Source organism: Lactuca serriola, chromosome 4 (assembly GCF_051521515.1).
Source record: "Lactuca serriola cultivar US96UC23 chromosome 4, Lser_US96UC23_V15, whole genome shotgun sequence".
Taxonomy (NCBI): domain Eukaryota; kingdom Viridiplantae; phylum Streptophyta; class Magnoliopsida; order Asterales; family Asteraceae; genus Lactuca; species Lactuca serriola.
This window is the reverse complement of record NC_136411.1, coordinates 204,763,148-204,835,236: the sequence shown is the minus strand read 5'-3', so window position 1 is coordinate 204,835,236 and position 72,089 is coordinate 204,763,148. Positions and strand designations below refer to the sequence as shown.

The following is a 72,089-nucleotide window of genomic DNA, read 5'->3' as shown; positions in this document are numbered from 1 at the left end:
TCCAACTCGTCGAGTTCCTATACAATAATGAATAATCTGATTTAAAATATATACCAGGAACTGGGTGTTACAAATCTCCCCCACTTAGTTTAGGCTTCGTCCTCGAAGTCTGGTGCGTCTGGAAATAGCTCTGGGTACTTCTCCCTTATCTCATCCTCCGGATCGCAAGTCCATTACGAACCCTTGCGATGCTGCCATTGCACCTTCACCAACTCTACCCTCTTGTTCCTCAGATCATTCGTCTTCCTGTCGAGGATGGCTACCAGTCGCTCGATGTAGTTCAGGTTGTCATCTACCTGAATCTCCTCTAAAGGTGCCACTACAGAGTCATCTACCAAGCACTTATGCAGCTGGGATACATGAAATGTGCTTTGGTTCTGACTAAGCTCGGCTGGCAGATCCAATCGATACGCCACTTGGCCCATCCGGGCCAATACCCTAAACATACAATGTATCTGGGTCCCAACTTGCCCTGCTTCCTGAACCGGATGACACCTGTCCAAGGTGACACCTTTAGGAGGACCATATCTCCTACCTGGAACTCTAGGTCTGATCATCGTCTCTCGGCATAGCTCTTCTGCCGACTCTGGGTCGTCTGGAGTCTACTCTGGACCTGTTGGATCCTCTATGTTGTCTGGAGTACCACTTCGGTACTCCCCATGACCCTCTGTCCAACCACACCCCAACATATCGGGGTTCTGCACTTTCTCCCATAGAGCATATCGAAAGGAGGTCGGTCAATACTGGAATGGTAGCTATTGTTATAGGAAAAATTTTCCAAGGGGAGGTAAGTATCGCAGCTACCACCGAATTCTAAGACGCACACCCGCAACATATACTCTAAGGTTTGGATGGTCCGTGCACTCTGACTAGCCGTCTGCGGGTGAAAATCTGTACTAAAGTGTAGACGAGTACCCAACCCGTCATGAAATCTCTTCCAGACTCTGGAAGTGAACCATACATCTAGGTTAGAGATCATGGAAACTGTCACTCCGTATCGAGCTACTACCTCCCTAATGTAGATTTCAGCCAACTTCCCGGCCGAAATGCTCTCCTAGATCGGAATGAAATGGGCATTCTTGGTCAACCGATCCACGATGACCTAAATCGTATCCAATCTCTGTGCGGTCCTGGGAAGTTTCATGATGAAATCGATAATAATATCCTCCCATTTCCATATTGGGATATCCAATGACTATGTCTTGATGTGTGGTCTTTGGTGCTCTGCCTTGACCTTCCTGCAGGTCAGGCGCCTCTCAACATACCAGGTTATATCCCGCTTCATACAGGGCCACCAGTAATCAAGGCGAAGATCTCTATACATCTTCGTCGCCCGGGATGGATATAAAATCTGGACTTGTGCACCTCCTTCATCAGGATCTGGCACACACTACTTGCGTACAAAACCCACACCCTGCGGTGGAGGGCCAACAGGCTGTGGCTATCATATTCGAAGGAGGAAATCTAGCCCACGATGCGCTCACTCTTTTGATGTTCCTCGTTCATAGCCTTCTGTCAGGCCTCCCATATCTTCTCCAAAAGCGGAGTCACTATTATCATCCTCAGACAGATGTCTCTGATTGGGGCTGCGAATGCCTTGCAGCTAAGTGTATCAGCCACAACATTGTCCTTCCCTGGGTGGTAAAGGATCTCACAGTCGTAATCCTTCACCATATCCAACCACCGACGCTGCCTCGTGTTCGGATTCGGCTGATCCATGAGGTACCTCAAGCTCTTTTGGTCCATGTAGATGGTACACCGGACCCCATAGAGGTAATGTCGCCAAATATTGAAGGCGAAAACAACCGCCCACAACTCCAGGTCGTGTGTCGGGTAGTTCGCCACGTGAGGCTTCAGCTGCCTCGAGGCGTAGGTGATGACATGCCCTCTCTGCATCAACACTGCGCCCAAACCCGAGATGGACGCATCGCAATATACTACAAAATCCTCAATGCCCTCTGGTAGGGCTAAGCTCGACGCCTTGCACAACCTCTGCCTCAAAGTCTCGAACGTCGCCTGCTGCTCATGCTCCCAGCGAAATACAACAGCTTAGGAAACTCTGAATTTCAGATGGAGACTTCGGAATCTCCTATCTCATCACGACCTCCACCTTGGCCGGATCGACCAAAATACCGTTCTAGTTGACAAGGTGCCCCAGAAACTGCACCTTGCACAACTACAACTCACACTTGGAGAACTTGGCGTACAAGCTCTCCCTCCTCACGGTATCCAACACCTCTCGCAAGTGCTCCGCATGCTACTCATGCGTCTTGGAGTAAACCAAGATGTCATCAATAAAGACGATCATATACCGATCTAGCATCGGTTTGCATACATGGTCCATGAGGTCCATGAACGCGGCAGGGGCATTGGTGAGCCCAAGGGGCATCACCATGAACTCATAGTGGCCATAGCGAGTCCGGAAATCAGTATTCTGTACATCCTCATCTCTGACTCGCACCTGGTGATGGCCTGAACGCAAATCTATCTTGGAAAACAAAGATTCCCCCCTGTAGCTGGTCGAAGAGATCATCAATCCTTGGGAGTGAGTAATGGTTCTTCTTCGTTACCTTGTTCAGCTCCCTGTAGTCTATACACATCTGATGCGACCTGTCCTTCTTCTTCTCAAACAGGATCAAGGCTCCCAAGGCAAATTGCTCGGCCTAATAAATCTCTTGTCTAACAGCTCCTTCAGCTATGTAGATAGCTCCTGCATCTCGGGAGGAGACAACCGGTAGGGTGCCTTGGCTATCGGAACCGCACCAGGGACTAGGCTGATCCTGAACTCCACCTGTCTCTCCAGAGGTATCCCATGAAACTCCTCCGGGAACACATTTGGATACTCCCTCAAAACTGGCACATCACTCGGGTTTCCAAGACATAGGCTACGTAACATGCACAACCCTGCTGAAGGTAGCGCCTAGCCCTTGTTGTTGAACACAAAGTTGGTCCACGCTGCTACCTCTCGCCCTGAATCACCTGTTCTCCCCCCAATTGGAGTCCTGACACGTACCAACTGTTGCACACAGTCGATCACCGCCCCATTAGGGCTCAACCAATCCGTGCCTATGATGACCTTGTTCCCCCGCAAAGGAATGGGAACAAAATCCACGAGGTAACACTCATCATACATCCTCAAAACACAATCTCTGTAGACCTCAGATGCCCGGACAGATCGGTCGTCAGCAATATCGACCTGTAAAGGACAATCAAACATGCCAGAAGAGTCAGCAAATCTCTTGCTAAGTGCAAGAGATACGAATGATCGGGTAGCCCCCGAGTCAAATAACACATGTACTGGGATACCATTCACATGGAACGATCCAAACAAAACACATAAAACATAAACATAAATATCATAACCTACATGTAATAAGAGTTAGGGAGAAGAAAACAAACTCGTCACCACATCCGGTGTGGCACGCGCCTCCTTGGCGGTCAACTGGAAGGCTTGGCTACTCACCACTGAAGCATCTGTCTTGCTCTGTCAACCATCTGTGATCCGCAGGGTCGCTGGAGTTGACGCCGCCACTGGTGCTCTTGATTTCAATCTAGGACAGTTGGCCTTTTTATGGACCTTCTGATTGGAATGAAAGCAAATCAGGTCTGATGTTTGAAGGGTGGGGGTAGGGGCAGTACAATCCTTGCCAAAGTGCCCAAATTTGCCGCACTTATAGCATCCTGATTCCCCCTAATCTGCAAACTCCCTCATGTGTCTTGTCGTATTTCCCACAGTGGCTCTAGCCTTGCTGGCCCTTTGACCTAGAGTCGAATCCCATGGGTTTCTTCCCTAAAACCCCAGTCACCTGCCCAGTCTTCACCTTCCTATTCCTAAGGTGCTCTATAACAATCTCCATCTCCCTGGCTATCATATCCTCCAAGGTCGAGCATGTTGAATAGCTGACATGTTTCTGAATGTCAGCTCTCAACATGTCATGGTACCGAGTCTTCCTCATCTCCTCATCACCCGCATGCTGAGGAACTAGTAAGGCCATCTCCCTAAACTTGGCGGTAATCTCCGCCACTGACTCAGTCTTTTGTCTCATATGAAGAAACTCCCTAGCTAGCTGTTGAATCTCCATAGCTGGTGCGAACTCAGCTCGAAATCTGGTCACAAAGTCTGACCAGGTCATAGCCTCAATGGTTGGGGTTCCCAACGTGTCACTGACTGCCTCCCACCAGTCTTTGGCCCTCTCTCTCAAACAACCTACATCATACCTGACCTTCAACCCCTCATGGTAGAAGCTTGTTAACTATGCATACTCGATGTACGCAATCTACCACCTAGCCACAATGGGGTCCTTCACCCTGCTGAAATCCGGAGCTCTGCATCCCCTGAAATCCTTGAAGGAGAGCGTGTGTGTCCCTAACTGGCCAGGTACCATGTCAATCCTGAATGCCCTAAGGCTCTCCTCCATCAGATAGATGATCCCTTCATTGATCGAACTGAAAATCACTCGGGTCGCCTCAAGGATGCCTCTCGTAATCTCAGATGCGATGAACTCGCGCAATCTGTCATCAACCGGCTCAGAACCTTTACCCGAACCTGACCCAGACACTAAACCTCCCGCTCGATGACGAGTCACCACCATTCTGAAACAAAACACACAATCGTTAGGGTCATACATAACCTCGAGAGCTTTCTCACTTACAAGTTCCTTGTCTTAATCCCATCTCTCTTTGATTTGAGTACGAATCGTCTACTTTCAGTAGTATAGGCCCATACTACCTTCCACATCTATCCATACTTTCCTCAAGAATTGCCTTGACCCCACCAAGTCCATTTCACTACTACTGATCATTATACTAATCTCATCCTAGGCTTACCCTAGGGTAATCTCCTACCCACTCTCCGCCATCAGCTGCATAAGAAGTCTCTGCTATCTCTCCCTAGCTAGCTAGAGAATACCAATACATATTACTAAGACCAGATAATTCTTCGAATGAGAGGTCCTGCTCTACAACACTTGAACTCAGACAAAAGCTGCGAAAAAGGGCTAGACCTAACCTTCTGAAATTATTTAGTCCTCGTAATATGTAACTTAACGTATTCGTTTACTAGCTAATTAAAGATAATTAGGACTACTAAAAGTACAAATAAAGCAACATTCGGACATTGAGTAACCAAAACCAAGCATCTCCTAATCAGGCTATCATATCACTGACTAGTTAGTGCCATCATGCAATTCGGTAAGCACTCATAGTAGGTACATAAGGCATCTTCCTAGATCCTTAGCCCTAATCTAGCATGTAGTTCTCATAATCATATCATATAACATAAGCAAAAGAATATTAACATAAAAAAGAATATTACAAATCTAATCTTAATATTAGACATCCACTACAAATATGTAACAACTTAAATTTTCAAAACAATTTTTTATTTTTAAATCATACTTTCAATTACAAAACAATATCAAACAAACTGTATCAAATGTCATCATAACAAACAAATCCCAGAATCTCAAAACATAATCTCTATGAGTGTGTACGAATCATGTCGGCGCCTTCCCGCGATCCTCGCTAGTACCTGAAACACATAACCCAACAACTGTAAGCATAAATGCTTAGTGAGTTCCCCAAAATACCACATACAACACAAACGCCTTTCCAGGCCATAACTCTGTGGGACCTTCTGGTCCAAGTGTCTCAGGGGACTTCTGTCCCGAATCCCGGTAGATCCTCCGGTCCAACCCGCATCGACCTTCCGGTCCGTAACCTCCTGACTTTCCGGTCCATGTCATCTTGACCTTCTGGTCCATACCATCTTGACCTTCTGGTCCTTATCATACATAACATCCATAACACATAGATATCACATAACAGCATATAGCACATACATCTCATAGCATACAAGACCTTCCAGTCACACATAGGTACCCTTCCAGGTACAGTATACTGAGAAAGACTCACCTCGAGTGATTTTTAGCCGACACAACCTAAATGAGAATTGAAGATCTCATCAATAGTAGTACAAATGTAAAAAGTCTGACGAAAACGGATGTCGGGCAAAGAAGTTATGAATTTTTAACGAATTTACCTATCCCAATCTGTTAAAAATAATAATATAAGAATTAAATTCAAAATTAGCCGACGAAGTCTAAACGAAAGTTGTAGAGCATAACTTTAGCTACGCGTTCATATAAAGAACATCGAAAACGGAGCTCGTATGCGAACGTTATGGATTTTACAAGATTTGGCGCAAAAATCGAGAAATTTCGCATGAATAGTGCTGCCACGTCACCTCGCATAAACAGTAGCCGCTCTACCCGGATCCGACGCGTGTTGCCTTCCGATTTGCCCATATCTTCGGTACAATGCGCGTCCGACGTGCCTCGCATCGCTGAAGCCAGTCCGAGCCTCGCCGAAGCCGCCACCTGTTCCGAGCCTCGCTGCTGACTCGCCTTCCCCCTTCGCGTGTCCCTCTCCCTCGCTGCCACCGAGCTGCTTCGCTGAGTCACCCTTCTCGGCCGAACCTCGAATGCAAGCCATGTGCTCTCTTCTCATTGCCTCAGATCTGAGCCTTCGGATCTCCTCCTCTGTAAAAGGGAGGCCTGCGAGCCTTCTCGGGTAACTTTAGATATTTGGCATTTTCACCCCCCTTTTTGATATTTTTACTATTCCAACTTCCCCTGAAGCCCCGATATTGATTCCAAAGCCCGAAACATGCCCCAAGACTCCCGAGAAGCCCGAAAATTTTATCTTTTCGGTTTTGAAGCCCTACCTTCGCAGAGCCCGATTTTCAATTAAGCTCACGGTTTTCAACATAGAAAGTCATAATTAAAGCCGAAGTGCTGCCCAAGTTACTATTTTGACCCCAGGTTAATTCAAGGTGAGTTCCATATATAGGAACAATTGTATGTTATGTGTTATATGTGTTATGTGCTTTTCAGTGTTATTATTCCGGGTTATTTTCCCGTGTTATTTCATTTGCTATTTTTATAGCAAAAGTAATACCTTTGACCATGTGATCAGTGAAAGGACTTAGATTCACATTTGTACTGGTACGTAGCCTCTGGCCATGTAGAGCATGTCTCCGTAACAGAATGACTTCTATTCTATGGCATTGGCAATTGGTTAGACAGGGCTATAAGCCTGAAATCTACCAAGATATTAATCAGAAATCTTATGTCTTCTGTGCCTTTTGGGACAAAGTTTTATTGATGTATATCAAGTATGGAAATTGTTATGTCTCATTCATTGTATACCTTTGAACCAAGTCATTGTTTGATATGGAAAGCTTAACACATGATTTACATATGCCTTTGTTGCTCCTTGATTCTCTTTGCTTCTGCCATATTGAAGTATATATATGACATAACATTATATTGTATCTATTAATGAACTCACTAAGCGTCACCGCTTGCCCTATAAATGTTTAAAAATTGTAGGTGATAAGTAACCAACATAATCATATATTGTTGATAGAATTAGAATAGTTTGTAATAATACTTTTGTACTTCAGTTTATGTTTGTATAAGTTACAATATCCTGGGTAGTTATGTAATATATAACACTTTGTAATAGTCGGTTTGTATCCAGTAGTTTGTAACCTCTTTATCAATGTCAAATATTGCTTTTATGTATATGCAAGTAGCATGTTTTGGAGTAATAGTATTGTGAAGTATGAAAGTTTGGGTCTTTCAGAAATACGAAAGTTGGGGTCTTTCAATCATGGTATCAGAGCAATAGTTTAAGCGAACTAAATGCCACGGATTGGTAATTAGACTTAAACTATTGGAAGTTCAATATATGAACTGAATCATTATAAGTATATGGATACAAACCATAGGTAAGACTTAAGTGAAGTATTAGGCTTTAATAAATCCTAATATTCTACAATTCTATATTACTCCTAAAATTTCAGAACGATGCCTGAACAAGTAAGTAGCCATACCCCTGAGGTTGGTGGAGGTCCTCAACCCGAGGAAGTGAATACTCCAGTATCTCCTCATGAGGAGCGACTCTTGGGTAAACTTACTGGTGTTATTCAACAGACTCTCGAAGAACACAAAAAGAATGGTGATAAAGGAAAAGAGAAAGCCACTGGAGAATCTTCAAGTGGAAAGGTGAAGCGTCCCTCGTTCAAAGATTTCAAGAGTAGTGGTGCTACGGAGTTTTCTGGTATCCTTAATCCCATAGTGATGAAGATTTCTCCGTATATAGCGATGCTTCAAGATTGGGACTCGGTTGTGTGTTGATGCAACGTGGTAAAGTGATAGCCTATGCCTCAAGATAACTGAAAGATTATGAAAAGAATTATCCTACCCATGATCTCGAACTCGATGCAGTGGTATTTGCCCTAAAACTTTGGAGACATTATCTTTTTGGTACGAAATGCCAATTGTTTACCGACCACAAGAGTCTCAAGTATATATTCAATCAGCAAACTCTGAATATGAGACAACAACGAGACATGGAGCTGGTCAAAGACTATGATTGTGAAATCTTGTACCATCCTAGAAAGGCTAATGTGGTCGCAGATGCACTTAGCAGGAAGGTTTATCGTAATAGTATGTGCTATACTATTACTCACACTACAGTGAACTACACTATTCTTGATGAACTAGAGAAGTGGCAAGTTGAGGCCTTAAAGCCAGAAAATGTGAAGAAGGAAGGGATGGTACATTATGCTGATGTTTTAATTGATGATCCATGAGGATTAAAAGTATTTAAGAATCGGCTATGGATTCCAAATATTGGTGGATTAAGACAGAAGATTTTAGATGAAGCTCATAAGTCTAAGCTGTCAATACATCCTGGTACAAGTAAAATGTACTATGATGTAAGAGCTAATTATTGGTGGCCTGGATTAAAGAGAGACATTGGACGATATGTGCAGGAATGCTTAGTATGCTTACAAGTTAAAACAGAGCACCAAAAACCATACGGAACCCCAGAAAGTCTTAGTGTTCCTGTATGGAAATGGGAAGAGTTGTCCATGGATTTTATTACCAAATTGCCAAAGACTGCTAGACAGCATGATAGCATTTGGGTAATCGTCAACCGCCTGACTAAGAGTGCACATTTTCTCGCAATGCGTGAAACAACTCCAATGGAGAAATACGCACAAGTATACTTAGATGAAATTGTTGCAAGACATGGTGTGTGTCACACCCCAAAACCAAGAACGGCGGAAACGTTCTGGGGCGGAGGATGTCATGTACAGTATCACAACACATTAAATGTAAATAAGCAAACAACATCATCCATTGCATTAAATATATAATTTTAATACAAGCGTGTTCTGTACAGTTTTAGACACCAAAAATATAATGTAAATCAAAATAATATGATGAGTCTTGAAGGCGCTCCATCTTCTCAAAAGCTGGCATTGGTACCTGTCTACTGATGACCTGAGAATACAAGTTATTTTGAAAGAGTTTATCAGCATTAAGCTGGTGAGTTCATAAGTATTTTAGTGTCGATGTTTGTTATCAAAACGTTTGAACGTGTCTCAAGATTAAGTTTGTAAAATGTATGTAAGTGTTTGTAAAAGTTTGGATCTCTCAGAAAAGCCTATATTTTCTATTAAAGTAGCCTTCTACCAAGGCTTAACTGTTTTATATACTCTTTTGTTGTAAAAGTGTGTAATTTCCCAAGTGTAACTATCATTTATCAAATATAGTTTGTACATTAATGTTTAAGTGAGGTTATCACTAAAAATATGTAATGGGTAAATCATTGTAGTACTGTAGTTTTGTATTATAGGAACTACTGCTGTACTAACTACCTTAAACCGGATTTATATTAAGGTATAATGTGATAATTGCACCATACTATCGACTGGTAACAACGACATACGAATGGTCGTAATAACGGAATGACGTTTGGCACCCGCAGACCTGCAGGTCCGGCTGTAGCTAGCAGCAAGGTGTAGGATAGTCAATCCAGTATAGATCTATACGCAAACTCACGCTCTCCCTCCAAGAGAATTCTGGCTACAACTCGGGCCATGACATTTAAGGCATGCTCCGATCCAGTGGATCACAATTGTTATCGTATTCTTGTATATGTAATGTTTCTCGTTCTAGTGTAGTTGTATATGTTCTCCTCCTAGTATAGTTGTATATGTTCTCTTTCTCGTATAGTTGTATATGTTCTCATCCTAGTATAGTTGTATATGTTCTCTTTCTAGTATAGTTGTATATGTTCTCATAGTAATGTAATGTATAGACTCATGAATGAACTGACTCATTGATCTAACAGTTGTAGTAGTATGATCCTGTGTTACCCCGATGGTAACTTACTAGTAATGTGTATAGTACGCATGAATATGGAAGTACTTTTATGTCTATATATGTATAATTGATATATAACTAATATTGGAACGACCTTCGGATGGTCACCCGAAATCCCACCAGACCATATCCAAATCGAGAAAAAGGAAATAGGGCGGATGGCCTTCCTAAGCCCTTTAAACATTGCTTATATATCTATACATATATGGGCATGCAATTTATAAGAAGTATAACAAAGTTTAAATAAAAGTATTTGATAAGTAAAAGAGTTTGTAAAACATTTTGAAGTAAAGCAGTTTGATAAACAGTTTGAACAGTGATAAAATCATTGGTTTTCTAGTTATTAATCACATGTGATTGATTTCAATAACTATAAGAATTGAACTTGTATTCTCCTCCATAAAGTATTTAAAACATTTAAAATCATTTCAAAGGTTAATTAAAGGGGTATGAACTCACTTGTGGTGAGTGGTTTGGATTGTAGTGTCGGATACCGTGCTAGGTGGCAAACGAAGACTTGTTCACATGCACGAGCCTAGTTATCATATAATAAGCATATATATAACTAATTAGCCAAATAAAAACTTAATGAAATAAGTTGGGACACTTAGGAACACGTAAACACTTTGTATAAGTGTTATAGGTCCTAATGGTTGCATCTAAGTTGCTATGGGACAAGGCTAAAGGGGTTTAATGTACCAAATGACCTTGTTAATGAGTTTACCACCCAACAAACCCCACCCTTGGAGTTTACAGTCGTAAACCCTTGAGTTTACGGCCGTGAACTCTTGACTTGGTGTTTTTGGGTGTTTTAAAGTGTTAAATGAATTCTAGAATAAGCCTAGCATTGGTGGTTTAATCCTTTAGGTAGTTTAGGACCTTAGAATGCTCCTTTGAGGAGTTTAAGGCCTAAAGACCATATCCCCTAGAGTTTACGGCCGTAAACTCCTATGGGGTGAGTGTTTTAATTCATTTAAGCCTCTTGCACACAAAGGATAAATTCTAGACTTTTGTTTAAGGCTAAAGGGGACTTTAGGCACACTTTGGTGCCTTTACTTGGAGTTTACGACCCAAGAGTATTTCTTGGCCATAAACTCCCCTTTAGGGATGATTTTGATGTGATTTACTCCCCATTCAAGCTACAAGTAATAGAGGGTTATTGTCTTAAAGTCTTAGGAGTGTTTAGGGCACTTTAAGCCCTTGAAAAAGGTGTTTACGGTCCAAGAAACTCTTGGGCCGTAAACTCCTAAAACTAGGTGTTCTTGATTGTGTTCTAGCCTTAAAAGATCATACATAATGTCCTTAACTAGCTACCTAACAAGGAAATGAGACTAGATAGCTCTTAGGCTTCGTTTTGGAGTTTACTCCCCAAGAACGTTCTTGGGCGGTAAACTCCCGGATCTTACATATTTGTCATGTAATCTATGTTAATAAGCATAAAACAAACATTATAATACAACTAGAGAAGTGTACTCACGATTTGGGATGAAAACCCGAAGATCCGTGAGAGAGAATATGGCTTTTCTCTAGTTGGAAATGTGAATAATGAATAATTTAGTTCAGAATTCTATTTATAGTCCTGAAATATTTTGGCAGAAAACATTTTATTCTGGAATTGGACTCTAACATGATGAATTGTTGAAATGCTCAAGTTTAACAAACCCACGAGCATCCACTCTCCTAATATCTCCTTAAATGTAAACCCTAATGTACACAAACTTATTCGGAAAAGTCTGAAGTTCATTGAAACTGGACTAGCTTCTATTGAATAGTTAGTGTTCGTACAAAATGGAAATTTCGGGTTGTCACAGTGTGCCACTAAATATCATTTACGATCGCGATACTCATTTCACTTCTCATTTTTGGGCAAGTATGCAACGTGAATTGGGATATCGAGTTGCCCTCAGCACAACTTATCATCCCCAGACAGACGGACAGAGAGAACAATCCAAACAGTAGAAGATATGCTTCGTGCATGTGTCTTGGAGTTTGGTGGTAACTGGGATAAATACTTGCCTCTTGTCGAATTTTCATATAATAACAGTTACCACGCTTCAATCAAAATGCCACCATATGAAGCATTATATGGTCGCAAATTCCGTACACCATTATGTTGGCGTGATGTAGGACAGAAGATCCTTGGAGGCCCTGAAATGATTCAAGACACCACCGACAAAATTCAAATCGTACGAGCAAGAATGAAAGCGGCCCAGGATCGATAGAAGTCCTATACAGAAAAGAGAAGATGACCCATAGAATTCCAAGTGGGTGATTTCATGATGCTGAAGGTATCCCCATGGAAAGGCCTTATGAGCTTTGGGAAGATAGGAAAGTTGAGTCCCAGATTTGTTGGACCTTTCAAAATCATCCAGAGAATTGGAAAGCAGGCATACCGATTAGAATTACCTGAAGATTTGGCAGGTATTCATGATGTGTTTCATGTGAGTTATCTACGCAAATGCTTGAGCATCTACGATGAGACAGTTCCATTATCTGAAGTGAAATTGGATAATAAGTTAAGATATGTAGAAGATCATGAAGAGATCGTGAATGAAAGAACAACTAAGCTACATAATAAAGAAGTAGAATTGGTGTTTGTCAAGTGGAAACACCATCGAGGCCCAAATTATACCTGGGAAAATAAGAATGAGATAAGAGCAAATATCCCCATTTATTTTAAATCGATGTAATTTCAGGGACGAAATCCTCAAAAGGAAGAGGTATTTGTAACATACATGTTTTGAAATCGTGTTTTGTAATGAATAAAATTGTGAAATATTATGTGAAATTGAGTGTTGAGTTCTAACAGATAGTTTTTACTAGAAATGAAGTAAAATTATGTTTAGAATCATTCTGAAAAATGTTGGAAGTCTTATGAGATTCCAATTAAAAATCAAATAGTGAAATTTAGCGAAAATATAAAATTTGAAATAAGTAAAATTTTATTATTGAAAGTTGTAAATAATCTCGTTAGAAACTTGTAGGCGAAAACCTCGTCGAAATCCGAGTTATAACAAAGAAGTTATGACCAATCGAAGATTCACGACAAAACCGACACAGCGTCGAATGACGTAAAAAGTGAGTTTTTGATAAACTACTTTTTAGCCTTAGTGATCTAAATGAAAGTCGTAGTATTCCTTAAACCAAGAAGTTCAATAAAAAGAACGCCAAAATCTGACTTCGTATGAGGAAGTTATGATTTTTACAAGTTTCAGCTTAGCAGTAGACAGCTAAAAACTCGAATTTTAGATCGAGTAATTTTTAGCCGACACAACCTAAATGAGAATTGAAGTTCTCATCAATAGTAGTACAACGGTAAAAATTCTGACGAAAACGGATGTCGGATGAAGAAGTTATGAATTTTTAACGGATTTACCTGTCTCGGTCTGTTAAAAATAATAATATAAAAGTTAAAGTCAAAATTAGCCGACGAAGTCTAAACGAAAGTTGTAGAGCATAATTTTAGCTACGCGTTCATATAAATAACGTCAAAAACGGAGCTCGTATGCGAAAGTTATGGATTTTACAAGATTTGGCACAAAAATCGAGAAATTTTGCATGAATAGTGCTGCCACGTCACCTCGCATGAACAGTAGCCGCTCTACCTGGATGCGACGCATGTTGCCTTCCGATTTGCCCATATCTTCGGCACAATGCGCGTCCGATGTGCCTCGCATCGCTGAAGCCAGTCTGAGCCTCGCCGAAGCCGCCACCTGTTCCGAGCCTCGCTGCTGACTCGCCTTCCCCCTTCGCGTGTCCCTCTCCCTCACTGCCACCGAGCTGCTTCGCTGAGTCACCCTTCTCGGCCGAACCTCGCATGCAAGCCACGTGCTCTCTTCTCATTGCCTCGAGCCTTCTCGGGTAACTTTAGAAATTTGGCATTTTCACCCCCCTTTTGATATTTTTACTATTCTGACTTCCCCTGAAGCCCCAATAATGATTCCAAAGCCCGAAACACGCCCCGAGACTCCCGAGAAGCCCGAAAAATTTATCTTTTCGGTTTTAAATCCCTACCTTCGCAGAGCCAGGTTTTCAATTAAGCTCCCGTTTTCAACATAGAAAGTCATAATTAAAGCCGAAGTGCTGCCCAAATTACTATTTTGACCCCCGGTTAATTCAATGTGATTTCAATATATAGGAACAATTGTATGTTATGTGTTATATGTGCTATGTGTTTTTCAGTGTTATTATTTCGGGTTATTTTCCCGTGTTATTTTATTCGCTAGTTTTATGGCAAAAGTAATACTTTTGACCATGTGATCAGTGAAAGGACTTAGATTCATATTGGTACTGGTATGTAGCCTCTGGCCATGTAGAGAATGTCTCCATAAGAGAATGACTTCTATTCTATAGCATTGGTAAATGGTTAAACAGGGCTATAAGCCTGAAATCTACCAAGATATTAATCAGAAATCTTATGTCTTCTGTGTCTTTTGGGCTAAAGTTTTATTGATGTATATCAAGTATGGAAATTGTTATGTCTCATTGATTGTATACCTTTGAACCAAGTCATTTTTTGATATGGAAAGCTTAACACATGATTCACATATGCCTTTGTTGCTCCTTGATTCTCTTTGCTTCTGCCATATTGAAGTATATATATGACATAACATTATATTGTATCTATTATTGAACTCACTAAGCATCACCGCTTGCCCTATCAATGTTTAACAATTACAGGTGATAAGTAACCAATATAATCATATATTGTTGACAGAATTAGAATAGTTTGTAATAATACTTTTGTACTTCAGTTTATGTTTGTATAAATTACAATATCCTGGGTAGTTATGTAATATATAACACTTTGTAATAGTCGGTTTGTATCTAGTAGTTTGTAACCTTTTTATCAATGTAAAATATTGTTTTTATGAATATGCAAGTAGCATGTTTTGGAGTAATAGTATTGTGAAGTATGAAAGTTTGGGTCTTTCAGAAATATGAAAGTTGGGGTCTTTCAAAAGGTCCCTAATCACTCTAACACCTTTCCTTCTTCCTCATAAGGTCTAGATCTCATGCATGGCTCAATATACATGTCCAAGATTGGATTTTTATGAACATACAACTCATATAGCTCTGAAATATGGCAGATCTAGGCCAATGGAGACCATTTGCTCATAAAGCCTCCACCTTGGGACCAAAAACCCTTAAAATTGGTCCAAGAAGCACAAATCACAAATGACAAGGAAAGTCTTGAGCTTTTTACCTCAGAAAGAAGCTCCAACCTTTGTAGAACTCGGATCTACTCTTGTCCACCAACTTCTAGCTCCTAAAATGGCCTCCACTTCTCTTTCACCACCTTGAAATGGCACTTTGAAGCTTAGAACACAAACACACAAGCTAGGAATGAAGGAGAACTCTCTATTAGGGTTTCACTCTCTGAAATGGTGGCTGAGGACAAGGCCTTAGCATTCCTTTTATAGTGCACAAGCCATAAATTAGAGTTTGCATCTGGGCCCGCTACGCCCAGCGTAACCTTGGGTACGCCCAGCGTACCTAGGCAAGTCCACGTCCAACTTAAGCGCATGAGTACGCACAACGGACTCTTCAGTACACCCAACGTACTCTTTAGCCACAACAACTCTTTTAAGGGTTAAACTTGACAACTTGGAAAAGAAGAAGGGTCTAAGAGACGCACCTGAATTCGGGATGTTACAAAATAAATACAAAAAAAATCATATTTCACATTTTCTATATAAAAACACAATCTAATCAACATTCTTCTTACATGAGTGATTGGAGAAGTGTGATGTAATGTTGTTAAAACTGTAACGTCCCAAGCTGGTGACATTATAAACTAAAAAGATACACCAAAAACTCTACTCAGAGTTAGATGTTTAGGAAACCAATAACTAAAGAGAGAAACAAAGATTCATAAATCACATGTAACAATTTATACAATATGTTTGATGTATAAGCAATCAATAATCATTATTAAAATGCATTTGAAAAGTCATTGAAGAATATGAAAACACAAGAGTTTCAAATCAATATGGTACTTGGAAATATGCCTCGATTATAAGATACTAGACGAATTCTCGTGCATTGCGTAGCATAGGCTAAAATATATTGTTAAAATATTGAAAAATATATTTTTAAAATGGTTATGTTACTACATCAACTTTAACATAATATTTTGAACAATATTATTCATTGACATCAACCATCCTTCCTCATTAATAAAATTAAATATAATTATCTATTTAATATTATTTTTAACAATTGTTATGATTGATTAATTTAAATTGTACTTATGCGATTATTTTCTAATTTCAACAATGATGTTCATCTAAATTACAATTTATTTGTTGCTAACATTATGTAATTTATAAATTGATGTTATTATCATTTAAAATTATTGTTCTTTAGTTTTAAACAACTTATTGTTATTATTAAGACAAATAAGACTTTTAAGAAATATTCAATATTATTATTAAACTGTGAAACATACACTAAATAATTAACTGATAAGATAGACAATTTGTATTTTAAAATACACTTGAATGGATAATATGATATAACCATAATTTTTATAATTTGATTTTATTATTTATAATTATTGTTCATTAATTTTAAAACCACTTATTATTATTAATAAATGCAAGAAAACTTTTAAAAGACACTTATTATTATAATTAAAATGTTAAGCGTATACTAACATATAAATTGATAAGATAGACAATTTGCATTTTAAAAGAGACTTACATAGATACTATTGATAATATTGCATATCCATGATTTTTAAATAGTTATTGCTTTGAAGCAACACAAACATACAAAAATATATACAATATTTAATTAAATATTATCTATATCAGTTTCCATAACATATGATCGATAACATGAATCTAATCTAATTTACATTAAAATTTCAACCACAATATATAATGATTGTTTTAAAAGAATACTTAAACAAAGAAATATATATATATATATATATATATATATATATATATATATATATATATATATATATATATATATATAAAGAATTAGTATATAACAAACTTGTTGGTGATTTGTTTTACTAATGTGATTTAAGTGTAATGAGATTACTATGTTGACAAAAAGTGACCTTGATAAATATTAAACAAGCAAGGCATGTATGGAGTGCACACTTGTTTAAGTTTATTCAAGATTAAAAGTAGATTATCATTTAGAGGCGAAGCCGCTGAACGAACGGGGGTCCGGGGGCAGCGCCCCTGGGAGCAGGGTCCAAGGGGCGGCAGCCCCTGGTGGGGTCCAAGGGGCAGAGGCCCTGGCTGGGATCAAAATGCATAAAAAATCTAAATTTATAATATTTGATCCATTTTTTGGCTTGGTATTAATCCTTATAGAAAACTCGAATTTATGACAGTTTTTTTACTTTTGCCACACTGTTTTATGACAGTTTTGACAGTTTTAAGAGAAATGAGGTATTTAACCAATTTTGGTCAGTTTTCTGGTACTTACGAAATTCATAGATCTCATTCCTTGTTCTTTCTCTTATGAGTCTTATCTAATCAAAGATTAGAGATTACCACCCAATATTTTGATTTGATAGAGAAATCACAATTCTCAGAATATCCAAATGCATTTATTAACCTGAATTTCTAACGAAACTTTAACAAAATAACATGACTCAAAAATGGTCAAAAGCTCTCAACCCAACACAAAACTTTTAAACTTGTTTTCTTTGTAAATTTTGTATGTATTTGTGTATCAACTCAAAGAAATTGACATTTTTATAGTAGACTATCCATTAATTGATATTAAACATATTATATAAATTATAAAACTTTTGAATGGTTAATCGTTATTAAGAGACTTTGAATGGTATTCATTCAAAAGAATGTTTAAAATGAATATGGTTTGAGTAAAAATATATATATTATAAGATGTATAGATAGATAAATAGGGAACATATTTATAAGTACTAAGGAGGAAAATCAATTGGTCTGTCATGCTCTAAATTCACCATGATGTGTGATTAATTACTTTGAATGTGAAAATGTGTACTTGAAAATTTATGTGATTGTTTCAAATACATGAAATTGTAGGAAAAATGTCTCGTTTATAAATATAATATATTATGATAGATAAGATTATATATATATATATATATATATATATATATATATATATATATATATATATATATATATATATATATATATATATATATATATATATAACCAAGAATTATTAGATAAGATCTAGACTAAACTAAATCCCAAGCTGGTGATATTATATACTAAAATGATACACTAAGAAATTCACTTAGAGTTAAATGTTTTCTTAAACAAAGATTTATAAATCACATGTAACAATTTATATAATATGTTTGATGTATAAACAATTAATAATCATTATTAAAATGTATTTGAAGAATATGAAAAATCAGGAATTTCAAATCAATATGTTTCTCAAACAAAGATTTATAAATCACAATGTAACAATTTATATAATATGTTTGATGTATATATAAAAGCAATTAATAATCATTATTAAAATACATTTGAAAAATCATTTCAAAATATAAAAAAACAAGAATTTCTAATAATATGGTAATTAGAAATATACCTCAATTATATGATAAAAAAAATATAAACCACAAAGACCATTTTAGAAGTTTTGCCTAAAATAATTACTAAGTCCATCTAAGATTTTATAATAAATCCAACGAATAGCAAAAGGTTTTCACAAAACTAATTTATTGTATATATTTACCTTTTTCATATACAGTTTACTTTTATAGAAAATTACTTACCAAACTATTTTGTGTACGGAAGTAAATAAGAGAACTCGAAATGGTCAGACATGTCACACAAATATTTAGGGTAATGCATATTCATACGTCACAAACAAAAAAGTCTGTACAATAACGGAGAACCCCATGTTTTCCCAACTTCTTAAAAATCCCCAAACTACCCCATACTATTAAACATCATAGAAACTACAAACTAGCGCTTGCTTTTCTTGCAAAATTATTAAAAAAAACCCAACTAAACCCTTGCCACAGCCTTACACACCAACGGCTTCTTCATCTCCAAAGACATCTTCAAGCACTCAGACAAATCCACCGAACCATCTGCAACCCATTTGAAGTTTTGTAGGAGCTGGGCTAACCAAAGGTGAACCGTGGCTAACCCCATTGCTTTTCCCGGGCAAACCCTCCTCCCAGCACCGAAGGGAGCCAACCTTAGGTCTGAACCCATTATCGCAACATCCTCAGTCAAGAACCTGTCTGGGTTGAATCTATCAGGTTCAGCCCAGACACGCTCATCGTGGGTTATCGCCCACATGTTCACCATTGCAGTGGTTCCAGCCGGAACCACATGCGGGCCTACAAAAGTATCTTGGGTTGCGAGTCGAGCCCAAGATAACAGTGGGCCTGGTGGATGAACTCGAAGAGTTTCTTTTACAATTGCATGGAGGTAGGGCAAGTTATCAAGGTCCGAATGTGTCACGGATCTTTCACGCCCGATGACACTTTCTATTTCCGATTGTGCCTTTGATTGTATGTCCGGGTGTAACACCATCCGTGCAAGAATCCACTCCAGTAGGATTGCCACTGTGTCAGTACCCCTAAATATCATTTCCTATAAAATAAACAATTTATCTTAATTAAGTAACAAAATAATCAGCTAAAGGTTGATACCAAAAGAAAAACAGAGATATTATTCTTATTCTTCGGGTCCAAAAGAAAAAATACCCACTACAAATCGAAAATTGTAAATAAACAATAAAGAATATGATAAAAATTGTGGAGAAAAGAAACGTACCCATAGAACAGCAATCATGTCAGCATCAGTGAACATGTTTTCAGATTCCAAATCTAGCAAAACGTCGACGAAATCACCGTCGGATACTGCCGTAGCTCCGCCAGCCTCGGACCTTTTTTCTCGGTGTTGCTCAATGATTTCCCCAACGAAAACGTTAACCTTGGACACTAAATTTCTGCACCTTTTCCTAACTCCTTGGAAATCAAACCAACTTACGATTGGAAAATGGTCGCTCCAGTTGAAGATTCCAAGAAGTTCATAGCCTTCGCTGACAAGCTTGTCGAGCTCATGTCCATCGCCACTGCTACCATTTTCACTAAAATCATCGTAGGATTTTCCAAACACAGACATCATGACATTGTTTAAGGAAGCGAAGTGGAAGATCTTTTTAACCTCCACAACACCATTTTCCTCCATTGATGACAAAACTTGACTAACCATTTTTAACCCGATGTTTTGCCTGAAAACCCCAAACCCAGCAACCCTCTTAGGGCTAAACAAATGGGTGGCCGAGATTCTTCGAAGGTTACGCCAGTAGTCACCGTAGGGAGCGAAACCCATGGCTCGGTGAAACAACAGCTCGTACGCCGACTCCTTCACCGGACGATCAGCAAACGCCGAGCTGTTTAGTATTTCCTTGGCTGTTTCTGGGTGGCTAGAGATGACAAAGCGTGTAAACCCAACAGAAAACGCCATGAGAGGTTTAGCATTAAAAGCAGTAGAGAGCTTCGCTAAGGTCCTGTGTGTTAAGGAAGAAGTGAAGGCGAAAAGAAGGCCTAAAAAAGGGACGCCGGAAGGTCCAGGGATGGCGGTTTTGGGTCGAGGTTTGGAGAGTGCCCATGCGAGGCCACCGGGAGCAAGAAGAAAAGCAAAGACGGAGACAAAGACGACGACATAGACAAAGAGGTTGAAGCTAAGGACAGATGATGAATGATCAATGCAAATGGTGGCAACGGAAGACATGCTTGAAGATGGAATGAGCACACGATAGAGTGTGTTAGGAAGGTTTAAATAGAGGATTTTTGGGACGAACGTAACGTCACAATAAAGACGGGGTTCTTTGTATTAATTAAGTTGCTATGCATATATATATATATATATATATATATATATATATATATATATATATATATATATATATATATATATATATATATATATATATATATATATATATATATATATATATATATATATATATATATATTATAATAAATGAAAGTTTTTTTTGGCAACAAGTCTTCTTTTTCATTCGGACACATGATATTTTCTAACATTTTTAAATTTTCTATTTTTCACTTATCATTTTATTGTATTTTTCATTTTATTAAATTAAAATTTCACATTTAATATGTAAGATAATATATATGTAAGTTATTTATTAAAAAGGGTTTATATATGTAATGTATCTAATACATTAAAGTTTTATTAATTTTAATAATTTAAAAGATTTTTCTTTTAAATTCAAACTTTTCAAATTGTTAAAATTTTATATTTAATTTTTTTTAAATAAACTCATGTAATACATGGGTCTCACACCTAGTTTTATAATAATATATACATATATTTCAACACTTTAGGAAGATTTATTTTTAGACCGGAGTAAAAAGCCAATTTGTAAATTTACTTGCAAGGATAAGAGAAACTTTGTAGAAGATTACATAATAATTTTTTAATTTAAAGGAGTATTATTATTTAATAAATTCAAAATGATAGTTTCTCTGTAAACCCTTTGGTTTTTATGTTTAACTTATATATTTTTATAATTCACGAAGATTGTTTGATATATTAATAAATGTATTCTATACAAAAATTTATAATAATGAATTTCGAGCCTTAACAAGGATTATACTATAGATATGATATTGAAAAAGGTTTTGGGCCATTGGCCCTATGGCTATCAAGTCCGGCAGATTTGGATTAGTAATGTCGCATAATTAAGTAATTACTTTATCATTTTTATCTAAAAATTAGCAATGGTTCAAAAATAGCCTACGAAACCCTAGGTAATTAGAGTGGTCTAATGTTTCATCAAATGGTCTATTGTTTCGGTTTAATTATAATTTTTTTTTCATTTTGAACATCTAAAACCGTAATTTATTTTAAACCTACGGTTTTCTCTTGACAAACTTTGGTTTCCAAAACCGTAGCCTATGGTTCTGGGTTAAAGCCTACGATTTTTTTTTTAATAACAACGAGTTATGTCTATTTTTTATCAAAATTTACCGTGTTATTGATTATGAGTAATTTTTGTACATAAGGATAACTTTTTTTTTAAACTGAAAAAAAAATATTAAAATCGTAGGTTTCATATGAAACCTACAGTGTACAAGTCCACAATACACAGGTTGTGCAGTGTGGACTTGTACACTGTAGGTTTCTTATGAAGCCTACGGTTTTATTATTTTTTCGGTTTTTTTTTTAAAGTTATCTCCATATACATAAACTCTTAATCAATAATACTGTAAAATTTTGATAAAAAATAGATGTACCTCGTTGTTTTTCGAGTGCTTCATTAAGAGAAAATAGTAGGCAAACCAAGGAAAAAAACCAAAAAGTAACATAACCTGAAAAATTATACATTATATAATATGAGCTAATGGGTCACTAAAGAGTAGAAGAGTCGGAAAGCAGTAGTCCATTGCCCTAAAACAGTAGTCAACTCTCGTTGACCGTAGTCAAATATGGTCGGACTGCACTTTCGTGGGTTATTTTTGGCTAATGTATTTTTTTTTGGCTATTTTTTATAGGTAATTAGGAAAATGGCTAGATAAGTAATTCCCTCGCAGATTTGTGATCAGAAGATTTGTGACAATCTTTCGTGTTTAGTAAAATGTGTAAGTGTAATAAATATAATAATGCAATTTGATTGCAAGATAGAACTCCAAAGAAGAAAAGAAAAGTAAAATACTTTTTTTTAACTTCAGATTTAAATTAAAAGGAGAACATAAAGTTCCAGAGAAGAAGGCAACAGAGTTATAAAATGTTAAAAGAGCCACAAGCCTAATCGGATCAATTACAATTGTTTAAATTATCCCTATCATTTATCCAGTTGAACACCATACATGGTTATAATGGAATCCACCATTTTTGAGGGAGAGGTGAACTTCTTGTTGAAAATCTTGTCGTTCCTTACTTTCCACACGCACCACAGCTTCCCATAAATAATAATGATGAAGATCTTCCATTTTTTAGGGTAACGTCCCCAATTCATCGCAAAAATGATGACCTCTGATACCGAACTGAAAGATTTAAAGGGTATGGCACACCATTTGCGGATCCAAAATAACATCTACAAAACATATGAAAAACTACCCAATGAGTGATCGCAGGAGTCAACACCTATAGTACAAAAAATACAAGAACTTGAAGCAGCATTAACATCTCTGCGAATGAGAGCCACGACAAATGATATATAATCCATACAAGCTCTCAAGATCAACATAATCACCTTAAGAGGAGTTTACTTCAACCAAATTGTGGGGTTGTCCGCGCTTGGAATCAACAAGGTGTCATAGGTCACCGAAATAAAATTACAATCTGTCTCCAATTTAGAACTCCACGAGTCATCAACATTAGAAATAGAAAAAATTTCAGGAATGGTTTGAAGTTGAACGAGCTCTTGTAACTCAGGGGGTTGTTTGGGTCTTCTTTTCCAACTCCATCAAACACCGTTTTAAGAAAGTCTATCCACAACCAAGCAAGACTTCAGAGAATCTAAAGCCGTGAGATAAGGAAAACGAGATGCTAAAGAACCAGCCCCAATCCAATTATCGAGCCAAAAAAGAGCCTTAAGGTCAGAACCAACATAGCAATTGAGAATGTTCTCAAAGCCTACGCCAAGACATTCAAGCTTGACAACAAATTTCGAGATGATACCAAGACGCCCGGGATAAATTTCTTTGCCAACTTGTACACCAGTTTTATAGTAAAGTTGTAACGCCCCGATTCTCAGGTATTGCTTAAATAAGATTTATTAGGTTAAGCTCTATTCAATGAGTTGGTTGACCTACTCGTCGAGTAGCAGCGGGGTGGGATCGCATGTTAAGTGACCTACTCGACGAGTCCATATTGGGACTCGGCGAGTAGGAGCTGGCAGATGAAACCCTAAATCTCGAGGTTTGCACCTCTATTTAAAGGAGCCTCAGCCTCCTTTGGCCTCTTTGCAGTCTTTAAAAGCCCCTTAAAACCCTAATACGTGTGTGTGTGTACCCATTGTGTGTTTGAAGCTTAAAAAGAGGATCTTTAAATGGAGAAGGCTTGAAGGAGAAGGAGATTGGAGCAAGTAGAGTGTGGGAATTGACTCTTATCTCAGTTATCATCTTCTAGAGGTAACCACATCACCTTTTTCCTTATGAATCTCTTCTATTGGTTGAGTTTTAGGGTTTTTAGTGAGATAATAAGTTGGAAAGATGAGCTATGGGCTAGATCTGAGGTTGTAACTTCATATCTGGACCCTCCTTGGATTCTAGAAGCATAAAGTTACAGTTTTGGTCATGATTGAGGTCCCTCTTGAGCATGAAGCTCCATTAAGAACTTAAAATATGCATTTAGAGCCTTTATAGCCATGCATGCACGTAAAGTTTTCAACTTTACATGATAAGCATGCCCTAGAAGCTTGGATTTATGATTTGGAGTCGCTGCATGGCTCAAAACAAGTCTGTATGGAAAAAGGAATGAATGGACTTGGCGAGTCGCACGGTTGACTCAGCAAGTCACATGAAGATGGTCGTGAACTCGACGAGTTGGATAAACAACTCGGCGAGTCCGATGAAGATTACCATAAGACTCGACGAGTTGACGAAGAACTCGACGAATCGGATGAGTTTTCCCTAGGATATGTATGCGTGTGAATCCATCGAGTTGCAAGGAGGGAACTCGACGGGTGGCCTTAAAGTTCGAACGAGAATCGAAGGAACTCGACGAGTCACCCCGATGACTCGACGAGTTGGAATGTACTTCAAGGAACTCGACGGGTAGCCGAGGGTACTTGGCGAGTTGGGGTCAACATGGACTGTTGACCTTGACTGAGGACTTTGACTTTGACCAGGGGTTGACTGGTGGGTTATGGAGTACCTTATAAGGTTAAGGACTTATGAGTATATTGTACTATGATCATAGGTGGTGGAGCCTGTGTCACGTGATCCGAGAGTCGGAGTTTATCTTCCGAGTCGACATCTTCAAGGTGAGTTATCCTCACTATATCGATAGGGTCTACGGCACCAAGGTCGACCATTTAGTTGTTATTGTTATTATATGCTACAGTTGGTTATGATCTGTTAGATCAGAATCAGGGTAGACAATATGTTATGCTCTTATGATCCGTAAGGATTGGTATGTTAGTGACCTGTTAGGTCGGTACTCTAGTTACGAGAGAATTCTATGATTGATGATCAGTGTGATAGATATGTTTGATGTTTGTATATGCCGGTATATGAGAGTTATGCGCACATGGTTATTTGCTTGTTTGTTGGGTTGAGGCGGTCCTACTTTGTGTTGCAGGCCAACATACCCTATGAGCAGTCCGGGGAGACTGCAGGCCCACGAGGCGGACCAATCATGCCGAAGGCTCGGGATAGATTCAAATAGATTGTAGGCCCAGTAGGGCGGTCCAGTCATGCCGTTGGCCAGTATGCATGTTGATTGATTTATTGTTACTGATATGGCATTGTCAGTGTGGTAGTGGTATTTTGGGGTTAACTCACTAAGACCTCGGGCTTACAGTTTCAGTTTATTGTTTCAGGTACTTCAGGAGATCATGGCAAGGCGAAGGCGTGACCGTACCGCTCCTCATCCTTATGTTATGATTTTGGGACACTCTGATGGATATTGATTTGAAAACATTTTTGTAAACAATGCTAGTTGATTTTTATTTATGATCGAAAAAGTTTAAATTTGGTGTAAAATTTATGGATGTTACAAAGGTTGTGGATCCAACATATAACCTGTTTCCAAAGATTGGAATATTCATTCTTTAGCCGCCATACCATTTGAAGAAAAAAAAGAGCCATATTAATGCTTCTTAAAGAGCCAACTCCTAAACCTCCTTTATTTTTACTAGCCTGACCAAAATCCGATTAACCCAACATATTTTGTTTTTTTTCCTCATTATTGCCCCATAGGAAATGCTTGCGTGTTTTGTCGATATCATTGATAATGGAAGTAATAGCTATAAAAAGAGGAAAGTAGTAGAGGGGTAAAATTTCCAAAACAAATTAGATAAACGTGAGCCATCCCCGAAGGAAAGAGACTTGGATTTCCAAGTCGAGAGCCCATTGTTGACCCGCTTAATTATAAGTTTCTAGTTACTTTTGAGGGCCACGTTTGCCCCCACCGTGACCCTAGGTAAATAAAAGGGGAAGAGCTGGCTTCGCATCCTAAAATGTACGCACAACTAAAAATCTCTGAATCACCCACACCGATACTGAACAACCAAGATTTATGAAAGTTAACCTTTAAACCAGACGCCACGTGGAGACATCTGAGGATCCACGCCACATTTTGGAAGTTAGAGTAGGACCAATCCCTGATAAATATCATGTCATCAACATATAAGAGATAGGAGATGAAGGGGCCATTGTTCGGAATTTGGATACCAAGAAAGAAGGAGACTAACAAGTCGATTTCATGGCAACATTAAGACCCTCCATGGCCAGAATAAACAAGAATGGTGAAAGCGGGTCCCCTTGACGAACTTGGCTCTTTCAAAATTTTAAACTCATTGGTCGGGCAACCGTTGATGAGAACAGAGGCTCTAGAGGTAGTAAGACATCTTTGAATCCAAAAACCCAAACGGTTTCCGAACCCCATTTGCTAGGGAATCAAGTCCAAATAAAGCCAATTCACGGAGTCAAACACTTTGTCGAAGTCAACTTTGAAAATAAAGTCTCGTTTCTTGTCTTTTTATCCCAAGAAAGAATCTCATTAACGATGAGGGGCCATACAAAATGTTTTGATTTTGGAGAAAACTAATTTGTATATCATCGATAACAGAACTGGTAACTCTTTTAACTTGATTAGCTAACACCTTGGTGATGACCTCGTATTGGCACTCGGTTAAAATACTTTGAATGAAAAGAATGTATCTGGAATGAAACTTACAACTCAATTAAAAATAACCTACATATATCCTCTATCTCTATATATATTAAACGAGAAACTTGATTACATCATCCTCAACAATCAGGCACATTGATTGCATTTCATTCTTAGATTTTGCACCATTGGATCATTTTGTTGACATCATCAGTTGTTCAAACTCTTTTACTTTTTTTCCACAAATTTTATAAAACGTAACTTAGGTTTAAAATTAGGAAACCTAATAAAGACAATTAAAACTCACTAAAAATAAAAGGTTTAAAATTAGGAAACTTAATAAAGACAATTAAACCTCACCAAAAATAAAATGAATAAGAAGGAAGTGACCAAATTCAGTCATGTTCTTTCTCATTAGCACGCCTCAATTATTTTCTTCTCGTCGATACGCAAACAAAATCGTCGTAATCCTCCATCCCACATTACTGAAGCTTCCTTCCTCCCTGCCAATCGCATACCACTGTTTTTATGTTTCAAATTTGATGAACAAATCCTAATTCTACTCTTGCTTTCAGGATTCTTCCTTCGCTGTCGAGATTTTCATATAAACAGGTCATCATCATTATCGGTAAGTTTTTTGACCATCCCATATTCGTCTTTGTGTTTCCTCCATATGAAAAATTGTCTTTACCAACCGATGCATCCTATGATCTCAGATGGAATGAGAGATTCAATTACAAGTTCATCTTCTATCTCCAACCCACCCCAATTATAAGGTTTGTTTGAAGATTTAGCCCCTACAATCATTTCTTTTTAAAATTTTGACTTCAATTATATCTTTGTTTAATGTTCTTATACGAAAATTACATTATGGATGTTGTACTTTATCAATAATTTCTATTTCAATGTTTGCCAACCGCCTGCTCGATGAAATTCTTAATATTATCGGTAGAGAATATATTCAAGTAAAGATTTTACTCGATTCTTATGAAATTGTTAGTATTTTTTTTGTCTTCCTATGTTGTTTATGATGGGTTTTATGCATAAGAACAATCCTATGTGCTCATACAAACCCTAATGCTTGGATCTAGGTTTCTCTATTGTACATGCTTTGAATCCAAGACTTACAACCCTAGATCTATGATATAAAATTCGAAATTAACATTATAAGAACAGATCTAAGTGTTTACCTCTTTCAAATAGCTTGAAATCCTTGTAGTCTTATTGATCTTGAGCTTAGAGTCACAATTATAACTCCTCTAATGGTTCACAAACCCCACAAGTAAGAAGGCAATAGGAGAGAGGGTGAGAGATGCTAAAATCGGCCCTAGGGTTCTCTTGGAATCAAGTGTAGCCGATTTTCATAGCCTAGGGGTCTTATTTATACTTCAGGCTGTAGGGTTTCAGTCTAAACCCTAATGGACAACTTAATCACCAAGCAGCCCAAGGAACCTTCTAGATTAGGGCCTTGGACGAAAATATGATGGATCCTCATCATAATTTCGTTCCCCCCTTAGTCCATTAGGTTTCCCAGCCCAAAACTCAACTATCATACATCTGACAGTTTATGCCCCTTTATTCAATTACTCTCTTTTAGTCACCAAATTAATTCTTAATTAATTTATGACTAATACTAATTAAATAAATCTGATTTATCCTTTAATATATTATTCTTATAATATATTAATAAAGCATAATATTCTCTCTCTCTCTCTCTCTCTCTCTCTCCTTAAATTACCTTGTCAAGTTGCTTTGGAGAAGGCAACCCAAAAGGACCATGCACAACCGGGTCAAGTACATACCAAATATAGTTACGAGCTTAGACACTAATCCAACAGTCTCCCACTTGGATAAGTCTAGTAACTATATCTCACATATGACTTCAGAATCCGGTCAGCAATCATTGCTCTTTTACTTCGCTGTCAACTCTGATCAGCAAATTGGCCTTCAGATAGGGGATCGTATAATCGTCTGTTCTAGATATCATGCTGACAATGCTTATCGTCCAACATTTGGTCCTCGATTCCTGATTTGTTTAACATAGAATTTAGTTGAACACATCAACTTTATTCTGACCGGGATCGGCACATAAGTCAAACCAAATCATCGAGTGGCCAAGATATCACTTTTATTCTCATAGAATAAAAGGAACAGATTAACTTCGACTCATATGCATCTACTATTTACTAATTGAATCATGCACAACAATGTGTTTTATAACATCAAGTTACTGATGCGTTTACACATCATCAATGCGTAACCAACCAGCAAACAACAACTATATTTCTAAGTTTTAAGACTATATGATATTATCGCTTTGCGATCACTTAAGGTAACACACCACAAGTGATACCAGCAAACGCAGGTTTATTCCAATGCTCAAATCATATTCATAAACACTCATGAATTTTGCAGCAAACCTTTGCTATGCCCAAAAACTTTTAGACAATCTACAAACAATTCACGACAATCTTTATTCACATCTACTTCCAAAATATGAACGACTGTGGACTGTTCGAATAATCATATCACTCAGGTAGTCAAAACACGCAAAATTGAAACAATAGATAAACAACCAACACAAGATAGTAGCTTTACTTATAAATAACACAACTTTATTTATTCATCAAATGTCAAGTACAAATTATCTATTACACGTTTCCTATCTAATCTAAACTTATATCATCCTTTAGCCCAATGCTCCTGGCGTGCTGGAAGTGTTTGACCCTACTCAGTCCCATCGTAAGGGGATCTGCTAGGTTTTCCTTTGATGATACCCTCTTCACAACGAGGAGTCCTTCTTCTACCCGATGTCTAATAAAATGGTATTTTCTGTCGATATGTCGAGATCTACCATGATCTCTTGGTTCCTTGGTTAAGGCAACCACTCCTTCATTATCATAGAAAATTTCCACCGGCTCCTTTATGGATGGCATAAATCCAAGGTCTCCAATGAAGTTCTTCAACCATATAGCCTCCTTTGACGCTTCGCTCGCCGGAATGTACTCTGATTCGCAAGTTGAATCAGCTACAGTCTCCTGCTTGGAACTTTTCCATGTCACTGCTCCTCCGTTTAGGGTAAAGACCAGCCCGACTGTGATCGGTAATTATCCTGATGCGTCTGAAAACTAGCGTTACTATACCCTCGTACCCTTAAGTCATCACTCCCACCGAGGAATAGAAACCATTCCTTCGTCCTTCGTAGGTACTTAAGAATATTCTTAATTACAATCTAATGGGCTCTACCAGGGTTCCCTTGATATCTGCTGACCATGCTCAAAGCGAAGGCCACATCAGGGCGAGTACAAGTCATAGCGTACATGATAGAGCCTACTGTGGAAACGTAAGCTACTCGGATCATATCATCTATCTCTGCCACTGTACTCGGGCTCTGAGTCTTACTCAGTTTGGTATTGCTTTGGATTGACAACTCCCCTTTCTTGGAATTTTCCATACTAAAACGTTTTAGTACCTTATCCAAGTATGTATCCTGACTGAGTCCTATCAGTCTATTTTCTCTGTTTTCTTACTATCCTTATTCCTAGAATATAAGCAGCCTCTTTAGAGGTCCTTCATAGCGAAACATTTCCCAAGCCAGGACTTGACCTCCTGCAAGGTCGAGACATCGTTTCCTATGAGCAGTATGTCATCGACATATAATACGAGGAAGCTCACTATACTCCCACTGGCTTTGACATATACACAAGATTCATCTTCTCTTCGCAGGAAGCCAAACTCTTTAACTTTCTCGTCAAAACAAAGATTCCATCTGCAAGACGCTTGTTTCAGTCCATAAATGGATTTCTCAAGCTTGCATACTCTATTTGGATGCTTCGCATCGACAAAACCCTCTGGTTGATTCATATAAACATACTCAGCCAACTTTCCATTAAGGAAAGCGGTTTTCATGTCCATCTGCCATATTTCATAATCATGAAACGCAGCTATTGCGAGCATTACCCTAATAGAATTTATCTTCGCAACTGGTGAGAAGGTCTCATCATAGTTAACTCTGGGAGTTTAAGTAAAGCCCTTCGCAACCAATCGCGCTTTATAAGTATGCACTTTACCATCCATGTCTGTCTTCTTCTTGAAGATCCACTTGCACCCGACTGTCTTACGACCCAATACATTGTCAACCAAATTCCAAACTGGGTTGTCGTACATGGACTGATTCTCGCTGTCCATTGCCCCTTTCCATTTAGCAGACTCCGGGCCTGCCATGGCTTCCTTGTAGCTGCTAGGTTTGTCCAAATTCATTAGTGTTTAATCACTAATAAACGTATCCCCTTCGCTAGTAATATGAAAACCATAAAACTGGGGCTGAACATTAACCATACTAGTACGTCTAAGTGGTAAGGACTCGTCAACGGGTTCAACAGGAGTTTCCTCCTCGGGTTGAGTGCCAGTGTTAGAGGTTCCTTCATCGCTTTGCTCTTGAATCTCTTCAAGTTCAATTTTCCTCCCACTGTTTTCTTGGCTTCTCAATACCCTTTCTCGGAAAACTCCTCTTCTAGCAACGAAGACAACATTGTGACTCGGTCTATAGAAAAGATAGCCAAAAGACTTATGTGGGTAGCCGATGAAATAACACTTCTCATTACGAGGCTCGAGCTTGTCGTGAGTCTCTCTTCTTATGAAAGCCTCGCAACCCTAAACCTTAATATGTGCCAACTAGAGAGCTTTCCATGTCCACATCTCGTGAGGAGTTTTGGCAATCTTGTTGGTGGGAACTAAGTTAAGGATATGGGCAACAGTCTCTAAGGCATACCCCCAGAAAGCTATCGGTAACGAAGTCCGACTCATCATATAATGAACCATGTCCAACAAGGTTCGATTACGTCTCTCACCCACACCATTCAATTGTGGCGTTCTCAAAGGCGTCAATTGCGAGACAATTCCGCATTCATTTAGATAGTCATGAAACTCAAGACTTAGGTACTCTCCTCATCGGTCTAACCGAAGCATCTTGATTTTCTTGCCCAGCTAATTCTCCACTTCATTCTTAAATTCTTTGAACTTTTCAAAGGTTTCTGACTTTTGCTTGATTAAGTAGATATATCCATATCTGCTATAATCATCCGTAAAAGTCACGTAGAAGCGGCAAGCATCCCTTGTGGTGGATCTAAAGGGCCCACACACATAGGTGTGTATGAGATCCAATGGACCCTCACCCCTTTCACAAGTGCCAGTAAAGAGTAACTTGGTCATCTTCCCAAGTAAACTGGATTCACACATGTCATCGTCCCTAAGGTCGAATGACTCCAACACTCCATCCTTTTGGAGTTGGGCTATGCATTTCTTGTTGACATGGCCAAGGCAACAATGCCACAAGCATGCTTTGGCTAGACTAGTAGACGAATCAATACTCAAAACATCATTTCCTAATTTATCAACAATCATCACAGATTCATAAATCCCATTACAAGGTAATGCATTGAAATAAAAGACACCATTCAAATAAACATTAATAGAACCATTGCTATTATCAAAAGAATATCTGAAACCTTTTCTAAACAATCCATGAAATGAAATGATGTTTCTTGCCATATCTGGCGAATAATAACAATTATTTAAATCTAACCCTAACCCATTACTCAACACTAAAGAATAAACTCCGACTTTGGTCATAGGCGACGATCTTTTGTTTCCCATAATCAGGTTCATCTTTCCATGTTCCACTTCCCTACTTCTTTTTAGGCCCTGCATATCAGAACAAATGTGGAATCCACACCCTGTATCAAGAACCCATGAAGTAGCAAATGATGAGTTGTTATATTTAATAGAATACATACCAGCAAATGTGGGCTTAATCTTCCCATCCCTTATATCTTGCAGATACTTAGGGCAACTTCGTTTCTAGTGGCCCTTTTCGTGGCAATAGAAGCACTCTGCTTCCTTGGGATTGGATGAGGGTTTAGCGGGGGCTGATTTGGTCCCACTTGTGGATGAACCATCATGGGGCTTCCCCTTTTGGTGGCTCTTACATGGAGCCTTCCTCTTTTTACCCTTTCCTTGACCTATTGCCATCACATGAGCGGGCACAACAGGGGATGATGCAACGGATTTGTCTTTGAGGTTGCTCTCAGCAGTCCTTAAGAGTCCTTGGAGCTTGCTCAAGGAGACCTCCTCCTTGTTCATGTGGTAGGTCATTCTGAACTGGTTGTAGCAGGATGCCAGGGATTGGAGGATTATGATGATAGCCAAATCCTCATCAAACTTAACATTAAGTTTGAGATGATGATCAACATACCTCTGCATTTTCTGCAAATGAGAGGTTAAGGATTCTCCACTTCCCATCTTAGCAGTGATCATTGTGACAACCCGAAATTTCTATTATGTACAACCCTTCACTTCAATAGAAGTCAGAACAGTTTCTGCTAATTTTCAAGCTTTTTGGAATAAGTTTGAGTATTTTAGGATTAGCACTTTAGGAGATATCTGGAGAGAGGATGCCCTAGGGTTTATTGTGCATCAATAAAGTTCCAAAAACTCCAAGTTTTTGGATTTTACAGCCCAAATGGCATTTGGACCGTAAACCCTAATGACTATATATATGACACTTAGTCATTATTTATCACTTTTCACAATTTCAAGATCCAAAACCCATTTCTCTCTCAAGTATCATCGACTTTTCTTCTTGATCTTCAACTTTGTAAGTGTTTATAGCCCTAATAAGTTGATATCTATCTTAATCTAGTGATGTAACATGATTTCATCCATGAGATCATTCCATATATGTAGATCTTCAAGTGTTCTTAGTTTCACCAAGAACACACACTAGTGTTCTTGGACTTTTAACACCTTTTCAAGCTTCTATCTTGTAAGTACTTCTATCCTAGAGTATTATAAAGCTATTTATACTTCTAAACATCAAGAAAACACCCAAGAAACCAAGGATCAAAGGTGTTTACGATCCAAGATGTTCTTGGACTGTAAACCCTAAAAATGGTGCCAAAGTGTGCCCTAGTCCCTTCTAAGCCTTGGAAATTAGCCTATACCCCTTCCTTGATGTGTTTAGGACTTGAAAACATCAAAAGACCATAAACCATATGGGTTTACGGCCGTAAACAAATGGAGAAGTGGTCCATGGGCCGTAAACTCCATATAGGAGTGAATTGATGCCACAAACACTTCCTAAGGCCTATACTTGAAGTAGGATGCTTCCTTATGACTTGAAAAGCTTCAAAACACAAAAGAGTAGAAGTGCCATGAGTTTACGGCCGTAAACGCATGGGTTTACAACCATAAAATCAATGATTTATGGTCATAAAACCGTAAACTCCCATAGAGGGTCCTCTTGAGCCCTAAATTCAATAGCCAAGTCCTACAACCCTTAGATGCAATCCTTAGGACTTATAGCACTTAAATCAAGTGTTTTACATGTCTTAGGATGTCTTAATTTGGTTAATTAGTTTTTTAATGACTAATTGAATACATATATGTGTTATTATATGTTAATTAGGATCCTTGTGTGTGCTCAAGTCTTCACTTGACACTTATCATCCTATACAGCCCGTTCATCCAAACCACTCACTAAAGGTGAGTTCATAGCCCTTAATCAATCTTTTTAATGTTTTTAAAATGCTTTTACGGGGGGGGGGGGGGGGATACAAGTTGAATCATGCTAGTTATTATATCAATTGTATGTGATTAATAACTAGCATACAAATGAATTTACTACACTTTCAGCTGTTTTACCAAACAGATTACTTCAAATGGCTTTCCAAAACGTTTTCACTTGTTTAAAACTCTTTATCAAACTGTCTTACTTACTGAATGCTTCTTTTCTAACTATGTTACCATTGTGTTTCAAACAAAGGTTTTCCTTATACTTAAAACTGTTCTTATCAAATAAACTGCTTTCAAACCGTTTTACAAACTGACATCAAGTCATCATTTCTTAGTTATTAAATATTTCAAATGTTTTACCAAAACTTTTTTTTATACTTTTATATTGTCAAATGCATGCCTATATATGTATAGTTATATGAGTAATGTTTAAAGGACTTAGGACGGCTAGCTCGCTTTATTTCCTTTTCCTCGTTGGGATGTGGCCTTAGGGGATCGGTTATTCGTCCGAATGTCGTCTAAATATTTGTTATATATCATGTATACATATATAGACATAAAAGTTCTTTCAGTCAATTCAATACCCTTGAGTAGCAAGGGTATACATTCACGTTCATACATACAAGTCATATTACTAGTAAACTACGATAGACGTAGTTTAGGAAGTTACTAATACTATTACTAAAACAATGAATCATACAATAAGTCAGTTCATTCATGAGTCAATACTTGCTAGATAGAAAGAGAACACAATACAGCTAGTACACACAGTATGTTTCAATACTTGCTAGATAGAGAGAGAACACAATACAGCTAATATACACAGTACATTTCAATACTTGCTAGATAGAGAGAGAACACACAATACAACTAGTACACGCAGAACATTACAATACATACAGGCTAGATAGAGAAAGAACACACAATACAGCTAGCACATACATTACATATACATTAATACAATTATGTGAGCCACTAAACGGGGCATGGTACTACCTGCCATGACCATTTTTGTATCCAAAATCTCCTTAATTGGGGAACGTATGAGTTTGTGTATAGATCTATATTGGATTGACTATCCTACACCTTGCTGCTCACTATAGTGGGACTTGCAAGTCTACGGGTGCCAAATGTCATTTCTTACGACGTCTTACATCGCTATTTTTCTATTGAGTCGGTAGCAGGATACAGGTCGATCACATGGTACTTTAAATTACAATCGGTTTAAGGTAGTTAGTACAGCAGTAGTTACTTATTACAATACTACAGTACTATATTATTTTCCCATTACATTTACTTCGTGAATATTCACATGATGCACGGTAAAGTAAAAACTACATTTTGGTTAATGATAGTCATATTTGGGAAAATACACGCTCTTACAAGAGTCACACACATATAGTAGATGCCTTGGTAGAAGGCTACTTTTAGTAGGAAACATAGGGTTTTCTAGGAGGTTCAAAACTTTTACATACTTACACTTCACATACTTACAAATACTTTCTTACAAATACAGACACTAAAATACTTGTGATCTCACCAGCTTTAAAGCTCATACTCTCTTTCAAAATAACTTGTATCCTCAGGTCAACAGTAGACAGGTACCGATGCAAGGTTTAGAGAAGATAGAGCTCGTTCAAGACACATTTTTTTCATTTTGTTTTATATTTTGGTGTCTATATAACTTGACAGAACACTCTTGTATTAACATTATATTATTAATGCAATAGATGATGTTGTTGCTTGTTTACTACTACTCATTGTTGTGATACTATACATGACGTCCTCTACCCCAGAACATTTCCGCCGCTCATGGTTTTGGGGTGTCACAATCATGTAAGTAATGATCTCATAGCGCTCTTGCCTCACGCTCTGGTAATACCTATCCAACAAATCTTGATGCATTTCATACAGATACATGTCCTCATAGGACTTTTGGAGTTTGAGGTTCATGATGGCCAGCATGATGCAATGAACTTTCATAGCATCATGCTCGTGGGCCTCAAAGGCAGCCAACTCTTCCGGAGTAGCAACATCTGGGATGGTCTTCTCAAGCGTTTCATCGAGGACATATCCTTTGTCCTCATAGCGTGTGATCATGCAAATGTACCTCGTCCACTCGTTGAAGTTTGACCCATCAAATGTCACCTTTTGACATAGGTTCATCAACGAGAATGACCCAGAAGCGTTGTTGTTGTTTGCAGACATCTGAAAAAGAAAGGAACAAAGTTTGATTAGAAATGAATCACTAATTAAACACCCAAATGAGAAATTAGGGCTAGGATCCAAAAACATTATTTAAAACTAAGAAAGGGATGCCGTACTCTAAAAGTAAATAATTTGAAGGTAAGTGAATGACGATTCACTAATTCTCACCATGAAAAACAAAAAAAGAGATTTAGGTTTTAAATGTATTGAAAACTCCTAGATCTTTGAGATTCATTGAACTTTTTGATGGCATGTTTAAATCTCGATATGCACTTGAAATTTGCGACTGGGATACCGAGGATCACAAACAAGTTGTGAATAACCATGCGAATCAACATGGTGCACTCAATGTCTCTATCTCCTAATCAATGTGCCGGTAAACCACACACACTCCATTGATATATGAAAAACATCGAGTCACCCTTCACTACCAATTCCATCCCCAAATTAGTGTGCCGGTTAACCACACGCGCTCCACCAACGATTGACAAGGGTACAAAGTGTAATTCCATGGATTAGCATCATTTTCATATTTTACCCTAAAGTAACTAAGATTGGAAATTTGTAAAACATGTAGTTACTTTGTATCTTACATTATACTTTTAATGAGGAGAGGATTGCCCTATTCTACCCGTTCGGCTAACAACCATCCACCAATCAAGCAAGCGGTGGGTGTGAGTGTACACCCATTAAGCGCCGTTTTATAGGCAGCAACCTTATACCCACCTTATAGACTGACTTCGTGAATGAGGCCTACTAACGGTAAGACTAGCATTTAAAGTTATACATATATATTAATTAAGCTTGTAATAATATAATAGTATAGGGTTGAATTTTGAACTTATAAAATTCTAAGGGTTTGAAACTTAAATTATTCAAAATTAAACTTTTAATCACAAAATTCAAATTTCAAAACTTGAGGGCAAGTTTTGAACTTTTCAAAACAAAAAGGGATCAAATAACAAATAATTTAAAATTAAACAATTAATTTCATAATTATCTATAATTGATCTAATCCAATTTTAGACATAAGATAATTACCAAATAATTTAAATAATCCGTATTTATCATATAAACAACTAATATTTAAAAAAAATAGAAATTATCTATTGTTTTGGCAGGGATAAACATTCAAATAATATAAAATTCGGATTTTATCTTTCAAATATGATTAGGCATTAATCCCATGACAAAACAGCAACAAAATCCCGAAAATCTTTCTGTCTGACGTCAAAACTCGTCGAGTCCACTTTGGAACTCGTTGAGTTCATCCAACTCGTCGAGTTCCTCATGTAACTCGTCGAGTTCATCAAACAGTTAGCACAAAAAACCGATTTTCAACAAGCAAACAATTAAAGCATCACATACAATTGAAACTAATCAAGGCTCTGATACCTCTGATGAGTTTTATGCCTAAAATTAAACAATCCTATATGCTCATACAAACCCTAATGCTTGGATCTAGGTTTCTCTATTGTACATTCTTTGAATCCAACACTTACAACCCTAGATCTATGATATAAATTTCGAAATTAACATCATAAGAACAGATCTAAGTGTTTACCTCTTTCAAATAGTTTGAAATCCTTGTAGTCTTCTTGATCTTGAGCTTAGAGTCACAATTAAAACTTCTCTAATGGTTTATAAACCCCACAAGCAAGAAGGAAATAGGAAAGAGGGTGAGAGATGCTAAAATCGGCCATAAGGTTCTCTTGGAATCAAGTGTAGCCGATTTTCATAGCCTAGGGGTCTTATTTATACTGCAGGCTGCTAGGGTTTCAGTCTAAACCCTAATGGACAGCATAATTAACAATCAGCCCAAGGAACAGTCTAGATTAGGGCCTTGTACGATAATATGATGAATCCCCATCATAATTTCGTTCCCCCTTAGTTTCCCAGCCCAAAACTCAACTATCATACATTTGACAGTTTATGCCCCTCTGTTCAATTAATCTCTTTTAGTCACCAAATTAATTCCTAATTAATTTATGACTAATACTAATTAAATAAATATAATTTCTCCTTTAATATATTATTCTTATAATATATTAATATACCATAATATTCTCCCTCTCCTTAAATTGCCTTGTTAAGTTGCTTTGGAGATGACAACCCAAAAGGACCATACACAACCGGGTCAAGTACATACCAAATATAGTTACGGGATTAGACACTAATACAACAGTTTATTGGAATTAGTTTAGGTATTGTTTGAATTCCTGTTTTGAAAGCGTTTATTGCATATAACCAAAATCATACAAGATGAAGATACTAAGTTGATTAGTTTTAGGAGTAGATAGATAATGATAGTCATATGTTTTTCTAATCATATTTATTTCAAATTCTTACCTGTCCATCCACATCCTGATTAAATCTTAGTTTCCCAAGATAAATTCATTAATCAACATTCCTTAGTTTCTAGATTGAATATTTAAAAAAAATTTGGTCTTATGCAAGTATATTATGCCATATGTTATCGTATACTGAAAATATTTAGAAAACAAATAGTGTCACATTGGTAGTTATGTCATTTTTTATGATATCACAACTCATAAGAATTCGATCATTTTTCCATAAATTTGATATTATGTTACGCAAATTAGCAAAGTCTTGTTTAAGCGTTCACCAGTTGTTTACTAGCATTGTTTGAATGCAGAGATGTGCGTGGAAACATTTATTCTTTATTTGACGAAATTAAAGATGATGGTATTAGAGCTTCGTCTTCTTACCCCTCTAATGAAATTGATTAATATGAGAATGATAGAGCAATGGATGTGTTGCAACATCGGGCTCTCATGTTGAAAAAGGTAATCATCAAAACGTAATCTTAATAAAGGAAAGAACTTTTACAAATTTTTATAAATCGAAGATTTATTTCAAGCAAAATTAATCTGGATCAATGCTACATTTTTAAAATCATTCTCTCTTCATAAGTTATATAAATTATAATATTTTTATTGATTTTTATTTTATGATTATGCTTTATAAAGTGGCAAACCTATTTTAGTTCGAATTTTATGAGTTTTAAACATGATTTATCATTTTTTATGTTAATGACTTATGTAGTGAAGTTCTCATTAGATAGGAGGACCGATACAAATAGCAAATGGCTTGATCAAATGTATTAAGTTTTTATTTGGTACTTGAAGGAAATCAAATATAAAAGTACAACTTGTTGTCAGTGATTGAAATCGTAATATTCATTGGATAAAAAGATTTTGTCATAGAAGGATGTTGTTAATCCAAACAACTGTCAAAAGGTTAAAAAAAGTAAGAAATCGTAATTGGTTTTTTGTTTCAAGAATAAGAAACTGTTGTTATGTTGTTATCAGTAGAAAAGTAAAGTTTTATGTTTAATTATGATTAGAAGACAAGTTTACTCTTCAAATGCACTTTATGTTTTGTCTAGACAAAAATATGAATAGATAAAAGTTGTATAGAAAAGACATGAATTTTATCCTTTGTAATATATATTTTTTCTGTCGTACGATCACATAATTGAAAATCAATGAAACCACTACGCTACCTTATGCTAATGTTATATTTGTTGTCAAATTTTACTATTTGTTTCTTAGTAAATGATATGTATTTTGAATTCATTTTCCTTTTATGACCTTACGTGATAATTTTTCATATAATATGTTTTTGAAGTATTTTTTATTTATTGGTTTACTTTTTTGTATGCTGATTATAGGATCTACTTGTAGGAAAGATAATTTTATTTCTCACAAAAGATAAAGATCATCACAGTATCCTTCATGTCATGCATTACATGAGTTTGTTTTGATTACAGATACAATTTTTTATATATATAGTTTTCTAATTTGGAAATTTCATTGTCATTCTAGCTTGTTTTTTAATTTATTTGTTTTCAAATCTGTGAAATTTTCATTCGTATCATAAATAATAAAGAAATTTTTCATAAAATATATATAATCACCTACTAACACACACGCTCTTGCACTAGAAAGCAATTACATGCTTACGATGCACCATATGTTAATTTTTACTTTTTTAATGGTTAGTGTTTATAGTTTGTTATGATTAATTTCTACGACTAATTTGTTATTTCTTATATTGGTTAATTTATTTACTGTGTAATCACAAAATATTAAAATACCAGGTTGGCAAACTAGGAAGGGATTGGTTCTAAAATCTAATAAACCGATGTAACACACTGGTTCCTAATTGTACATATTAAAAATAACATCCTACTTTTACAAAACCTTAAAATAGCATTCAACGTTTAGCAATCATGTTTTGTGCATGCTTTTATTTAAAAACATCTCAATTTGTTCTAACTTATATTCAACACTTTTTCTCATAAAGTTTCATTGGTCTGAATATAGTTCCAAAAAATAATTATAAACAATTCACAAATCGAGACGTACTTATAAATCTCATCATGAAATGACTGTAGAATTTTATATTTTTTTGAAACCCAACACGATTTGTATGAAATGTTTCTCATTTTTTTTTTACTTAGTTTAGTGAAACTATAGTTTGGTATTGTGATAGATTTTATGTTTCAATTCCATCTAATTACATCTTAATCTTAAATTCTTATTCATTTTCTTAAGTCATTATCCTTCAGATTTAACATATTACAAGATGGCTATAAAGAATCTTGGACTAAAATTGTCTACTAAACCCAAACAGGAAGATCTTGATAAACCTGAAAAAGTATTAAAGTCATGATCAGACTCTAGGAGAGGGAATGTGGTTATGTTTCTTCAATAGTAGGTTTCTGATTTGGATTACGTCAATGTTTCTTACTGAAATATTTTTTTGAGTTTTTCCGAGTTAATTGCAAGATATAAACAAATTATGTCGCTATTTTTTTATTTAAATGCAAGAAATGTTCAAATTGTGTTACTTTTTTAGGAAACAAGTTATCCCCATATAATTAGTTGCTTTGTGAAAGTTTGACACTGATTCTACTACATACACATGTTGATACAAATGTCAGGGGTATCTAAACGAAAGTAATCAACAATTATTATATATCTTGATTCTTGAATCTGATTATCTGTATTGTATGTTTCTAGATTCTATATGAAATTAATCCCATGCTACTTCGAGTAGAATGCCAAATTTTTTTTTTTACTTCGGCGGTTTGTGGAACTTATTGGTTTTTAGAAGCAACCACAAGTTTTTAACTTTTATGATTTCATTGAACTTAATTGTTTTTCATATATTGTGATGTTTATGTGGAACTTATAAGAAATATGAAATAGTACTTATAACAACCTACTACTTTGAAGTGATCTACAAAATATATCAATTTACTTATTTATTTATAATTGCAAAGTACTATCATTTTTCTAACATAAAATGCCAACATATTTATAATTTTTTAAGCCCAAAGCAAAATACTTATATCGGTTTGTTATAATCTATATAACATACATCATATAAGAGGTAAATTTTTAGCAATGTATACTCTTTTAAGTTTTAATTTGTTCACATCATCAATAGATTCTAAACACACACCGGAACAAAGGCTAAACATAATTGTGCACATATATTATAGATAACTTAACGAAAATCATATTTTTCTATATGTTGTATTGTTTGTAATACGATATTTTTTAAAAGATAACTATTGATTGTTGCCTCTTATATAACTATATATGTCCGTTGCTTAATGAGAATAATATTTGACATGTTTCCTTAAATAACTACTTGCCAAAAAACATATGTTTTCTTAAAAAAAAAACTAATTTCTAAAACGAAACATGTTAAATATGACACTATGTTTTATTCTCCGCATTTATAAAAATCTAACTTAAGTGAAGAAGCTTCCCTAAGTAAATTGGTTATACAATGTATGGTTCTTGAATTAGATTTTTGGAAAGAATTTACTGATTCGGAAGAAAAGGACTTGTCGAACGAAAAACAAATATGGTCAAATCATTTGATTGAAATTTCCCTAATTATATAAAAACAATCAATTAATCGGTTGCTAAAAATAACTTATAAAAAATTATATGAGTTAGGTTAATGTTATGAACTATCATTGTTGGGTTTTATATCAATTATAGTCTTATACTTCCATTTTTTATATAACGAAAGTATGTTGTTTTTAGTTTCGTTTAATTCCAAAGAAAAACTTAAATGAAAATGAAAAATGACAGATAATTCAATTAAAAATGCAACTTTTGTGACCAGAAACATCGTCCAACTAATAAAACAAAAATATTGTCTTCAAAGCGATCATTCAACGATTATAGATATTCATGCATTTCATTGTATTTTTTAGACATTTCAATATAACCAATAACGTGAACTCTCTTTATATTAATTTATCTAATTTATTTATTTATTGTGTCGGCTTTTTATAACTTTATATGTATTTTTTATATGTTCTCCCGCATTTTACGTATGTCATAATCTAGTTTATACTAATAAAATATAATCTTATTCTAAGACCAAGACTAAGAAAATTAACCTTCTATAATCAAAGTTATCCTAATATAATAAAAGTTTCCTAATTAACCGATTAATCAAACAATCATCCCCTTAATTGGTTTGCTCATATCATCCACTCTTTCAAAACAATGTCGGTTCCTCTTCAAGTATATTTGCCTCTTGTTTCTCACATTTAAGAAATTCGTTTCTATAGTGACCAAACTCATCACATTTGTAACATTTAACATGACTTTTATCTCAGACACATTCATTACCATCTCGGCTTCTCTCGGACCCCCGACCTCTTCTCCGACCACGTCCAAAGTCATCCCGATTTGAACGAATATTGCCACACTACTTACAAACATGTGATTTTTCCTCACTAGCCAACAACAAGCCACCTTGAGTGTCCTCCACTTTCTCGGTTCCTCTTATACACTCCTCATATGCCTTCAATCTACCAACCACTTCATCGAATGACATTGAATCCAACTAAAAACATTGCTCTATTGAAGCCATGATTTGAAGAAACAACTTAAGAATCGAAACAAGTAACCTTTTCACCAAATGAACTTCTTCAAGCTCATAATCAAGACCCCCTACTTTTCACACCAAACCAAATAATTTGGTCACAAAATCATAAATCGTTTAACCGTCCTTCATGCATAAAATTTCAAGCTCCCTCTTTAAGGTTGCAAGTCGAGCATTTCGCACCCGATCTACTCCCAAATACTATGTTTTCATCCCATCCCAGACTTCCTTTGGCTCGGTGTAACTTTCCATTTGCAACACCATGTCTTCAGGTATCGCTTGTAACAAAAAGGTATGAGCATGTTTTGACTTCTTTTGATCCGATGCTTCACCTAATGCTTTTAGTTCAACCATTTCCCATATGTCGTGTTCAACCTTCTCCCATATGTCGTATGCCTTCAATCTACCAACTACTTCATCGAATAACATCGAATCCAACTAGAAACAATGCTCTATTGAAGGCAAGATTTGAAGAAACAACTGAAGAATTAAACAACTAACTTTTTCACCAAATCAACTTCTTCAAGCTCATAACAAAGACTCCTTTCTTTTGGCGCTAAACCGGATAATTTGGTCACAAAATCATCAACCGTTTAACCGTCCTTCATGTGTAAAATTTCAAGCTCCTTATTTAAGGTTGCAAGTCGAGTCGTTCGCACCCGATCCACTCCTAAATACTGTGTTTTCATCCCATCCCACACTTCCTTTGGTTCAGTGTAAGTTGCCATTTGCAACACCATGTCTTCAGGTATCGCTTGAAACAAAAAGGTAAGACCATTTTTTGACTTCTTTTTGATCCGATGCTTCACCTAATGCTTTCAGTTCAATCGTCTCACATATGTCATGTACATCCATAATCGAATTGACTTTGACTGCCCACACCAGATATTTCGTTAGAGTCTAAACCAGAACTTGATACGTCATCGAACCTCCTTTATTAACCATCGACATCCTATCATCCTTTTTGAGAACTACGACCTCTTTAATCAAGCTTCTTCCGAGAGCACTCTTCCACCGAGCAACAAGACAAGGTCACGACTACCTCTACCTTCTTCCATTACCCACAAAATGAACTGAATCATTTCCTCCCGCTTTGATATCTTTCCATCCATTTATTCTGTGCCTCCCGTTAGGCTCTTGCTACCTTAGAACAAGCCCGATCAAGAGAAATCGAGGTTGTTTGTGATCACAATGGAATCACACCCCCTTCATCAGAACTGCTCTGATACCAAATGTAAGTGCAATAAATATAATAAAGCAATTTGATTGCAGGAAAGTACTTCAAAATGGGCACAGAAAAGAAGAAAAGAAAAATAAAATACTTGGAATGAAAAGAATGTATCTAAAACCAAACTTACAACTCAATTAAAAATAAGCTAACCTATATCCTCTATTTATACTAATAAAATAGAATCCTATTATAATACCAAAACTAGGAAAATCAACTCTCTATAATCAAAGTTATCCTAATATAATAAAACATTCCTTATTAACCGATTAATCCAACAAAATGGTAGCGGTGGATAACTAGTTAATCTACACCAAATTTCAAAATTTCAAGGAGATAAGTATTTGGTTCTGGTTCTCTTATATATAACAACCGATAATTAGTGTTCTAATGTATTATCAGTTTCAAGTTCATGAATAGAATACTCTCTTCTATAGTTGTCTGATTGTAGGTCACATTAATCATACCACGTTAAATAATGTGTTTTTTTATGTATGTATGATTATTATCATTTACTCCTGACAAGTGGTATAAGAGCTACAGTTTGGTCTGTCGATTGAATATGTCGTCCTACAAATTTGAGTTGTAAAAATTCAATGGCTTAAACGACTTCAATTTGTGGATGGTGAAGATGGTGGATCTTATGGTTAAACGGGGTTGTTCAGAGGGTTTGGAAAGAGAAACAAAATTAACGAACGACATGCACTAGTAGAAAAATGACCTATGAGTACACTTTTCCCGAAACCACCCCGCCACTTTCAATTATTTCAATGACTAAAATTTCTACTAAAATTCTAGTCTAGTTGTCGCTACACATTTTGTTGATTCATATGAACATTGTATCATATTTTGAAACTTTTAGCCACATTATCATCCAAAATACATCATAGTCAAATAAGCGAAAAGTCATGGTGTGTGCGATGCGATCATCCTGAGCTCTTCCCCTTTGATCTGTAAGTACCTGAAAAAAAACTGGAGTCCCTAAAATACCGCATACCATACGTATACCAAGCTCAAGGCTATGTCTGTTCTATTTCACCTCCGAGCCTATTTCAACTCATATGTCATCCCAAGGCCGTACATGGTCTATTTCACCCCCGAGTCTATTTCTACTCATATGTCAACACAAGGTTGTACCGAGTCTATTTCACCCCACATACATATAGCAAACAGGCACACATGCATACAATATATACATCAGGAGTCACAAAGAATACATGCACACATATAATCCCTATTATCCTACAGTATAGTGATCAAAATCACCTTAGTCTGCTGTCAGTCAAATAGATGCTCGACCTGCTGAACCAGAGAATCCCCATACTAACCAACCAAATAAAACCCTAATTAATAATTGGATCATAAACCATAATCGGGACTTTAATGAACTAATCCCGATTCCTAGGGTAAAAGAACATTTTACCCTTCCCGTAATTGGCCGAAAAACCGTAGCCCAAAATCGATGGCACAAAAGCCCAATAATGGGCTAATTCCTAACGTACACTCATAGCCAATATGGGCCCAAATCCAAGAAGGCCCAAGCCCTAACAATGGCCCATAGTCAGAAACACTTATGCCCCAACAAGGCCTAAAACCCTAAAGTCCAAAGATGGCCCAAATCACAAAAGCCCATGACCAGGTCACGATCCCTAAGCGTTCCAGATGTATGCCCATCGTACTGGGTGGCTACGCTTGATCGGGGACTCGGATATGTACGTGCAATACATGCCCCCTTATTAAGCTATTTTCCATCAAGCACTTAATTCTTAAGACTAAATGTCCATATTTCAAATCCAAGCCTTGGGGAATGTCTTAATCCATAAAGTCAGTAACTTGTAGCATTTGCATGGCTCAATTAAACTCAACCCCTAGATTTAGCATCCTACTTTCACCATTTCGACATATACTCACGCATGGTTGATCCTTAACCATAAAGATGCTAACTTTATGGACTAGGGATCTCAGAAACATCAAGAGGAGCAACTCATAACTTATGGAGTGGTAAAATTCCACTAGATCTCATTCATGGGACCAAAAAGTGTCCAAAACTCCACAACACCTAGATCTAAGCATAAAATGGGAAAGGTCCAAGATTTATAACTCAATGAAGCTGTAAATGATGAGTGGAATCTAATCTGCAAGCTCCTCCTTGATCAAGGGTCCTTCTCCAAACTTCTTCTTCTTGGAGTTACACCAAACACACTCAAAAATATAAAAAAACGTCAACTCTCTCTTGAACTGAGCTAGGGTTTCGAAATGGGACTTAAAAGGGAAATGGAAGCTGGAAAAGGAGAGAACCTTAGGACATAAGGTTGCTTAAATAAGGTCCAAACCTTAAAATTAGGTTTTGCCCCTTATTATGTATGCTTAGAGTTCAGGGGGAACACCCAACGTATGTATCCTCCTCCCAAAAATTACAATAGTGCACATAAGGACCAAAAATGCAAACTAATTACATGCCAAGGGTACAAAACGAAAAATACCTTGAATCGGGTGTTACAATTCTGCCCCAGTTGGATTAGAACTCTTCCTCGAAGTCCGCTACAAGAAGTAACTCTGGAATTGGTAATTCCAACTCATCTCGTCCTCGGGCTCCCACGTCCACTGTGAACCCTTTCAGTGCTGCCATTGCACCTTCACAAGGTCTACCACCTTGTTTCATAGATCCTTCATTCTCATGTCAAGGACTGCCACTGGTCTCTCTCTATAATTCAATCGGTCATCCACCTGAATGTCCACCAATGGAACCACTGCGGAATCATCAACCAAACATTTCCATAGCTGAGATACAAGAAAAGTTCTACAAATCTTACCGAGCTCTGCTGGTATCCAAATCGATATGCAACCCTTTCCACTGGGGATAACACCCTAAAAGGACCAATATACTTGGGGCCCAACTTGGACCACTTCTTGGACCAATATACTTGGGGCCCAACTTGGACCACTTCCTGAATTAGATGACACCTTTCCAAGATGACACCTTCAGGAGCACCATGTCCCTAACCTGGATCTCAAAGTCTGACCGACGTCCATCTGCATAACTCTTCTGTCGTCTCTGAGCTGTCTGAAGTCTGATGCGAACCTGCTGAATCAATTTCATCATCTTGAGTACCACCTCGGTACTACACCATACGGGGGCAAATGAGCCAAGCTACTCGCGGGCTACTCAGGATCGACTCAGTAAAAGCTTGACTCGAGATCGGTTTTATCGAGCCCAAGCTGAGCTCGAGCCTAATTTTAAGCTTGTTTATTAAACGAGCTCGAGCTCGAGCCTGTGTAACAAAGATTGATTAGGCTCGCGAGCCTATATATAAATATAGTATATATTTTATTTTTATATTTTATATATTAAAAATAGATATTTGCAAAAATTAATTAATTATTGAATTAAAATGTTCACAAATGGCCCAATATTATCCAAAGTGTCAATAATGACCCATTATTAACAAGAATTTCGAAAATGGCCCATTTTTACAAAAATATTCATTTAAGGCCCATTTTTACAAAAGTTTTCAAAATGGTTCATATTTACTAAAAATGTTCAAAAATTCCCATGTTTACTAAAAAGCCCATTGTGGCCCATTTATACTAAAATGTTCAATAAAGGCCCAAGTTTATCGAAATGTTCAAAATGATCCATATTTATAAAAGGGCCCATTTTCGGCCCATTTTACTAAAATGGTCACAAATGGCCCTTGGTTGTCTTTGTGGCCGAAAATGGCCCCTTGTTAGTGAAAATTTCCATATTTTATCATGCATCAAACGAAACATATTTCATGTAGAAACTAGTTTTTCATTTTTAACATGTTAAGTTAACTATGTCCAACAACTTGAGATTCAACCAAAAACCTCGAGTTCATGGACTTTTAGCAAGAATTTTGTAACATCAAAAATTTCAAAACAATTTTTCATTTAAAAATAATCGTTTAATTCTTAAAAACACTTTGCTTAAAATCTCATTCATAATCGAATTACAAAACATAATTCCATTTTCACTTGCATAATAAACCAGGATCCTCAAAACATGACTCTTTCTCTGGTGTGTACATTCGAGCCGGTGCCGTCCCGTGATCCTGAGAGAAACCTGAAACACATAACACAAAACACTGTAAGCACGAAGCTTAGTGAGTTCCCCAAAATACCACACATAACACATATTAGCCACTCGAGGCTATAACTCTGTGGGTCCGTGGACCCTACTCTGTGAACCTTCCGGTTCTAACTCTGGGAACCTTCCGGTTCTAACTCTGTAAACATGCACAACATAAATCACATAGAAATAATGCAGTACAACACGTAACATACACAGCATACAAATACGCTGTCACATAACTTTGGTTACCTACTCAAGGTAAAGTATAGTGAGAAGAAAATCAGAAAGCAATTATCTGCACATGTGAACCTCGGACTTGCCACCGCCTAACACATAAGGAAAATATCTCTAATTAGTACTCGAAGTCCCAACTCTAATTAACCGGCGATTACTCTTTCCCTCTCCAGTTAAGTAATGGGTAAAAGACCATTTTACCCCTCCCTGACCTCTATTACCTCTGTTGACCAAAACTCCCAAAGTCAACATAAGACAACTCAAGTCAACGGTCAACACTGACCAGACTCGGCGAGTACACAAGAGTGACTTGGCGAGTCCATGCGGGTTCTCTAAATCCTTTTTAAACCTCTTAGACACGACGAGTTCCCTCTCCACTCGTCGAGTTACTCGGCAACGAAACGCGGGGCAACCCCGACTCGACTCGTAGAGTTTGCCTATGGACTCGGCGAGTTGCTCCCATGACAACCCTCATCTGACCTTTTGAGGTCAGATCTGCTTCACCAAACCATAGATCTAACTCCCTCAAAGCCAATAACCATGAAAAGGTCGAACCTTGGGCACTCATGCAAGGTTCTACAAGCTCATTTGGGTGAAACCCTCCATTACATAACAACCCTAGCTCAAAACTCCAAATAGAATGCATAAAGCAGGATGGAAGGGACTCTCTGGACCTCTTTGGGTCCAGATCTATGGCTTCACACTCAATGGGACACTATACTCCACAAATCAAGCCATAAAAGAAGCTAGAAAACCCTAAAATCACCAATCTTACCCAAAATAGAAAAGGGAGAATGATTTGATACCTCAATGGTGAAGATGCAAGCTCAGAAGCTCTGAATCGACACCCCCTTGACCTCCCTTTGCTGGAAATGACTACTCCATCGCACAACCACCTCAAGAATGCTCCAAAATGGCTCTTCTTTACTCTCTCAGCTCTCTGGTTCGATAGGAGTCTCTCAAAGGTGTAGGTGGCCGCCACTGAAGGCCATAAGGGCCTTTAAAAAGGTCCCAAACCCGGACAATTAGGGTTTTACTTGACAGCGCCGACTCGGCGAGTCCAAATACCCGACTCGTCGAGTCCCTTCATTAAACTAGTCCCCAAAACACGATCCTACTCGACGAGTTGAGGCGTCAACTCGCTGAGTCTCCTCATTCCCCAATATAAAATACTCAAATTCCCATATCTGGATATCCGGATGTTACAAATTTCACAACATTTAACACACATATCATACAACACATGCACATACAAGAAAATATACAAAGATTTACACAAGACTTTGACTTGTATCCTCCCCCCAAAGAAAGAAAAGTACGAAAATAGGGGTATGAAGCTAACCTTGGGGATTTTTCGGTTTTGAAGAGGAAAGTGAAGGTGGTTTTCGGCCTAGAGTGCTCCCTTGAAGATTTTTTCGAAGTTAAGGTAATTCTAGGAGCATAAACATGAAAAATGATGTTGTTTGAGAATTGATCTTAGAGAAATTTGGAAATAAAACAACTTGAATGCTATATAAACTTACCAAGTTTATGACCTTTGGAAGAGAAAACCTTGGAAGCACGCACACACTTCACATGATTTTTAGAGAAGGAAAGGATTTATTTTAGTGTTAGAGGGAGAGAGATGAGAGGATTATATGTGTTTGAAAATAAAGAGTGAAGGGGGATAAGGGTGGTTTGCGGCCGATGAGAAGGGATGGGAGAGAGAGATCATAGGGTTTGAATTCTAGCACTTGATGTGAAGTCCCTTGATACATGAGGGGTATTTGCATGGGCGTATGGAATATAAAAGTGAGGTGTCATCCTCTTGTCCCATGCAAAAAATTTTAATACTGATCGGTTATGGGGGGGGGGAAGAAAAAGAATAGGCTTGGATAGGAAAGGTAGTCGAGAACACCTTGGCCCATTTATGTTTTATGCGTTTTTGGGCTTGGTTCAGGTCTAAGGACGATTTTGTTCCAATATTAGACCGAAAGAAATGGATTCTGCCCAATGAGGTTAAATGGAAAGGTTTTCGGTCTTGAAAGGCCCAATAAGGCTTAAAATAATTTCTCATGGCCCAATAAGGCCCAATAAGGATCTTATGGTCCAACCGGTGTTAAATAAAGATTTTCGGCCTTACAAGGCCCATTAGAGGGTTTTCGGCCCAACTAATACCTAATGGAGGTATTTGGTCCACTATGGTCTAAGGAAGATCTTCACGAACCAAATGAAGCCTAATAAGAGTTTTAGTGTCCAAAACAATGTTAAATACAAGTTTCTGACCCATAAGGATCATGCTTGAGGGTTTATTGGCCCATTAAGGCCAAACAGAAAAGTTTTGGCCCAATAGGGACTTGGGCCGAGAAGCTTGGGCTAAGGCCCAAAGTTTGAGTGAACATAGCTTATTGGGTTAGATTTTTGGGCTTACACGAGGCACTTTCGACTTGAAACAAAATTTTGGATCTATAAACTTGTATAGTATTAAGGCTATTTAATACTACACGTAGTGTTACATAGTTACACAAAGAAACTATCTTGCACATGGATAGGAAACCTAGCCCTAAAATGCTAGTTGTGACATCATCCCCCCGTTAGAGGGAATTTTGTCCCGAAATTCTTTTGTTAGGTATCCTTAAGAGCTAGAGAAGAGGTGAGGGCACTTCTGTTTCATCTGATCCTTACAGTCCCATGTGAATTCAGGTCCGTGTTTGGCACTCCACCGAACCTTCACAATTGGAATGCGGATTTGTTTCGTACGCTTCACTTCCCTATGCATGATTTTGACTGGTTCCTCGACAAACAGGAGATTTTAGTTCACCACAATCGGATCGAGTGGAACAATGAGGGTTTCGTCCGACAGGCATTTCTTCAGGTTTGACACGTGGAAGACGGGGTGTACTTTGCTGAGCTCTAATGGTAGCTGCAGCTTGTAAGCCACCGGACCGATCCTGGCAAGGATCTCGGATGGTCTGATGTATCAAGGGTTTAACTTTCCCTGTTTCCAAACCGTATCATCCCTTTCCAAGGAGAGACTTTTAGCAGTACGAGATCTCCCACTTGAAACTCCAGCGACTTCTGTCTTTTGTCTGCTTAGCTCTTTTGTCTGTCCTTAGATGCTTGGAGTGGTGCCCTGATTTGGATGATTTTCTCCGTTGTTTCCCGGACGATTTCGGGTCCTGTGAGCGTGCTGTTTGGTATCTGTCCCCTTGCCAACTGGGTGTCTCCTACCTCAGCCCAACAGAGAGGTGATCTACATTTCCGACCGTACAAGGCCTCGAAGGGAGCTAATTTAATGATTATGTGGAGAATTCTATTAGTGGCAAGTGGGTATCCCATGCCTTGCCAAAATCTATCACACAAGCTCGGAACATATCTTCTAGTGTTTGAATGGTTCGCTCACTTTGGCCATGGGTATGGGGGTGGTAGGCAGTACTCATATCAAGTTGGGTTCCCATTGCTTTCTGGAGTGACTGCCAAAATCATGAGGTGAATCTACTATCTCGATCAGAGATGATAGATATCGGTACTCCATGTAGTTTCACCACCTCCTTTATGTAGATCTGTGTTAGTCTCTCCATTTTATATGTTTCTTTTATTGGTAGGTAGGGCTGTTAATCGGGTCAACCCGATCGGGTATCAGATTAAATGGGTCGGGTTAGTCGGGTTTGCAAAAATAAAAATTTCACCCGAAACCCAACCCTATTAAGGTATGGGTTAGTCAGGTTACGGGTTAATAGGGTTGGGTTAGTCTGGTTAATTGGGTTGAAATGTAAGTCAGACTAAGGTTTTTCCATTTGAGCAAATCAAGTAATAATACAAGGACTCAATATGTAAATTACTAAAAAATGTTCAATTCATTATGCTGTTAGTGTAGGTTATACATAGAAAGTAAGATGAATTCAATTTGTATCATTTTTATAAATCACTTATTAATATAAGGACTGAAAATGTAAATTTCGAGAATATATTCTATTTATTTTGTTACTTATAACAACCGTCGTCGATGATGAGAAAAAATGAAGGGTTTTGTCTTCATGATATGATTTAACTTTTAAACGAAGGGAAATAAAGTCGAAGAATAACAATAGCTATAAAGTGTTGTATTGTACAAACTTTTAGTTAAACGGGTTAACCCGAAACCTGATTTTAATAAAAAATAACCCTAAACCCGACCCTAACTTCAATTTGGGTTTGTCGAGTTAACCCGAATAACCCGATTAGAAATTTTGACCATATTAAACCCGACCCTAATTACCTTATTCAGGTTTGGGTCGGGTCGGGTTAGTCGGGTTCGGGTTTTTTTTGACACCCGTATTGGTAGGAAACAGGTGGATTTAGTCAACCGATCGACAAGCACCCAAATGGCATCCATGTCGTCACCCGATTTAGGCAATTTGGTTATAAAATCCATTGTTATCCGTTCCCATTTGCACTCGGGTATCACTGGTTGTTGTAATAATCCCGAGGGCTTCTGATATTCTACTTTAACCTTTGTGCAAGTCAGGCACTTACTCACGTAGGTAGCAATCTCCGCTTTCATTTTCGGCTACCAATATTGTTGTTTGATATCCAGGTACATCTTATCAGAACCCGGATGAACAGAGTACCGTGTCTTGTGCGCTTCATTTATGACTACGTCTCTGAAACCTCCAAATTTTAGGATCCAGATCCGGTCCATGAGATATTGTGCTCCGTCCTCCTTGATTGCGAGATTCTTGTCCATCCCACATAAAGCTTCGTTTGCAGCATTCTCCGGCTTCAAGGCTTCTAGTTGAGCCTCTTTGATTTGTGAAGACAAGTGGTAATCGACAGTCATTGTCAGTGTTTTTACTCGGCAGCCCGAGTATTCTTTCTGCTTAAAGCATCAACCACAATGTTAGCCTTTCCGGGATGGTACTTGATCTTACATTCGTAGTCGTTGAGCAGCTCAACCCATCTTCGCTGCCGCATGCTTAATTCATTTTGATTTATAATGTGTCGGAGGCTTTTGTGGTCTGTGTAAATTATGCACTTTATCCCATGGAGATAGTTCCTCCATATTTTCAACGTAATGACCACCGCTCCTAACTCGAGGTCGTGGATAGTATAATTCACCTTGTGGTTTTTCAGTTTCCTGGACGCGTAGGCAATCACCTTTCCATGCTGCATTAGTATGCAACCCAAACCTTGGTTAGAAGCGTCGCAATACACTACGAAATCTTCCGTTCCCTCTGGCAGTGTCAAGACCGGAGCACTGCAGAGGGTCTGCTTGAGAGTTCGGAAAGCAGCTTCTTGTTTTGCATCCCAGTTAAAGGGTACGCCTTTTTAGGTGAGAGCGGTGAAGGGCTTGGCGATCTTGGGGTAATTCTGAATGAACCTTTGGTAATAACCGGGAAGGCCCAAGAATTTTCTGATCTTTTTTGGCATCCTTGGGGTTGCCTAGCCCTTAATATCCATGATCCTAGAAGGGTCTACAAGTATCCCTTCTTTGCTGACTACGTGTCCCAAGAAATCCACCCTGCGAATCCAAAACTCACATTTGGAGAATTTTGCGTACAACTTCTCCACCCTTAGAGTTTCCAAGACCTGCCTTAGATGTTGACTGTGTTCTTCCATATTTCGTGAATAAACGAGTATGTCATCGATAAAGACGATTACAAAGTTGTCGAGGAATGGTCGGCATACTCGGTTCATGAGGTCCATAAATGTTGTAGGTGCATTCATTAGACCGAAGGGCATTACCAAGAACTCGAAATGTCTGTAGCGGGTTCAAAAGGCAGTTTTAGGGATATCTTCTTCTCGGACCCGTAGTTGGTGATATACGGACCTTAGATCTATCTTGGAAAAGTAACTGGCTGCTTGAAGTTGGTCGAATAGATCATTAATCCGAGGGAGAGGGTATTGGGTCTTGATAGTGAGCTTGTTTAATTCCTGATAATCGATGCACATTCTGAAAGATCCATCCTTTTTCTTGACAAACAAGATCGGAGCTCCCTAGGGTGACAAGCTCAACCTTATGAATCCTTTGTCTAGGAGTTCGCTCAATTGGCTAGACAGCTCTTGCATATCCGCAGGGGATAACCTATAGGGTGACTTGGCAGTTAATGTGTCTCTATGTATAAGGTCAATCCGAAATCTGACCTGTCTCTCAAGAGGTATCCCCGGGAGATCTTCCAGAAATACATCAGGAAAGTCGCGAACCTCCGGAATATCGTTGATGATCTTTTCCTCTTTCTGTTTGTCCACCACGTGGGCTAGAAAGGCATGATTTTTCTTGTGCAAGCACTTTTGTGCCTTGATTCATAATATGAGACGGAGGTTTGCGCCAGGTGTATTACCATAAAAAATTAACATTTCGTTGGTGGGTAAATGAAGGCGAACGAGCTTATCGTAGCATATAATATCGGCATGGTGGGGGCTTAACCAATCCATCCCGATAATCACATCAAAACTTTGAATATTAAGCGACATCAATTCGATTGAAAATGAGTGGTTATTTATTATTAGTGTGGACCCTATGAAAATGTCTTTGGTTGTTTCATTTTTCCCATTAGCCATCTCCTCTGTGAAGGCTTCACTTAGCTTTTGGGGGTTTTTGATTTAGTAGGTGCGAAACTCCGCTCAGCCCCACTATCGAATACAATGCATGTGTAAGTATTGTTGAAGGGAAACGTACCAGTGACTACTGTCGGGTCTTGTACCGCCTCCCCCTGTCCCATTGCTAAGACCCCGCCAGAGCCCCTGACACCCTGGTTGTTGGCTTTTGGACAACTACGCTTGATATGGCTCGCCTCCCCACATCGGTAACACGTGCTGCTGGCCCCAACATTGTTGGGTTGAGGGTTGTTTTCTTGTGGAGGCGCTCTTCAATACCGGGTAGTGTTCCCTTTTCTATTGTAGTTTATACATTGGAAGTCTTTGCATCCCCCGATATGATGGAAACTACACTTGTCACACATTGGGTGCGAACCTGCATAGGGCCTTGCAGGTGCAGGGTGGTTGTAGACTTGTAGTGGTTGTAGCTGGGGTTTGTATGGTCAGCGTGGTAGCAGCGTGAACTGCTGTTGTTTGCTGCTTCTTAGAAGAATCTGAAGCTTGTCCCCCTTTTCTATTACTTCCCATATTCTTCTTGTTTCTATCTTCCTTCTTGGTCTCTGCATCTGAAGTCTTTGTGCCCTTCTTGTTCCCATGATCATACAACTTTTGCACCAGGCGCTTTGCACTATCGAACGTTTCAGGGTTGGCAACAATCACGTTTCCCTGAATTGGAGGAGTTAACCCCTAAATAAAGCGTTCGATTTTCTTGCCTTCGGAGGTTATCATCTCTTGGCATAGGAGTTTCAGTTCACTAAACCTAGAGATATAGGCTTCAACATCGGAGTTTTGTACAGTAAGCTTCCAGAGTTCTTGTTCAAGCTTTTGTACTTCCCCACGAGGGCAATACTCAGCCAACATCATTGTCTTGAGATCCTCCCAAGACATAGCGTTTGCAACTAGAAGAGTTAAGTCTTGACGTGGCCATTTCACCATGATAAAGCCTAATCGACAAACGTACATGCAACAAACCTCACCTTGCTTTCTTTCGGACAATCACAAATTTCAAAGATGGATTCAGTTTTCTCAAACCAGCGTATTAAGGCTATCACTCCACCGGTTCCGTTGAATGTTCTGAGTAAAATCTTTATAGGTGCATGTTCTTGTAGGTCCTTGATTGACTCCATGGTTGGAGCTTCCCATTCCCTGACGATTGCCACCCCCACTTTTACCGTTTTGGATGTGAGTTAACGCTGCAGTACCTGCAGTTGATACTGCTTCCTGGAATCCAGCATAGTTTATTTATGGCAGAGCCAGCGGTGGTGGTGGTGTGTTGTTGTTTCCGCGAACGTACCTTCGAGGCATCTTCTGTCATGGAATAGAAGGATGATGAGTATATTATAGTTTATTTTTTGGATTCCATTATTGTCTAGTGGTTGCGGTGATTCGATTTATGGTTATAAGTGAAATCATTCAATGTCAAGAAATAATGAGAATAGAAAAAATAGTAGATAACGTCACAAATAAAACACATAATTGTTTCATTACTGATAAAAGTTTGGTACATGTCACATGAAAATTTGGCATTTATAAGGCCTACAGTAAAAGTCAAACAACATAACAACCCCATCGAGTAGTAATCACTTAATCGAGCGGTCAACCCTACATACACAAAACAAAAGGAAAATGAGATCACATCAGGAGCAAGTGGTGGGGAGGATGGGTCCTACTCACGGTGGGAGGTCTCCGGTGGTGCTGATGACGAAGTAGATGGGTCCTGGAGCCTGGCTAGCTGGCGCTCGGTAACACGTAGTCTGGCTTCTAATGCCGCCTGTCCACGACTGCCCTCATATGTTTCATCTAATTGGCGGTGTCCTGGGCCTGATTGCCGATATCTTGGGTCCTCCTGACCATCACGGGAAGGGCGCGGTCCGCGGGCCCTCCATGGATAAGATCGAAAAATCCTCGATCCATGTAGAACGGGGGACGCATCCCTAGATGTCTTCTTCATCGCCAAAGGTCGTGAGCCCATGGAGGCGTAGGGCCATTAGGGCGCATCAGATATGCTGGCACCCGTGGCATGTAAGGCGGATTAATGACTTCGGACTCTATGTCCGAGTCATCCTCCTCGATGTCATCGTCACTAACATCCAACTCCTATGGGTCTTCTTCTAGTTCTTCCTCGGGTGCTTCGGGCTCCACTTCCAACTCCTATGGGTCTTCTTCTAGTTCTTCCTCAAGCCATCCCCCATTCCCCTTATTGGGGAAGTAGGGATCTCCGGGGAGATGGAAACCAGCCATAGCTTCTGTACGAGAATATCAGCACAAAAAGGAAATATATGAAAATACAATAAAGGTTTCACTTACTGTAAAAAATACTCCTATAGTATTTTAATTGTTTATGTTTCAATCCTATGAGTATAGGTTGACGAGTTTTAGATTTGTTGTCTACCCTGATCACTCCTAAACACATGTTGGTCATATTTTGAATAAATATAGTTGATCAAGCTATATTGATCCCCAATATGATTACATAACTGCCTCGGTTTAACCGTGATGTCCAACTCTTCTAAAAACTTTTAATTGTTTCTTATTTTTGTTTAGAGTGTTTTAGTCCCATTATATTTATAGTTGCATATCTCGTATGGTTAGATATGCAAGTTCACTATAAACAATGCTTCGATACCAATCTGTCACACCCCCGAACCAGAACGACGGAAACATCCAAGGACGGGTGACTTCATCTTTTAATATCATAACAATGTATATAAATGAAAGATAGCCACCATCATCATCATACATTCAAGATAACAACATACATGGTTTACAGCATTATGTTTGTTCATAAAAAATTACATGTAACAACGTAAATTTTCAAAACAATTTTTCATTTTTAAATCATATTTTCAATCGTCAAAACAATATCAAACAAACTGTATCAAATGTCATCATAACAAAACAAATCCCAGAATCTCAAAAGATCTCAAATACGTAAATCCTCTTAGTGTGTACGGATCATGTCGACGCCTTCCCACGGTCCTCGCTAGCACCTGAAACACACAACACAACAACTGTAAGCATAAATGCTTAGTGAGTTCCTCAAAATACCACATACAACACATACGCCTTTCTAGGACATAACTTTGTGGGACCTTCCGGTCCAAGTGTCTCAGGGGACTTTCGTCCTGAATCCCGGTAGACCTTCCGGTCCTACCCGTATCGACCTTCCGGTCCGTAACCTCCTGACCTTCCGGTCCATGTCCTCTTGACCTTCCGGTCCATGTCCTCTTGACCTTCCGGTCCATATCATATTGACCTTCCAGTCCTTATCATACATCGCATACATAACGCATACATATCACATATCAACATATAGCACATACATCTCATAGCACATAAGACCTTCCGGTCACACATTGGTACCCTTCCAGGTACAGTATAGTGAGAAGACTCACCTCGACTATCTCGGACAATCTCACACACGTATACACTGATCTAGCCTCCGCCTAACCACATAAACAATTATCTCAAATCAATAACAACTCTCCAGGCTAGACTAGTCTCTTCCATGCCCTCTAAGAAGGCTAAAAGACCATTTTACCCTACGAATGGTCCACAAGTCCAATTGTTGACCAAACCCTTAAAGTCAACAAAAGTCAACAATCAAACTTTGGCCAGAGTCGTCGAGTGCACTCGTGTGACTCGGCGAGTCCATGCATGTACTCTCCGCCCCTAGTCCTAACTCGACTCGTTGAGTCAATCCTACACTCAAAGGGTTATCACATGTCGCGAATCGCGGGGAAACCCGACTCGACTCGTCGAGTCCCTTATGGACTCAGCGAGTTCCTCCCATGAAAACACTCAAACGATCTTTTGAGGTCAGATCTACTTCACCAACCAGTAGATCTAACCTTCTAACACTCGAAAGTCACGTAAAGGTTCAAACTTTACGTTCATGCAATGCTTATAAGACCAAAAATGGAGAAATAACCTTTAAATTGGGGTTCTACTCTCAAGGCTCACATGAAACCTCATAAAGTTGGAAGCCTGGGACCTTTTGGACCTCTCAAGGTCCAGATCTATCATCCATACCCAAAGGGACCTCATATGCTTCGCAATCTAACTCAAAACTATGCAAAGGAAACCCTAGATTCAAGGAATCTATCAAATACCCGAAACGGGAAGGAACTTGTACCTCAAAACATGAATCTCAGTGTGAACAACACAAATCCATGCTCCACAATCGATCTAGCTTGGATTTTCCCACTCCTTGCAAGATCACGCCAAAGGATGAAGAATTAGCCTCCAAATTGCTCTCTAAGCTCTCTTTGCTCTCTAGGGATTTCACAGGGGAGTAGTGGCCGCAAATGACGGCCATAAGGGCCTTTCAGGCCCTGAGATTTAGGGTTTCACTTAACAGCGCGGACTCACCGAGTCCACTCATCGACTCGTCGAGTCCGGTCATTAATCCAGACAAGAATTCGCGATCCTACTCGGCGAGTCTGAGCGTCTACTCGCCGAATCCATCCATAAAACTCAAGATAAATAATTAAAACAAGATACCTGGGAATCCGGATGTTACATTACATCCCAAAATAACAAATGTATGATGAAACCAAAATATAAAATTCATTCAAATCCATAGATGTAAAGAACCGGCTCACTGTGTTCATGAGAATACAAGTCGTTTAAAAAGCGTCAACATATAAAATGTTGGTGAGTTCATAAGCATGTTTGTATGAAAACATTGTAGTAGTTTGTAAATCTCCAGAAAATCCAATATTTTCTTGTAAAAATAGTTTGTAAGTCTTGTTTCAAATCATGTATAATTGCATGTGTATTCTTTGTTTAACTTGTTTGAAAATGTATAGAGAGTGACTCCCAGAAAACCCTGTATTTTCTGTTTTATGAGAAATTGTGGCCTTGAACCCTAAGACCGGAGTGATGTGGCTAGTTACAAAATAATCTACACAATGTTTGTACTTTGTAAAAATGATTGGTATGCATATTCAACATAAATCTTATAATAGTATTGTTATTCTCTATGTTAGTCACTATAACTATACTAATATGATGGAGTGCATGTCTTGACTTTCATCCGGCGTTGGTTTTAGAGAAGATATCTGCCACCCTAGACTGGCTTGTCTAGCTGTAGCGAACAGCTCATATGTGGGGTGTCAACCCCGTATAGATCTATACACAAACTCCCGTTCTCCTTCCATGAGACTCTGGTTATAACTACAGGACTTACGGTGTACACTGAGTAGGTACTAGTGAAGGAGTGTCTCACAAGAGACTTAACGGAATTTATGCAAACATTGAGTTTCATTATTTAACGTGATAAATAATGTTACTAGTATATATTTTTTACTACAAACCACAGGTGATAAAATACAATCGTTTTTACCGAAGGTGTCAAAATATCACATTGTTACTAATGGCCCAATTAACATAAAATTTGTCATCGAAAGCCTAATAAAAATAGAATTGTCGTATAGGGCCCATTTTTTCACCCAAATTATTATAAAAGGCTTGTTTTATTAAAATGTTCACAAATGGCCCAATATTATCCAAAGTGTCAATAATATCCCATTATTATCAAGAATGTCGAAAATGGCCCATTTTTACTAGAGTTGTCAAAAATAGCCCATTTTTACAAAAATATTCATTTAAGGCCCATTTTTACAAAAGTGTTCAAAATGGTTCATCTTTACTAAAAATGTTCAAAAATGGCCCATATTTACTAAAAAGACCATTTTCGGCCCATTTTTACTAAAATGTTCAATAAAGGCCCATGTTTATCAAAATGTTCAAAACGATCAATATTTACTAAAAAGCCCCATTTTCGGCCCATTTTACTAAAATGGTTACAAATGGCCCTTGGTTGTCTTTATGGCCGAAAATGGCCCCTTGTTAGTGAAAACTTCCTTATTTTATCATGCATCAAATGAAACATATTTCATGTAGAAACTAGTTTTTCATGTTTAACAACTTGTTAAGTTAACTATGTCCAACAACTTGAGATTCAACCAAAAATCTTGAGTTCATGGATTCTTTACATGAATTTCATAACATTTAACACACATATCATACAACACATGCACAAAGAAGCAAATATACAATGATTTACACAAGACTTTGACTTGTATCCTCCCCTAAATGAAAGAAAAGCTCGAAAATAAGGGTATAAAGCTCAACTTGGGGCTTTTTCGGTTTTGAAGAAGAAAGTGAAGGTGGTTTTCGGCCTAGAATTCTCGTGCTCCCTTGAAGAGGTTCTCGAAGATGAGGTAGTTCTAGGAGTATACACACGAAAATTATGTTGTTTGAGAATTGATCTTAGAGAAATTTGGAAATAAAACAACTTGAATGTTATATAAACTTACCAAGTTTATGACCTTTGGAAGAGAAAACCTTTGAAACACACACGCACACACACTTCACATAATTTTTAGAGAATGAAGGAAAGGATTTATTTGAATTTTAGAGAGAGAGAGAGAGAGAGATATGAGAGGATTATGTGTGTTTGAAAATGATTAGTGAAAGAGGATAAGGGGGTTTGCGTCCAATGAGAAAGGAGGGGAGAGAGAGATCATAGGGTTTGACTTCTATCACTTAATTTGAAGTCCCTTTATACATGAAGGGTATTTGCAAGGGTGTCTAGCATATAAAAGTGAGGTGGCATCCTCTTGTCCCATGTAAATCTTTTTTTTAATACCTATCGATTATTGGGGGGGGGGGGGGGAAGAAAGAGTATCGGCTTGGATAGGAAGGGTAGCCGAGAACACCATCTCCCATTTTTGTTCTATGTGTTTTTGGGCTTGGTTCGGGTCCAAGGACGATTTTAGTCCAATATTAGACCCAAAAAAATGGATTTGACCCAATGAGGTTAAATGGAAAGGCTTTCAGTATTGGAAGGCCCAATAACCTTAAAAGAATTTCTCATGGTCCAATATGGATCTTATGGTCCAACCAGTGTTAAATAAAGATTTCCGGCCTTATAAGGACCATTAGATAGGTTTCGGCCCAACTAATACCTAATGGAGGTATTTTGTCCACTATGGTCTAAGGAAGTTGTTCACGGCCAAAATGAAGACCAATAAGAGTTTTAGGGTCCAAAACAATGTTAAATACATGTTTCCAGACCATAAGGATCATGCTTGAGGGTTTATTGGCCCATTAAGGCTCAATAGAAAAGTCTTGGCCCAATAGGGACTTGGGCCGAGAAGCTTGGGCTAATGCCCAAAGTTTGAGTGAACATAGCTTATTGGGTTAGATTTTTGGGCTTACACGAGGAAGTTTTGACTTGAAACAAAATTTTGGATGTATAAACTTGTATAGTATTGAAGCTAATTAATACTACATGTAGTGTTACATAGTTATACAAAGAAACTATCTTGCACATGGATAGGAAACGTAGCCCTAAAATGCTAGTTTTGACATCCAAAGCCTCCACCATTCGTTAGGATTTTGGGAAAAAAATGATCTTAAATAGATTCTAAAATTTAGCTACAACTTGTCAAGTTTTTAAGATAAACTTGTCGAGTGTTTTACTTAATACGTGTGTACGGCAAGGCGTCCTTATATCGGGAACTTTGCAACCAACTCGTCCAGTTGAGGGATCAACTTGTCGAGTTCCTCTTCATTTAAGCCTTCTTTCTTCAAAATCCAATCTCCAAGCTTCCAATTGCTAGTTTCGCTTCCTTTTTCGCCCGAGCATCTCTTTATTTCTGAAAATGAAATTTTAACATAAATAAGCATCTTTTGTCCATTATTTGGGATAAAATTAACATAAAGTATTAAGATAATGAATCATTTTTATGACTAAATAAGCACATATCAATCATTTTGAGGCAATTTACTTGCTTGGAATGATCTACATTTCAATAGAGCCTCCTCAGTGTGATCAAGGTATGTATGGTATATATGTACATTAAATTTTGTATATAGTTAATTAATACATGTTTATATTTTGGGGTTAATATTTAGTGTTGTGTTGTATAATATTTACTATTGTGTTGAAACAACTACATTAGATTAATTGATAGTTTTTTTTAATATGTAGGTTTACAACTACTTGATGCGTATTTTGGTTCGATAGTTTCAGATCATGGGGAGTACATAGATGTTGTTGATAGTGCCAAAGATTTGTTGATGACTTTTGATGTTTTTCATATACTTACGAAAAATAACATCACTTTCAATTGTGAATAGGCACATCATTCTGTTCAAGGGGCATTTGCGGTAGGACTTGAAGAGGATGAGAATCTACAAAGGTATTGCATGGTTTTCCGTTGGTATGTGGAGTGCGGTATGTTTTGTAGGTTTCTTAAATATAGATATGGTTGATAATGAACATTTTGGTTATTTTATTATGCTATGGTTGATAATGGACATTACGACTTATGATATTTATGTTTTAGATAAGAAAGCTTTGGAACCAATCAAATACGTATCATTTAATTAATCAAAATAAATAATCGACTATTAGGTTTAAATCTTTTTTGGTAGTCAAGTAAATTGCATGATAAAGTGTGTGTCGTAAACAATTAAAAACTAAAATAAATTCAATTTTCAAGTAACTTTTGGTTAATGGACTTAAAAACAAGTTGGTATTCAAGTCGTTATTAATAAAAAATATATATGTAAAATATGTAATTTAATTTTCTCTGCATCTATATTTATTATACTTGTTATTTAAATTTATTACCCATGTACTACACGGGTTTGAACCTGGTATTGAATAATATCGACCAAATACTTTGACCTAGTATCCATCCACCACATCGAAATCAAGGGTTGTCGAAGGTTCCCTCATGCACTCTTTCTTTGAATCTGTGTTCTACAATTCTCAAATTCAATTAAACCCTTCTACAAATATTCTACGCCAATATGAAATCATCAAAGTGATTCATCCATTCAAATGAGAAAACTTTGAAGATTGGTTCATCATCCGGTCATTAATTTTGTGAAACGACTTGTTGTAAAGGTACCTTTGCAATATTTATATTGTACATATATATTTACTTCAAATCTCATCTATTAATTTGAAGCAACATTAATGAACATAATATTGTGTTATTTAAATGTATATTTTTTACAGTTTTAACACCATGAACAATACCAATAGAACGTAGATGTATGAAAGAAAAGATAATTGTGGTTGTGTATCGCTTGTTTTCATACCATGAGTGAAAAAATTCATAGAGTTTTCTACCAGTCAACAAAGGTTCATGGACGTGCATCAAATGTCGTAACATACCATATAGAGACTTTGATACTATTAAGCATCATTTGTACAAGTCAGGCTTTGTTCTGAAATATTGGTTTTGGGATAAACATTGTGAAACATCCATTGATGATGATAATACGTATTTAGGGGTGGATGATTCAAACACAAATTTGAATTAGGGTGAATGTACTTATAGAGACATGGTCATAGATTCAATGGCTCCTATTTTAATACTAGTAATCCTGAGGAGGAGCCAAATGCACTAGATAAAAAAAAATTAATATGCTATAGGCTGCCAATAAAGAGTTGTGGTATGGATGTAAAAAAGTCACACAACTGTCTGCTGTAGCTAGACTATTGAATATAAAAGCAGAGTATCGCATACTTGAACAAAGTTATGATGCTATCTGCCAATTGATAAATTATGTGTTACCAGAGGAGAATAATATGGTAGCTAGTTTATACAAGAGTAAAAAGTTAATACAAGAACTAGGTTTGCCTGTGGTGATGATTGACTGTTGCAGGTCTGGACGTATGATATATTGTAGGGGAGACAAAGATATTTATTGGTGAAAATTCTGCAATGCAGATAGGTACAAACGGTCAAAAAATCTGTCCAGATGTTCTCACGTATCTTTTAAGAGAATTCATTACTTTCCTTTGTCTCCAAGGTTGAAGAGACTGTATGCTTCACAAGCCACAACCGCTTCCATGCGATGGCACTCTGAGGATCATGGACATAATGCTGGAGTAATGTGTCATCCATCTAATTCAGAAGCTTAGAAGCACTTTGACAAAAATCCATCCTTCATTTGCTGTAGAAATACGTAATGTTAGATTAGGCCTAAGTACAGATGGGTTTACACCACATGGAGCATTTGGAAAACAATATTCATCTTGGCCTATTATTATAACACCTTATAATTTGCCACCTTTTATGAGCATGAAAGAGCCTTACTTATTTTTTACTGCACTTGTTTCAGGATCGTCAAACCCTAAGCATAAAATAGATGTATTTTTTCAACCAGTTGTTGCAGAACTAGAATAGTTATGGGAAGAAGGCGTAGTAACATATGATATATCTTTAAAAGAAAATTTACATTTACGAGCAACTTTGGTGTCGAAAATAAGCAATTTTCTAGCATATGCAATTCTTTCAGGATGGTCTACAGCAGGTAATCTAGCATGTCCACATTGTGGTAAACATATACAAGCATTCAGACTAAAGAATGGTAATAAGATGTCATGGTTTGACTGCCATAGAAGATTTCTGCAGCTAAATCACCCATATAGAAAGCATAAAAATAAGTTCAAGAGGAATCGTGAAGTGACAAAAGGTCCTCCTCCAAGTAAGAAGGATGAACAAACTTTAAGGGAAATTGAACAATTAGGTTTAGTAAAAGTGATAGAACTAAATGTTGATGAAGTAAACAAAGCATGTGGCGATCATGGTTGGAAAAGGAAAAGCATATTTTTGAATTTCCCATATTGGAAAACAAACCTCATTAGACATAATTTTGATGTTATGCATATTGTGAAAAATATATTTGAGAACTTTTTTTACACTCTAATGGATGTCAAAGCAAAGACAAAGGACAATGTAGTAGTAAGAAGAGATCTGAAATTCTATTTTCGGAAGAAAAATGAGTCAAAGATGATCAAAGAGCGTACTATGCTCTAGACAAGAATCAAAAGAAATCCATATGTGAATGGGTGGAGAAATTGTGTTTCCTTGATGGTTATGTTTCTAATTTAGGGAGGTGTGTTGATTTAACTGGGTGTAGACTATTTGGAATGAAAAGCCATGATTGTCATGTTTTTATGCAAGGATTGATGCCATTTCGTGAGATGTTTCCAAAACATATGTAGGAAACATTAACAAAGTTGAGTCTTTTATTCAAAACATTAATAGCAACATCGATCACAACAAAATACATGGAAAGGATTGAAGCCGAGATCCCAATAATTCTATGTAAATTAGAGACCATCTTTGTCCCTAGTACTTTTAACTCCATGGAACATTTACCATTACATTTTCCATACAAAGCAAAGATAGCCGGTGTCGTCCAATATCGTTGGATGTATCTATTTGAAAGGTTTGTACGTTACATCAAAATGTATGTTGCCATTTTTTTAGATTAATTTAGATCTTCTTTGCTATTGATATCTAAATACGTAGAAAAAAAGATGTGACAAATAAAGCTCGAGTGGAAGGGTCCGTTATTAACGCGTACTTGCTTCGTGAAACATCAATATTTTGATCTCATTATTTCGTGACTGGTTTCCCCACGCGTAATAGAAAGTTTCCTTGAAATGATGATGGACAACCTGATGAAAAAAACGAAATATATTTTCATATCCTGGTCGTCATTATGGAATATTCCGGAATAGAATGTTGTATGATAAGGAATTGCATGCTGCCCAAACTTACATACTCCTTAATGAAGATAAGATTAAACACTACATCAGGTAAGTAACATATACTTCACTTTTAAATATAATAAACATTTATTGTGTAATTGATCTGAATAGCATTTACATGCACGATTTTGATTATTACTTGATATTTCGATGTTGACTTAGGCAGATGTGGACTTGATCGGAAAAGTGCATCAGGAGGATGTCGGTTTCTGGATGGCAAACTTTTTAATTGGCAATCTTAGAAGCAAACTTGTGTCTCCTTATCCACTGTTGAAGTTGAGTATATTGATGTTGCATCTTACATCACAAGCACTGTGGATTCAGAACCAACTTAGAGATTAAGGAATTAATATGAAGAGAAACCATCAATATTGTGATTCTGAAAGCGTAATTAGAATATGCAATAATCTAGTGCAACACTCAAAGACAATTCATTTTGCACTGATATATCATTCTATAAAGGATCATGTTGAGGATGGTAATGTTGAAGTTCATTTCTTCAAATCCTCAGATCATGTTGGTCGACATTTTCACAAAAGTGTTACCTGATCCTACGTTCAATCGAATTTTGCAAGGGCTAGGAATCGAATTTTCCCAGCTTCAAAACGTCTTGGAATTCATTTTTCAAATTCTGATTGGTTTTGAGCTTCGAGATGCTTTGAAATCTACAGATCATCAGAGTTTCGAAATCTTTTGTATCCTTTGTACACTATATCTCTTCCGATTGGTTTCGAGCTTCAAAATGATTTGAAGTTACTATTCATTTCTGTTTCGGAATTCTTCATATCGAAAATTAAAAAAAACATTTTTCTTTATTTCTGTTTTATTTTATTTTTCTGAAAATCAAAAATTACAAAAACATTTTTCTTTATTTCTGTTTTTATCTTTTTTAGAAAATCAAAAATTACAAAAATATTTTTCTTTATTTTTATTTTTTAAAAATAAAAAATAATAATAATATTTTTATTACTTTTCTAAAGCTAATGTTTTCTTTTCAGGTTAATATTCTTTATAATTTCAATTCAGACCAGTGGGGAAGAGATAATTCCAAACCTTTGTACTAGATAAGTGTCCCTAGAAGCATGTTGTTTCATGTTGTTCCAAGCCTCTGAGACTCTATGTTTGAAGCCTTAATGAAACTTTCATTACGGTCGTTTCTTCCCAATCAGGCTATTCATTTACATAATTCATTGAGCTACCTTAATCTTCTCACAATGAGTTAAGAGTTGACTACTTTGTCATTCATTTATAGCAGAGGTACACTTTCTTCTGCGGAACCAATCTACATTTTCTCCATCAATTTCATGTTCATAAACGTAACCCTTGAGACTCTCAAAAATTACCACTGAGGTTTATAGTTACACAATATTTGTGTTTCTGATCTTGAAATTGTTTTCACCATGATTTTGAGTGAGACCCAAAATTCTGAATCCCATTTCTGAATTTATGGTGAAAAATTATATGTTCTAGATTTTTTCACCAAGGAATTGTCGAAAAAAAATCTTTTTTGTTTGTACCTTTATAATTGAAATCTTATTTTTCTTTTTGAGTGATCTTAATGAAATGTTCTCGACCCAAGACATTTCTGCCGAATTAGATCCAATTTTTTTTTTGAGATTTCCATAATATCCAGTCACTTTAAGAAAATCCAAAGCTTACTTGTTCTTATCGTTTCACTAGTCAAACATGTACTTCTTTCAAATCTTTGGACTTATGTTAAGTTTCAGAATCTGGTTGAAGCTCAAGCCACCCTTACAGCCAATTAAAAGAAGCCTTTCATAGTTTCTTATAAGACTAGTGATCGTAATTTAACAGGATATCACACAAGCACATCAGAGTCTCTCTTGATTCAGAAGGAAGAGATCGTTTCCCAGGATCCATCTGATTTTATGTCAATTTTATTTGATATCACACAATCCCTAAAATTAATTTGCTTTATTTCTTTATCTTTGGCACACTCTTGCACAAAAATTCTTGTGATTTTTCGAAATCTGGTTCTAAATTCCGATTGGTTACTTTGATTCTAAGAAGCAGTCATTATCTTATAGTTGGTGAATTGGTTGCTGATTCCGAAATCGTCAAATCTCAAACAACAGTTTGTTGGAGATAAGATTTCAAATTAGGCGCAATTTTTGAATTCCCTGACATCACACGTGTCACTTACAACGGTGTGTGACACCATTAATGAGTTGTCATAATTTTCAAGGCTACTTTTATGGGGTATGGGAACGTCAAACCATGCTTTTCTCTCACCACTTATCACTTACCGTATAAAAGGGGTATTCAAATAGTTTTCTCTCACCGTAAACATTATTCTCGAATCCCTTAAAGAAAAAACCCCCAAATTCTCTCTATTGTTCATCGTCTTCTTTACGAAAAAATGGAAGGTTCATCTGAACATATCTTGTTTGCTGATCAATCGGCCCCTGTAATCATGCTCAACGCGAAGAATGGGCAAAATATGATTATTGATATTGACTCTACAGGCTACAATAAAGTTCTCCGACCCATTATTGAATGCCTTAAATTCTTGGCACTGGCTCATGCATTAACAATGGTAGAATCAGTTCCACTTGTTCATCTTTCCAAGGCTTACTCATCAGCCATCTACAACAAGGCAAACAAAGTCATCCACTTCGAGGTTGCATCTCACAAAACCTCGATCAAAAACTCTCATTTCTGTAGACTTTTAGGGCTTTCTTCATCTGAAGCTCTTCTGGATCCAACATTGGTTTCCAACATTACCCTCATCGAGATGTTATATAAGATGGGATATACCTGAGACATAGCTTTATTGTCAAAGTTTAGGAAGCCCTTTCTTCCTCATATGTCGAATGGGCTGTTCACTCTCCTATTCAAAAGCTTTTCTAAAAGAGTTGCAGGATCATACAACGAAAGTAAGTTGGTCTATATTGTGATCTATGGCATCTACCACGGAATCAATCTGGAATATGGCTTTGTTCTATGGACTCAACATATCCGGAGCACCGTCTCCATTACTCATCACAAAAATTTCGTGTGCTCATTTTCGGTCAATTGTGGTCAACTGTACTATTGGCCATTCCAAGGTTCCAATGGTGTCTGATTCAATGATGGCAGTTATTCCAACCTTCCAAACCTCCACATTCATGATGTAATATCCCGGGAATTTTTCTTTTGTTGGGACTATTCAGGAGGAGATGTTGGTCATGGTTCCACCTGTCAACATTATAGTGAATGAATATCGGAAACTACCATCGCCTGGCGTTCACCCAATAACTGATGAATTATTAAAGATAATCGAGGAGGGTACCAAACCGAAGAGGGGAGGCAAAAGGAAAGTGAAGCCTGGTCCTTATGATGTTGTCAAAGCTCCTAAGAAGACCAGAAAACAAACTAAGAAACCGATATCTACTTCTCCGGTTGTTCAGGAAGATTCGGAATCCAGGACTCTTACTGAAGTTTGTGGGGAGGATACATTTCACAATGATGAAGACGATACTGCAGCGACTTTGGAACCCACTCCCACCGAAACTATTCTGAAGCAATCATCTCCACCTCGTACATCTATCCTATTTCAGATGTTTTTCTTACCTTCTTTCCACCATCTTCACCAGTCATAACTACCATTCTGATCTCATCCATCCCTCCACTAAGACCAAATATTTCTGGTGGAATTTCACTTCCTTAGATCTCCATCACATTAACATCCACAATCTTTAGTGATTTCACGCCTCCAATCACTTAATCTATTACCACTCCACTAGAAGTTCTGATTGCCAAGTCCATTCTGTAGGCGACTAGGGCTTCAGACTTCAATGTCAATATATCTGATACGGGGGGAAATCTCCCTACTGGTGTGACTTCAAAACCGGATACATCCTCTGTTCCTCCTTCATGAAGACTCTGATGAAGTTATGTATGGAGATGATCTAGGAGCTTTTACGGATTTCAGTTTTAGCCGTTTCAGTGTCAGTGTTGATAGGTCATAATTTAGTGGTTTGGGCTAGGCATTCATTTTGTATTATTCTTGGTATGTTTTTGAGCATTATTGTGGTGTATGTAATGTTTTTATGTTGTGTACGAACGTAGTCGTGTGTACGGCCGTACTCCTATGTACGACCGTACACGGGTGTTCGGCTGTTGGTCCTATAAATAGAGCTTTACAGTGTCAGTTATATAGTGACTTATGTGTGTGTAATCAAGGTGTACCAGACGGTTTATGACCATGCTATAAAATCTTGTGCATTAGTTGAGTAAATTGCTTTCTTCTACTCTATTATTGATTATAAGTGTTTGATCACTGGTTGGTTCCTGGATTTGAGTCCTTATAATTGGTACCAGACCCATTCCGGTGTCAAACTTAGTTCTTGGTGTTTACGAGCACAAGATCTTCATCAATTTCGTGATTAATTCGAGTTTACTTGTTGGATATTTGCTGTTGATTAACATACAAGGGTTTCGAATCAAAATTTGCTTGGAAAACTGTTGACTTTGGTGTATATGGTTGAACATCGTTGAAGCTTGTATGGCCGTAATCAAGTGTACGACCGTAAACCATTCAAAGTTTCTTAACTGTACACTACATTTCAACTGTAATCTCCTTGTACAACCATAATCTACATGTACGACCATAATCCCTGTGTAC

The 72,089-nt window shown here is 37.4% G+C and overlaps 1 protein-coding gene across 1 annotated transcript; it reads right to left on the bottom strand.

The window, feature by feature from the left end:
* Positions 1-19,043: 19,043 nt before the first annotated feature.
* LOC145103198 (cytochrome P450 78A5-like) lies at positions 19,044-21,046 on the bottom strand. Its single transcript, XM_079040763.1, has 2 exons — positions 20,006-21,046; positions 19,044-19,822 (listed from the first exon to the last, which is right to left on the bottom strand). The coding sequence occupies exons 1-2, from the start codon at positions 20,966-20,968 to the stop codon at positions 19,226-19,228; spliced, it is 1,560 nt and encodes a 519-aa protein (XP_078896889.1). The 5' UTR covers positions 20,969-21,046; the 3' UTR covers positions 19,044-19,225.
* Positions 21,047-72,089: the final 51,043 nt, after the last annotated feature.

Excerpts from the sequence above, each read along its gene's own strand:
- LOC145103198 (XM_079040763.1), bottom strand. The coding sequence starts at position 20,968 with ATGTCTTCCGTTGCCACCATTTGCATTGATCATTCATCATCTGTCCTT. Across the intron at positions 19,823-20,005 it reads ACATGATTGCTGTTCTATGG|GAAATGATATTTAGGGGTAC; the intron begins GTACGTTTCTTT and ends TTTATTTTATAG.